Source organism: Triticum urartu, chromosome 2, assembly GCF_003073215.2.
Source record: "Triticum urartu cultivar G1812 chromosome 2, Tu2.1, whole genome shotgun sequence".
Taxonomy (NCBI): domain Eukaryota; kingdom Viridiplantae; phylum Streptophyta; class Magnoliopsida; order Poales; family Poaceae; genus Triticum; species Triticum urartu.
The window spans coordinates 103311129-103382645 of record NC_053023.1 but is presented as its reverse complement, the minus strand read 5'-3'; the positions used below and the strand labels follow the sequence as shown (position 1 = coordinate 103382645).

The 71517-nt window shown below is 45.4% G+C and overlaps 3 protein-coding genes across 6 annotated transcripts; 1 reads left to right on the top strand and 2 right to left on the bottom strand.

Moving 5' to 3' along the window:
* The first annotated feature begins 32329 nt into the window (after positions 1 to 32329).
* LOC125536152 lies at positions 32330 to 33170 on the top strand. The gene is made up of 2 exons (XM_048699301.1): positions 32330 to 32710; positions 32817 to 33170. The coding sequence occupies exons 1-2, from the start codon at positions 32448 to 32450 to the stop codon at positions 33016 to 33018; spliced, it is 465 nt and encodes a 154-aa protein (XP_048555258.1). The 5' UTR covers positions 32330 to 32447; the 3' UTR covers positions 33019 to 33170.
* A 138-nt stretch (positions 33171 to 33308) lies between these two features.
* LOC125536151 lies at positions 33309 to 37347 on the bottom strand. Of its 2 annotated transcripts, none has more exons than XM_048699299.1 (3): positions 37197 to 37347; positions 36136 to 36618; positions 33309 to 33897 (listed from the first exon to the last, which is right to left on the bottom strand). In XM_048699299.1, the coding sequence occupies exons 2-3, from the start codon at positions 36514 to 36516 to the stop codon at positions 33634 to 33636; spliced, it is 645 nt and encodes a 214-aa protein (XP_048555256.1). In that variant the 5' UTR covers positions 36517 to 36618; positions 37197 to 37347; the 3' UTR covers positions 33309 to 33633. The 2 variants fall into 2 exon arrangements, with proteins under 2 accessions (XP_048555256.1, XP_048555257.1); XM_048699300.1 differs by having other exon boundaries at positions 36136 to 36605; positions 37197 to 37338.
* A 1733-nt stretch (positions 37348 to 39080) lies between these two features.
* Positions 39081 to 43968, bottom strand: LOC125536150 (transcription factor MYB124-like). 3 transcript variants are annotated; one of them, XM_048699298.1, is made up of 13 exons: positions 43629 to 43965; positions 43202 to 43248; positions 43066 to 43122; positions 42882 to 42954; positions 42253 to 42308; positions 41771 to 41950; positions 41497 to 41690; positions 41270 to 41409; positions 41045 to 41187; positions 40836 to 40963; positions 40592 to 40750; positions 39699 to 40513; positions 39081 to 39585 (listed from the first exon to the last, which is right to left on the bottom strand). In XM_048699298.1, exons 1-13 carry the CDS (start codon positions 43725 to 43727, stop codon positions 39481 to 39483), a joined length of 2196 nt encoding a protein of 731 aa, XP_048555255.1. In that variant the 5' UTR covers positions 43728 to 43965; the 3' UTR covers positions 39081 to 39480. The 3 variants fall into 3 exon arrangements, with proteins under 3 accessions (XP_048555255.1, XP_048555253.1, XP_048555252.1); XM_048699296.1 differs by having other exon boundaries at positions 39699 to 40744; positions 43629 to 43968; XM_048699295.1 differs by having other exon boundaries at positions 39699 to 40750; positions 43629 to 43967.
* Between the last annotated feature and the right edge of the window lie 27549 nt (positions 43969 to 71517).

Below are 71517 nucleotides of genomic sequence, written 5' to 3'. Positions count from 1 at the left end.
ATAGAGATATTAGTATGCGGTAACCCGAAAGTTGTTCGGAGTCCCGGATGAGATCCCGGACGTCACGAGGAGTTCCGGAATGGTCCGGAGGTAAAGAATTATATATAGGAAGTGCTATTTCGGCCATCGGGACAAGTTTCGGGGTCACCGGTATTGTACCGGGACCACCGGAAGGGTCCCGGGGGTCCACCGGGTGGGGCCACCTGCCCCGGGAGGCCACATGGGCTGTAGGGGGTGCGCCTTAGCCTATATGGGCCAAGGGCACCAGCCCCAAGAGGCACATGCGCCAAGAGAAGAGGAAAAGGAAGAGTCCTAAAGGGGGAAGGCACCTCCGAGGTGCCTTGGGGAGGAGGGACTCCTCCCTGGCCGCACCCTTCCTTGGAGGAAGGGCCAAGGCTGCGCCCCCCCCTCTCCCTTGGCCCTATATATAGTGGGGGGAAGGGAGGGCAGCACCAACCTGAGCCCTGGCGCCTCCCTCTCCCTCCCATGGCACATCTCCCTCCTCCCGCAGCGCTTGGCGAAGCCCTGTTGGAATCCCGCTACTTCTACCACCACGCCGTCGTGCTGCTGGATCTCCATCAACCTCTCCTCCCCCCTTGCTAGATCAAGAAGGAGGAGACGTCGCTGCTCCGTACGTGTGTTGAACGCGTAGGTGCCATCCGTTCGGTGCTAGGATCATCGGTGATTTGGATCACGACGAGTACGACTCCATCAACCCCGTTCTCTTGAACGCTTCCGCACGCGATCTACAAGGGTATGTAGATCCACTCCTCCCTCGTTGCTAGATGACTCCATAGATTGATCTTGGTGACACGTAGGAAAATTTTGAATTTATGCTACGTTCCCCGACAGTGGCATCATGAGCTAGGTCTATGCGTAGTTTCTATGCACGAGTAGAACACAAAGTAGTTGTGGGCGTTGATTTTGTTCAATATGCTTACCGTTACTAGTCCAATCTTGATTCGGTGGCATTGTGGGATGAAGCGGCCTGGACCGACCTTACACGTACTCTTACGTGAGACTGGTTCCACCGACTGACATGCACTAGTTGCATAAAGGTGGCTAGCGGGTGTCTGTCTCTCCCACTTTAGTCGGATCGGATTTGATGAAAAGGGTCCTTATGAAGGGTAAATAGCAATTGGCATATCACGTTGTGGTTTTTGCGTAGGTAAGAAACGTTCTTGCTAGAAACCCATAGCAGCCACGTAAAACATGCAAACAACAATTAGAGGACGTCTAACTTGTTTTTGCAGGGTATGCTATGTGATGTGATATGGCCAAAGGATGTGATGAATGATATATGTGATGTATGAGATTGATCATGTTCTTGTAATAGAAATCACGACTTGCATGTCGATGAGTATGACAACCGGCAGGAGCCATAGGAGTTGTCTTTATTTATTGTATGACCTGCGTGTCATTGAACAACGCCATGTAATTACTTTACTTTATTGCTAACCGGTAGCCATAGTAGGAAGTAATAAGTTGGCGAGACAACTTCATGGAGACACGATGATGGAGATCATGATGATGGAGATCATGGTGTCATGCCGGTGACAAGATGATCATGGAGCCCCAAGATGGAGATCAAAGGAGCTATATGATATTGGCCATATCATGTCACTATTTGATTGCATGTGATGTTTATCATGTTTTTGCATCTTGTTTACTTAGAACGACGGTAGTAAATAAGATGATCCCTCATTAAAATTTCAAGAAAGTGTTCCCCCTAACTATGCACCATTGCGACAGTTCGTTGTTTCGAAGCACCACGTGATGATCGGGTGTGATAGATTCTAACGTTCACATACAACGGGTGTAAGACAGATTTACACACGCGAAACACTTAGGTTGACTTGACGAGCCTAGCATGTGTACAGACATGGCCTCGGAACACAGAAGACCGAAAGGTCGAGCATGAGTCGTATGGCAGATACGATCAACATGAAGATGTTCACCGACGTTGGCTAGTCCGTCTCACGTGATGATCGGACACGGCCTAGTTGACTCGGATCATGTAATCACTTAGATGACTAGAGGGATGTCTATCTGAGTGGGAGTTCATAAGATGAACTTAATTATCCTAAACATAGTCAAAAGGTCTTCGCAAATTATGCCGTAGCTCGCGCTTCAGTTCTACTGTTTAGTTATGTTCCTAGAGAAAATTTAGTTGAAAGTTGATAGTAGCAATTATGCGGACTAGGTCCGTAAACTGAGGATTGTCCTCATTGCTTCATAGAAGGCTTATGTCCTTAATGCACCGCTCAGTGTGCTGAACCTCGAACGTTGTCTATGGATGTTGCGAACATCTGACATACACATTTTGATAACTACGTGATAGTTCAGTTAAACGGCTTAGAGTTGAGGCACCGAAGACGTTTTGAAACGTCGTGAAACATATGAGATGTTTCGAGGGCTGAAATTGGGATTTCAGGCTCGTGCCCACGTCAAGAGGTATAAGACCTCCGACGATTTTCTTAGCCTGCAAACTAAGTAGGAAAGCTCAATTGTTGAGCTTATGCTCAGATTGTCTGAGTACAACAATCATTTGAATCAAGTGGGAGTTGATCTTCCAGATGAGAAAGTGATGTTTCTCCGAAGTCATTACCACCAAGCTGCTAGAGCTTCGTGATGAACTATAATATATCAGGGACATATATGACGATCCTTGAGATATTCGCGATGTTTGACACCGCGAAAGTAGAGATCAAGAAGGAGCATCAATTGTTGATGGTTGGTGAAACCACTAGTTTCAAGAAGGGCAAGGGAAAGAAGGGATACTTCATGAAACGGCAATTCAGCTGCTGCTCTAGTGAAGAGACCCAAGGTTGAACCCAAACCCGAGACTAAGTGCTTCTGTAATAAGGGGAACAGCCACTGGAGCAGAATTACCCTAGATACTTGGTAGATGAGAAGGCTGGCAAGGTCGATAGAAGTATATTGGATATACATTGTGTTCATGTGTACTTTACTAGTACTCCTAGTAGCACCAGGGTATTAGATACCGGTTCGGTTGCTAAGTGTTAGTAACTCGAAATAAAAGCTACAGAATAAATGGAGACTAGCTAAAGGTGAGCTGACGATATGTGTTGGAAGTGTTTCCAATGTTGATATGATCAAGCATCACACGCTCCCTCTACCATCAAGATTGGTGTTTGCGTTGAGCATAGACATGATTGGATTATGTCTATCGCAATACGGTTATTCATTTAAGGAGAATAACGGTTACTCTGTTTATTTGAATAATACCTTCAATGGTCTTGCACCTGAAATGAATGGTTCATTGAATCTCGATCGTAGTGATACACATGTTCATGCCAAAAGATAGTAATGATAGTACCACCTACTTGTGGCACTGCCACGTAAGTCATATCGGTATAAAACGCATGAAGAAGCTCCATGTTGATGGATCTTTGGGCTCACTCGTTTTTGAAAAGTTTGAGGCATGCGAACCATGTCTATTGGTGTATATGCATGAAGAAACTCCATGCAAATGAACCGTTTGGACTCACTTGATTTTGAATCACTTGAGACATGCAAATCATACCACATGGGCAAGATGACTGAAAGCCTCGTTTTCAGTAAAATGGAACTAGAAAGCAACTTGTTGGAAGTAATACATTTTGATGTGTGCAGTCCAATGAGTGCTGAGGCATGTAGTGGATATCGTTATGTTCTTACTTCACAGATGATTTGAGTAGATGTTGAGTATATTTACTTGATGAATCACGAGTCTGAATTATTGAAAGGTTCAAGTAATTTCAGGGTGAAGTTGAAAGATCGTCATGACAAGAGGATAAAATATCTATGATATGATCATAGAGATGAATATCTGAATTACGAGTTTGGCACAGAATTGAGACATTGTGGAAATTGTTTCACAACTAATACAGCCTGGAACACCATAGTGTGATGGTGTGTCCGAACATCATAACTGCACCCTATTGGATATGATGCATACCATGATGTCTCTTATCGAATTACCACGATAGTTTATGGGTTAGGCATTAGAGACAACCACATTCACTTTAAATAGGGCACCACATAATTCCGATGAGATGACACGTATGAACTATGGTTTAGAGAAACCTAAGCTGTCATTTCTTAAAAGTTTGGGGCTGAGACGCTTATGTGAAAAGGTTTCAGGCTGATAAGCTCGAACCCAAAGCGGATAAATGCATCTTCATAGGACACCCAAAACAGTTGGGTATACCTCCTGTCTCAGATCTGAAAGCAATAAGGATTGTTTCTAGAATCGGGTCCTTTCTCGAGGAAAAGTTTCTCTCGAAAGAATTGAGTGGGAGGATGGTGGAGACTTGATGAGGTTATTGAACCGTCTCTTCAACTAGTGTGTGGCAGGGCACAGGAAGTTGTTCCTGTGGCACCTACATCAATTGAAGTGGAAGCTTATGATAGTGATCATGAAACTTCAGATCAAGTCACTACCAAACCTCGTGGGATGACAAGGATGCGTACTACTTCAGAGTGGTACGTAATCCTGTCTTGGAAGTCATGTTGCTAGACAACAATGAACCTACGAGCTATGGAGAAGCGATGGTGGGCCTGGATTCCAAAATGGCTCGAGGCCATATAATCCGAGAGAGGATCCATATATGAAAACAAAGTGTAGACTTTGGGAGAACTACTTGATGGTCGTAAGGCTGTTAGGTACATATGGATTTTAAAAGGAATACGGGCAATGATGGTAAATTGTCACCATTAAGAAAGCTCGACTTGTCGTTAAGAAGTTTCCCGACAAGTTCAAGGAGTTGACTGCGGTGAGACTTTCTCACTCGTAGCGATGCTAAGAGTCTGTTGGAATTATATTAGCAATTACTGCATTATTTATGAAATCTTGCAGATAGGATGTCAAAAACATTGTTTCCTCGACAATTTTCTTGAGGAAAGGTTGTATGTGATACAACCGGAAGGTTTTGTCAATCCCGAAAGATGCTAATAAGTATGCAAAGCTCCAGCAAATCCTTCTAAGGACTGGAGTAAGCATCTCGGAGTTGGAATGTATGCTTTGATGATGATCAAAGATTTTGGGTTTATAGAAAGTTTATGAGAAACTTGTATTTCCAAAGAAGTGAGTGGGAGCACTATAGAATTTCTGATAAATATATGTTGACATATTGTTGATCAGAAATGACGTAGAATTTCTGGAAAGCATATAGGGTTATTTGGAAAGTATTTTTCAATGGAAAGCCTGGATTAAGCTACTTGAACATTGAGCATCAAGATCTATAAGAATAGATCAAAACGCTTAATGGTACTTTCAAATGAGCACATGCCTTGACATGATCTTGAAGGTGTTCAAGATGGATCAGTCAAAGAAGGAGTTTTTGCCTGAGTTGTAAGGTATGAAGTTAAGACTTAAAGCTCGACCACGGCAGAATAGAGAGAAAGGACGAAGGTCGTCCCCTATGCTTAAGACATAGGCTCTACAGTATGCTATGCTGTGTACCGCACCTGAAATGTGCCTTACCATGAGTCAGTCAAGGGGTACAAGAGTGATCCAAGAATGGATCACAGGACAGCGGTCAAAATTATCCTTAGTAACTAGTGGACTAAGGAATTTTCTCGATTATGGAGGTGGTAAAAGAGTTCGTCGTAAAGGGTTATGCCGATGCAAACTTTGACACTAATCCAGATTATTCTGAGTAGTAGACTGGATTCGTATAGTAGAACAGTTATTTGGAATAGCTCCAAATATAGCGTAGTAGCTGCATCTACAAGATGGCATAGAGATTTGCGAAGTACATACGGATCTGAAAGATTCAGACCCATTGACTATAACATCTCTCACAAGCATAACATGATCAAACCCAGAACTCATCGAGTGTTAATCACATGGTAATGTGAACTAGATTATTGACTCTAGTAAACTCTTTGGGTGTTAGTCACATAGGGATGTGACCTTGAGTGTTAATCACATGACGATATGAACTAGATTATTGACTCTAGTGCAAGTGGGAGACTGTTGGAAATATGCCCTAGAGGCAATAATAAATTAGTTATTATTTATTTCCTTATATCATGATAAATGTTTATTATTCATGCTAGAATTGTATTAACCGGAAACTCAAATACATGTGTGGATACATAGACAACACCATGTCCCTAGTAAGCCTCTAGTTGACTAGCTCGTTGATCAATAGATGGTTACGGTTTCCTGACCATGGACATTCGATGTCATTGATAACGGGATCACATCATTAGGAGAATGATGTGATGGACAAGACCCAATCCTAAGCATAGCACAAGATCGTGTAGTTCGTATGCTAAAGCTTTTCTAATGTCAAGTATCATTTCCTTAGACCATGAGATTGTGCAACTCCCGGATACCGTAGGAGTGCTTTGGGTGTATCAAACGTCACAACGTAACTGGGTGACTATAAAGGTGCATTACAGGTATCTCCGAAAGTGTCTGTTGGGTTGGCACGAATCGAGACTGGGATTTGTCACTCCGTGTAAACGGAGAGGTATCTCTGGGCCCACTCGGTAGGACATCATCATAATGTGCACAATGTGATCAAGGAGTTGATCACGGGATGATGTGTTACAGAACAAGTAAAGAGACTTGCCGGTAACGAGATTGAACTAGGTATTGGATACCGACGATCGAATCTCGGGCAAGTAACATACCGATGACAAAGGGAACAACGTATGTTGTTATGCGATCTGACCGATAAATATCTTCGTAGAATATGTAGGAGCCAATATGGGCATCCAGGTCCCGCTATTGGTTATTGACTGGAGACGTGTCTCGGTCATGTCTACATTGTTCTCGAACCGTAGGGTCCGCACGCTTAACGTTACGATGACAGTTATTATGAGTTTATGCATTTTGATGTACCGAAGGTTGTTCGGAGTCCCGGATGTGATCACGGACATGACGAGGAGTCTCGAAATGGTCGAGACATAAAGATTGATATATTGGAAACCTATATTTGGATATCGGAAGTGTTCCGGGTGAAATCGGGATTTTACCGGATTACCGGGAGGTTACCGGAACCCCCCGGGAGCCATATGGGCCTTCATGGGCCTTAGTGGAAAGGAGAAAGGGGCATCCCAAGGTGGCCGCGCGCCTCCCCCTTCCCCTAGTCCTATTAGGACTAGGAGAGGTGGCCGGCCCCCCTCTCTCTCTTTCCCCCCTTGAGGATTCCTATTCCAACTAGGATTGGGGGGGATCCTACTCCCAAAGGGAGTAGGACTCCTCCTGGCGCGCCCCAAAGCTGGCCGCACCTCTCCCCCTTGCTCCTTTATATACAGGGGGAGGGGGCACCTCTAGACACACAATTGATCCCCGTGATCGTTCCATAGCCGTGTGCGGTGCCCCCTGCCACCATATTCCACCTCGATCATATTGTAGCGGTGCTTAGGCGAAGCCCTGCGACGGTAGAACATCAAGATCGTCACCACGGCGTCATGCTGACGGAACTCTTCCCCGACGCTTTGCTGGATCAGAGCCCGGGGATCGTCATCGAGCTGTACGTGTGCTAAGAACTCGGAGGTACCGGAGTAACGGTGCTTGGATCGGTCGGATCGGGAAAACGTACGACTCCTTCCTCTACGTTGTGTGATCGCTTCCGCAGTCGGTCTGCGTTGGTACGTAGACAACACTCTCCCCTCTCGTTGCTGTGCATCACCATGATCTTGCGTGTGCGTAGGAAAATTTTGAAATTACTACGTTCCCCAGCAGTGGCATCCGAGCCTAGGTTTTATGGTTTGATGTTATTTGCACGAGTAGAACACAAGTGAGTTGTGGGCGATATAAGTCATACTGCCTACCAGCATGTCATACTTTGTTTCGGCGGTATTGTTGGACGAGACGACCCGGACCAACATTACGCGTACGCTTACGCGAGACCGGTTCCCCCGACGTGCTTTGCACACAGGTGGCTTGCGGGCGACTGTCTCTCCAACTTTAGTTGAACCAAGTGTGGCTACGCCCGGTCCTTGCGAAGGTTAAAACGGAGTCTATTTGACAAACTATCATTGTGGTTTTGATGCGTAGGTGAGATTGGTTCTTGCTTAAGCCCGTAGCAGCCACGTAAAACTTGCAACAACAAAGTAGAGGACGTCTAACTTGTTTTTGCAGGGCATGTTGTGATGTGATATGGTCAAGGCATGATGCTGAAGTTTTATTGTATGAGATGATCATGTTTTGTAACCGAGTTATCGGCAACTGGCAGGAGCCATATGGTTGTTGCTTTATTGTATGCAATGCAATCGCGATGTAATGCTTTACTTTATTACTAAACGGTAGTGATAGTTGTGGAAGCATAAGATTGGCGAGACGACAACGATGTTACGATGGAGATCAAGGTGTCGCGCCGGTGACGATGGTGATCATAACGGTGCTTCGGAGATGGAGATCACAAGCACAAGATGATGATGGCCATATCATATCACTTATATTGATTGCATGAGATGTTTATCCTTTTATGCATCTTATCTTGCTTTGATTGACGGTAGCATTATAAGATGATCTCTCACTAAATTATCAAGAAGTGTTCTCCCTGAGTATGCACCGTTGCCAAAGTTCGTCGTGCCCAGACACCATGTGATGATCGGGTGTGATAAGCTCTACGTCCATCTACAACGGGTGCAAGCCAGTTTTGCACACGCAGAATACTCAGGTTAAACTTGACGAGCCTAGCATATGCAGATATGGCCTCGGAACACGGAGACCGAAAGGTCGAGCGTGAATCATATAGTAGATATGATCAACATAACGATGTTCACCATTGAAAACTACTCCATCTCACGTGATGATCGGTTATGGTTTAGTTGATTTGGATCACGTAATCACTTAGAAGATTAGAGGGATGTCTATCTAAGTGGGAGTTCTTAAGTAATTTGATTAATTGAACTTAACTTATCATGAACTTAGTACCTGATAGTATCTTGCTTGTTTATGTTGATTGTAGATAGATGGCTCGTGCTGTTGTTCCGTTGAATTTTAATACGTTCCTTGAGAAAGCAAAGTTGAAAGATGATGGTAGCAATTATACAGACTGGGTCCGTAACTTGAGGATTATCCTCATTGCTGCTCAGAAGAATTACATCCTGGAAGCACCGCTGGGTGCCAAGCCTGCTGCTGGAGCAACACCAGATGTTATGAACGTCTGGCAGAGCAAAGATGATGACTACTCGATAGTTCAGTGTGCCATGCTTTATGGCTTAGAATCGGGACTTCAACGACGTTTTGAACGTCATGGAGCATATGAGATGTTCCAGGAGTTGAAGTTAATATTTCAAGCAAATGCCTGGATTGAGAGTTATGAAATCTCCAATAAGTCCTATAGCTGCAAGATGGAGGAGAACAGTTCTGTCAGTGAGCATATACTCAAAATGTCTGGGTATAATAATCACTTGATTCAATTGGGAGTTAATCTTCCGAATGATTGCGTCATTGACAGAATTCTCCAATCACTACCACCAAGCTACAAGAGCTTCGTGATGAACTATAATATGCAAGGGATGAACAAGACTATTCCCGAGCTCTTCGCAATGCTGAAAGCTGCGGAGGTAGAAATCAAGAAGGAGCATCAAGTGTTGATGGTTAACAAGACCACTAGTTTCAAGAAAAAGGGCAAAGGGAAGAAGAAGGGGAACTTCAAGAAGAACAGCAAGCAAGTTGCTGCTCAGGAGAAGAAACCCAAGTCTGGACCTAAGCCTGAAACTGAGTGCTTCTACTGCAAGCAGACTGGTCACTGGAAGCGGAACTGCCCCAAGTATTTGGCGGATAAGAAGGATGGCAAGGTGAACAAAGGTATATGTGATATACATGTTATTGATGTGTACCTTACTAGAGCTCGCAGTAGCACCTGGGTATTTGATACTGGTTCTGTTGCTAATATTTGCAACTCAAAACAGGGACTATGGAATAAGCGGGCACTGGCAAAGGACGAGGTGACGATGCGCGTGGGAAACGGTTCCAAAGTCGATGTGATCGTGGTCGGCACGCCACCTCTACATCTACCTTCAGGGATTAATATTAGACCTAAATAATTGTTATTTGGTGCCAGCGTTGAGCATGAACATTATATCTGGATCTTGTTTGATGCGAGACGGTTATTCATTTAAATCAGAGAATAATGGTTGTTCTATTTATATGAGTAATATCTTTTATGGTCATGCACCTTTGAAGAGTGGTCTATTTTTGATGAATCTCGATAGTAGTGATACACATATTCATAATGTTGAAGCCAAAAGATACAGAGTTGATAATGAAAGTGCAACTTATTTGTGGCACTGTCGTTTAGGTCATATCGGTGTAAAGCGCATGAAGAAACTCCATACTGATGGACTTTTGGAACCACTTGATTATGAATCACTTGGTACTTGCGAACCGTGCCTCATGGGCAAGATGACTAAAACACCGTTCTTCGGTACTATGGAGAGAGCAACAGATTTGTTAGAAATCATACATACCGATGTATGTGGTCCGATGAATATTGAGGCTCGTGGCGGATATCGTTATTTTCTCACCTTCACAGATGACTTAAGCAGATATGGGTATATCTACTTAATGAAACATAAATCTGAAACATTTGAAAAGTTCAAAGAATTTCAGAGTGAAGTTGAAAATCATCGTAACAAGAAAATAAAGTTTCTACGATCTGATCGTGGAGGAGAATATTTGAGTTACGAGTTTGGTGTACATTTGAAAAATTGTGGAATAGTTTCGCAACTCACGCCACCCGGAACACCACAGCGTAATGGTGTGTCCGAACGTCGTAATCGTACTTTACTAGATATGGTGCGATCTTTGATGTCTCTTACTGATTTACCGCTATCGTTTTGGGGTTATGCTTTAGAGACGGCCGCATTCACGTTAAATAGGGCACCATCAAAATCCGTTGAGACGACGCCTTATGAACTGTGGTTTGGCAAGAAACCAAAGTTGTCGTTTCTTAAAGTTTGGGGCTGCGATGCTTATGTGAAAAAGCTTCAACCTGATAAGCTCGAACCCAAATCGAAGAAATGTGTCTTGATAGGATACCCAAAGGAGACTGTTGGGTACACCTTCTATCACAGATCCGAAGGCAAGACATTCGTTGCTAAGAATGGATCCTTTCTAGAGAAGGAGTTTCTCTCGAAAGAAGTGAGTGGGAGGAAAGTAGAACTTGACGAGGTAACTGTACCTGCTCCTTTATTGGAAAGTAGTACATCACAGAAAACTGTTTCTGCGACACCTACACCAATAAGTGAGGAAGCTAATGATGATGATCATGAAACTTCAGATCAAGATACTACTGAACCTCGTAGATCAACCAGAGTAAGATCCGCGCCAGAGTGGTACGGTAATCCTGTTCTGGAAATCATGCTACTAGATCATGATGAACCTACGAACTATGAAGAAGCGATGGTGAGCCCAGATTCCGCAAAGTGGCTTGAAGCCATGAAATCTGAGATGGGATCCATGTATGAGAACAAAGTATGGACTTTGGTTGACTTGCCCGATGATCGGCAAGCAATTGAGAATAAATGGATCTTCAAGAAGAAGACTGACGTTGATGGTAATGTTACTGTCTACAAAGCTCGACTTGTCGCAAAAGGTTTTCGACAAGTTCAAGGGGTTGACTACGATGAGACCTTCTCACCCGTAGCGATGCTTAAGTCTGTCCGAATCATGTTAGCAATTGCCGCATTTTATGATTATGAAATTTGGCAGATGGATGTCAAAACTGCATTCCTGAATGGATTTCTGGAAGAAGAGTTATATATGATGCAACCGGAAGGTTTTGTCGATCCAAAGGGAGCTAACAAAGTGTGCAAGCTCCAGCGATCCATTTATGGACTGGTGCAAGCCTCTCGGAGTTGGAATAAACGTTTTGATAGTGTGATCAAAGCATTTGGTTTTATACAAACTTTCGGAGAAGCCTGTATTTACAAGAAAGTGAGTGGGAGCTCTGTAGCATTTCTGATATTATATGTGGATGACATATTGCTGATTGGAAATGATATAGAATTTCTGGAAAGCATAAAGGGATACTTGAATAAGAGTTTTTCAATGAAAGACCTCGGTGAAGCTGCTTACATATTAGGCATAAAGATCTATAGAGATAGATCAAGACGCTTAATTGGACTTTCACAAAGCACATACCTTCACAAGATTTTGAAGAAGTTCAAAATGGATCAAGCAAAGAAAGGGTTCTTGCCTGTGTTACAAGGTGTGAAGTTGAGTCAGACTCAATGCCCGACCACTGCAGAAGATAGAGAGAAAATGAAAGATGTTCCCTATGCTTCAGCCATAGCCTCTATCATGTATGCAATGCTGTGTACCAGACCTGATGTGTGTCTTGCTATAAGTTTAGCAGGGAGGTACCAAAGTAATCAAGGAGTGGATCACTGGACAGCGGTCAAGAACATCCTGAAATACCTGAAAAGGACTAAGGATATGTTTCTCGTATATGGAGGTGACAAAGAGCTCACCGTAAAAGGTTACGTTGATGCAAGTTTTGACACTGATCCGGACGATTCTAAATCGCAAACCGGATACGTGTTTACATTAAACAGTGGAGCTGTCAGTTGGTGCAGTTCTAAACAAAGCGTTGTAGCGGGATCTACATGTGAAGCGGAGTACATAGCTGCTTCGGAAGCAGCGAACGAAGGAGTCTGGATGAAGGAGTTCATATCCGATCTAGGTGTCATACCTAGTGCATCGGGTCCAATGAAAATCTTTTGTGACAATACTAGTGCAATTGCCTTGGCAAAGGAATCCAGATTTCACAAAAGGACCAAACACATCAAGAGACGCTTCAATTCCATCCGGGATCTAGTCCAGGTGGGAGACATAGAGATTTGCAAGATACATACGGATCTGAATGTTGCAGACCCGTTGACTAAGCCTCTTCCACGAGCAAAACATGATCAGCACCAAAGCTCCATGGGTGTTAGAATCATTACAGTGTAATCTAGATTATTGACTCTAGTGCAAGTGGGAGACTGAAGGAAATATGCCCCTAGAGGCAATAATAAAGTTATTATTTATTTCCTTATATCATGATAAATGTTTATTATTCATGCTAGAATTGTATTAACCGGAAACATAATACATGTGTGAATACATAGACAAACAGAGTGTCACTAGTATGCCTCTACTTGACTAGCTCGTTAATCAAAGATGGTTATGTTTCCTAACCATGAACAAAGAGTTGTTATTTGATTAACGAGGTCACATCATTAGTTGTGATCTGATTGACATGACCCATTCCATTAGCTTAGCACCCGATCGCGTTTAGTATGTTGCTATTGCTTTTCTTCATGACTTATACATGTTCCTATGACTATGAGATTATGCAACTCCCGTTTACCGGAGGAACAATTTGTGTGCTACCAAACGTCACAACGTAAATGGGTGATTATAAAGGAGCTCTACAGGTGTCTCCAAAGGTAGATGTTGGGTTGGCGTATTTCGAGATTAGGATTTGTCACTCCTATTGTCGGAGAGGTATCTCTGGGGCCCTCTCGGTAATGCACATCACATAAGCCTTGCAAGCATTGCAACTAATGAGTTAGTAGCGAGATGATGTATTACAGAACGAGTAAAGAGACTTGCCAGTAACGAGATTGAACTAGGTATTGGATACCGACGATCGAATCTCGGGCAAGTAACATACCGATGACAAAGGGAACAACGTTTGTTATTATGCGATCTGACCGATAAAGATCTTCGTAGAATATGTAGGAGCCAATATGGGCATCCAGGTCCCGCTATTGGTTATTGACCGGAGACGTGTCTCGGTCATGTCTACATTGTTCTCGAACCGTAGGGTCTGCACGCTTAACGTTACGATGACAGTTATTATGAGTTTATGCATTTTGATGTACCGAATGTTGTTCGGAGTCCCGGATGTGATCACGGACATGACGAGGAGTCTCGAAATGGTCGAGACATAAGGATTGATATATTGGAAACCTATATTTGTGTTGGGGAACGTTGCAGAAAACAAAAAATTTCCTACTCGTTTCACCAAGATCCATCTAGGAGTCCATCTAGCAACGAGTGATTAGATGCATCTACGTACCTTGTAGATCGCGAGCGGAAGCGTTCAAAGAACGGGGATGATGTAGTCGAACACGACGTGATCCAAATCACCGAAGATCTTAGCACCGAACGGACGATGCCTCCGCGTTCAACACACGTACGGAACGGATGACGTCTCCTCCTTTCTTGATCCAGCAAGGGGGAAGGAGAGGTTGATGAAGATCCAGCAACACGACGGCGTGGTGGTGGATGCAGGGCGTCACAGTAGCAGGGCTTCGCCTATACTACGAGAGAGAGACGTAACGGGGAGAGAGGGAGGCGCCAGGGGCTGAGGTATGAAGTCCTCCCTCTCCTCAACTATATATAGGAGGGCCAAGGGGGGTGGTGCGCCAGCCTAGGAGATCCAATCTCCTAGGTGCGGCGGCCAGGGGAGGTTTCCCTCCCCCCAAGGCACTTAGGGGTGCCTTCCACTAGTGGGACTCCTCCCATATGGAAACCCTAGGCGCATGGGCCTATAGGGGCTGGTGCCCTTGGCCCATATAGGCCAAGGCGCACCCCCTATAGCCCATGTGGACCCCCCGGGCAGGTGGCCCCACCCTGTGGGCCCCCGGGACCCCTCCGGTGGTCCCGGTACAATACCGATAACCCCGAAACTTGTCCCGATGGCCGAAACAGCACTTCCTATATATAATTCTTTACCTCCGGACCATTCCGGAACTCCTCGTGACGTCCGGGATCTCATCCGGGACTCCGAACAACATTTGGGTTACTGCATATACATATCTTCACAACCCTAGCGTCACCGAACCTTAAGTGTGTAGACCCTACGGGTTCGGGAGACAAGCAGACATGACCGTGACGACTCTCCGGTCAATAACCAACAGCGGGATCTGGATACCCATGTTGGCTCCCACATGCTCCACGATGATCTCATCGGATGAACCACGATGTCGAGGATTTAATCAACCCCGTATACAATTCCCTTTGTCAATCGGTATGTTACTTGCTCGAGACTCGATCGTTGGTATCCCAATACCTTGTTCAGTCTCGTTACCGGCAAGTCACTTTACTCGTACCATAATGCATGATCCCGTGATCAATCACTTGGTCACCTTGAGCTCATAATGATGATCCATTACCGAGTGGGCCCAGTGATACCTCTCCGTTATATGGAGTGACAAATCCCAGTCTCGATCCGTGTCAACCCAACAGACACTTTCGGAGATACCTATAGTGCACCTTTATAGTCACCCAGTTACGTTGTGACGTTTGATACACCCAAAGCACTCTTACGGTATTCGGGAGTTACACGATCTCATGGTCAAAGGAAAAGATACTTGACATTGGAAAAGCTCTAGCAAACGAACTACACGATCTTGTGCTATGCTTAGGATTAGGTCTTGTCCATCACATCATTCTCCTAATGATGTGATCCCGTTATCAATGACATCCAATGTCCATAGCCAGGAAACCATGACTATCTGTTGATCAACGAGCTAGTCAACTAGAGGCTCACTAGGGACATATTATGGTCTATGTATTCACACGTGTATTACGATTTCCGGATAATACAGTTATAGCATGAATAAAGACAATTATCATGATCAAAGAAATATAATAATAATACATTTATTATTGCCTCTAGGGCATATTTCCAACAGTCTCCCACTTGCACTAGAGTCAATAATCTAGTTACATTGTAATGAATCGAACACCCATGGAATTCTGGTGTTGATCATGTTTTGCCCTAGGGAGAGGTTTAGTCAACGGATCTGCCATATTCAGGTCCGTATGTACTTTGCAAATCTCTATGTCTCCATCTTGAACATTTTCACGAATGGAGTTGAAGCGACGCTTGATGTGCCTTGTCTTCTTGTGAAACCTGGGCTCCTTGGCAAGTGCAATAGCTCCAGTGTTGTCACAAAAGAGTTTGATTGGTCCCGACGCATTGGGTATGACTCCTAGGTCGGTGATGAACTCCTTCACCCATATTGCTTCATGTGCTGCCTCCGAGGCTGCCATGTACTCCGCTTCACATGTAGATCCCGCCACGACGCTCTGTTTGCAACTGCACCAGCTCACTGCTCCACCATTCAACATATACACGTATCCGGTTTGTGACTTAGAGTCATCCAGATCTGTGTCGAAGCTAGCGTCGACGTAACCCTTTACGACGAGCTCTTCGTCACCTCCATAAACGAGAAACATTTCCTTAGTCCTTTTCAGGTACTTCAGGATATTCTTGACCGTTGTCCAGTGTTCCTTGCCGGGATTACTTTTGTACCTTCCTACTAAACTTACGGCAAGGTTTACATCAGGTCTGGTACATAGCATGGCATACATAATAGAACCTATGGCTGATGCATAGGGGATGATGCTCATCTCTTCTATATCTTCTGTCGTGGTCGGACATTGAGCTGAGCTCAATTTCATACCTTGCAAAACAGGCAAGAACCCTTTCTTGGACTGATCCATTTTGAACTTCTTCAAAATCTTATCAAGGTATGTGCTTTGTGAAAGACCTATGAGGCGTCCTGATCTATCTCTATAGATCTTGATGCCCAATATATAAGCAGCTTCTCCAAGGTCCTTCATTGAAAAACTCCTATTCAAGTAGGCCTTGATGCTGTCCAAGAGTTCTATATCATTTCCCATCAAAAGTATGTCATCTACATATAGTATGAGAAATGCTACAGAGCTCCCACTCACTTTCTTGTAAACGCAGGCTTCTCCATAAGTCTGTGTAAACCCAAACGCTTTGATCATCTCATCAAAGCAAATGTTCCAACTCCGAGATGCTTGCACCAGCCCATAAATCGAGCGTTGGAGCTTGCACACCTTGTTAGCATTCTGAGGATCGACAAAACCTTCCGGCTGCATCATATATAACTCTTCCTTAAGGAAACCATTAAGGAATGCCGTTTTGACGTCCATTTGCCATATTTCATAATCGTAGAATGCGGCAATTGCTAACATGATTCGGACGGACTTTAGCTTCGCTACCAGTGATAAAGTCTCATCGTAGTCAATTCCTTGAACTTGTCGATAACCCTTAGCGACAAGCCGAGCTTTATAGATGGTCACATTACCATCCGCGTCTGTCTTCTTCTTGAAGATCCATTTATTTTCTATGGCTCGCCGTTCAACGGGCAAGTCAGTCAAAGTCCATACTTCGTTTTCATACATGGATCCTATCTCGGATTTCATGGCTTCTAGCCATTTGTCGGAATCTGGGCCTGCCATCGCTTCTTCATAGTTCGAAGGTTCACCATTGTCAAACAACATGATTTCCAAGACAGGGTTGCCGTACCACTCTGGTGCGGAACGTGTCCTTGTGGACCTTCGAATTTCAGTAGGAGCTTGATCAGAAGTATCTTGATCATCATCAATAACTTCCTCTCTAGTCGGTGCAGGCGCCTCAGGAACATTTTCTTGAGTTGCGCCATTTTCCGATTCAAGAGGTAATACTTCATCAAGTTCTACTTTCCTCCCACTTACTTCTTTCGAGAGAAACTCTTTCTCTAGAAAGGATCCATTCCTGGCAACAAAGATCTTGCCTTCGGATCTGAGGTAGAAGGTATACCCAGCAGTTTCTTTAGGGTATCCTATGAAGACGCATTTTTCCGACTTGGGTTCGAGCTTTTCAGGTTGAAGTTTCTTGACATAAGCATCGCATCCCCAAATTTTAGAAACGACAGCTTAGGTTTCTTCCCAAACCATAATTCATACGGTGTCGTCTCAACGGATTTTGACGGAGCCCTATTTAAAGTGAATCCGGCAGTCTCTAAAGCATAGCCCCAAAAAGATAGCGGTAAATCGGTAAGAGACATCATAGATCGCACCATATCTAATAGAGTGCGATTACGACGTTCGGACACACCGTTACGCTGAGGTGTTCCAGGCGGCGTGAGTTGTGAAATTATTCCACATTTTCTTAAGTGTGTGCCAAATTCGTGACTCAAGTATTCTCCTCCACGATCTGATCGTAGAAACTTGATTTTCCTGTCACGTTGATTTTCAACCTCACTCTGAAATTCCTTAAACTTTTCAAAGGTTTCAGACTTGTGTTTCATTAAGTAGACATACCCATATCTACTCAAGTCATCAGTGAGGGTGAGAACATAACGATAGCCACCGCGAGCCTCAACACTCATTGGACCGCACACATCAGTATGTATGATTTCCAATAAGTTGGTTGCTCGCTCCATTGTTCCTGAGAACGGAGTCTTGGTCATTTTTCCCATGAGGCATGGTTCGCACGTGTCAAATGATTCATAATCAAGAGACTCTAAAAGTCCATCTGCATGGAGCTTCTTCATGCGTTTGACACCTATGTGACCAAGGCGGCAGTGCCACAAGTATGTGGGACTACCATTATCAACCTTACATCTTTTGGTACTTACACTATGAACATGTGTAGTAATACGCTCGAGATTCATTAAGAATAAACCATTGACAATCGGAGCATGACCATAAAACATATCTCTCATATAAATAGAACAACCATTATTCTCGGATTTAAATGAGTAGCCATCTCGTATTAAACAAGATCCTGATACAATGTTCATGCTCAAACATGGCACTAAATAACAATTATTGAGGTTTATAACTAATCCCGTAGGTAAATGTAGAGGTAGCATGCCGACGCCGATCACATCGACCTTGGAACCATTCCCGACGTGCATCGTCACCTCGTCCTTCTCCAGTTTCCGTTTATTCCGCAGCTCCTGTGGTGAGTTACAAATATGAGTAATGGCACCGGTATCAAATACCCAGGAGTTACTACGAGTACTGGTAAGGTACACATCAATTACATGTATATCAAATATACCTTTGGCCTTCTTCTCCGCTAAGTATTTGGGGCAGTTCCGCTTCCAGTGACCCTTCCCTTTGCAATAAAAGCACTCTGTCTCAGGCTTGGGTCCATTCTTTGACTTCTTCCCGACAGCTTGCTTGCCGGGCGCAGCAACTTCCTTGCCGTCCTTCTTGAAGTTCTTTTTACCCTTGCCCTTCTTGAACTTAGTGGTTTTATTCATCATCAACACTTGATGTTCCTTCTTGACTTCTACCTCTGCTGATTTCAGCATAGCAAATACTTCAGGAATGGTCTTTACCATCCCCTGCATATTGAAGTTCATCACAAAGCTCTTGTAGCTTGGTGGAAGCGACTGGAGGATTCTGTCAATGACCGCGTCATCCGGGAGATTAACTCCCAGCTGAGTCAAGTGGTTATGTAACCCAGACATAGTGAGTATGTGCTCACTGACAGAACTATTTTCCTCCATCTTACAGCTGAAGAACTTATCGGAGACTTCATATCTCTCGATCCGGGCATGAGCTTGGAAAACCATTTTTAGCTCTTCGAACATCTCATATGCTCCATGTCTCTCAAAACGCTTTTGGAGCCCCGGCTCTAAGCTGTAAAGCATGCCGCACTGAACGAGGGAGTAGTCATCAGTACGTGTCTGCCAAGCGTTCATAGCGTCTTGGTTCTGTGGGACGGGTGGATCACCTAGCGGTGCTTGTAGGACATAATCTTTCTTGGCAGCTATGAGGATGATCCTCAGGTTCCGGACCCAGTCCGTATAGTTGCTGCCATCGTCTTTCAGCTTGGTTTTCTCTAGGAACGCGTTGAAATTGAATACAATGTTGGCCATTTGATCTACAGGACATATTGTAATGATTTTAGACTAAGTTCATGATAATTAAGTTCATCTAATCAAATTATTAATGAACTCCCACTCAGATTAGACATCCCTCTAGTCATCTAAGTGTTACACGACCCGAGTCGACTAAGCCGTGTCCGATTAACACGTGAGACGGACTAGTCATCGTCGGTGAACATCTTCATGTTGATCGTATCTTCCATACGACTCGTGTTCGACCTTTCGGTCTCTGTGTTCCGAGGCCATGTCTGTACATGCTAGGCTCGTCAAGTTAACCCTAAGTGTTTTTGCATGTGTAAAACTGTCTTACACCCGTTGTATGTGAACGAAAGGATCTATCACACCCGATTAACACGTGATGCTTCGAAACGACGAACTGTAGCAATGGTGCACAGTTAGGGGAGAACACTTCTTGAAATTGTTGTAAGGGATCATCTTATTCACTACCGTCGTTCTAAGTAAACAAGATGCAAAACATGATAAACATCACATGCAATCAAATAATAATAGTGACATGATATGGCCAATATCACATAGCTCCTTTGATCTCCATCTTGGGGCTCCATGATCATCCTGTCACCGTCATACTCATCGACATGTAAGTTGTGATTCCTTGTATAATAGCATGAACATCTCATACATCACATATCGATCATTCATCATTCATCACAACTTTGGCCATATCATATCACAAAGCACTTGCTGCAAAAACAAGTTAGATGTCCTCTAATTGTTGCTGCAGGTTTTACGTGGCTAAAGTAGGGTTCTAATCAAGAACGTTTTCTTACCTACGTGAAAGCCACAACGTGATTTGTCAACTTCTATTTACCCTTCATAAGGACCCTGTTCATCGAATCTGCTCCAACTAAAGTAGGAGAGACAGACACCCGCCAGCCACCTTATGCAACTTGTGCATGTTTGTCGGTGGAACCGGTCTCACGTAAGCATACGTGTAAGGTTGGTCCGGGCCGCTTCATCCCACAATTCCGTTGAAGCAAGATAAGACTAGTAGCGGCAAGAAAGTTGACAACATCAACGCCCACAACAAATTGTGTTCTACTCGTGCAAGAGAACTACGCATAGACCTAGCTCATGATGCCACTGTTGGGGAACGTTGCAGAAAACAAAAATTTTCCTACTCATTTCACCAAGATCCATCTAGGAGTTCATCTAGCAACGAGTGATTAGATGCATCTACGTACCTTGTAGATCGCGAGCAGAAGCGTTCAAAGAACGGGGATGATGTAGTCGAACACGACGTGATCCAAATCACTGAAGATCTTAGCACCGAACGGACGATGCCTCCGCGTTCAACACACGTACGGAACGGATGACGTCTCCTCCTTTCTTGATCCAGCAAGGGGGAAGGAGAGGTTGATGAAGATCCAGCAACACGACGGCGTGGTGGTGGATGCAGGGCGTCACAGTAGCAGGGCTTCGCCTATACTACGAGAGAGAGACATAACGGGGAGAGAGGGAGGCGCCAGGGGCTGAGGTATGAAGTCCTCCCTCTCCTCAACTATATATAGGAGGGCCAAGGGGGGGGGTGCGCCAGCCTAGGAGATCCAATCTCCTAGGTGCGACGGCCAGGGGAGGTTTCCCTCCCCCCAAAGGCACTTAGCGGTGCCTTCCACTAGTGGGACTCCTCCCATATGGAAACCCTAGGCGCATGGGCCTATAGGGGCTGGTGCCCTTGGCCCATATAGGCCAAGGCGCACCCCCTATAGCCCATGTGGACCCCCCGGGCAGGTGGCCCCACCCTGTGGGCCCCCGGGACCCCTCCGGTGGTCCCGGTACAATACCGATAACCCCGAAACTTGTCCCGATGGCCGAAACAGCACTTCCTATATATAATTCTTTACCTCCGGACCATTCCGGAACTCCTCGTGACGTCCGGGATCTCATCCGGGACTCCGAACAACATTCGGGTTACTTACATATCTTCACAACCCTAGCGTCACCGAACCTTAAGTGTGTAGACCCTACGGGTTCGGGAGACAAGCAGACATGACCGAGACGACTCTCCGGTCAATAACCAACAGCGGGATATGGATACCCATGTTGGATCCCACATGCTCCACGATGATCTCATCGGATGAACCACGATGTCGAGGATTTAATCAACCCCGTATACAATTCCCTTTGTCAATCGGTATGTTACTTGCCCGAGACTCGATCGTTGGTATCCCAATACCTTGTTCAGTCTCGTTACCGGCAAGTCACTTTACTCATACCGTAATGCATGATCCCGTGATCAACCACTTGGTCACCTTGAGCTCATAATGATGATGCATTACCGAGTGGGCCCAGTGATACCTCTTCGTTATATGGAGTGACAAATCCCAGTCTCGATCCGTGTCAACCCAACAGACACTTTCGGAGATACCTGTAGTGCACCTTTGTAGTCACCCAGTTATGTTGTGACATTTGATACACCCAAAGCACTCTTACGGTATCCGGGAGTTACACGATCTCATGGTCAAAGGAAAAGATACTTGACATTGGAAAAGCTCTAGCAAACGAACTACACGATCTTGTACTATGCTTAGGATTAGGTCTTGTCCATCACATCATTCTCCTAATGATGTGATCCCGTTATCAATGACATCCAATGTCCATAGCCAGGAAACCATGACTATCTGTTGATCAATGAGCTAGTCAACTAGAGGCTCACTAGGGACATATTATGGTCTATGTATTCACACGTGTATTACGATTTCCGGATAATACAGTTATAGCATGAATAAAGACAATTATCATGATCAAAGAAATATAATAATAATAATACTTTTATTATTTCCTCTAGGGCATATTTCCAACAATTTGGATATCGGAAGTGTTCCGGGTGAAATCGGGATTTTACTGGATTACCGGGAGGTTACCGGAACCCCCCGGGAGCCATATGGGCCTTCATGGGCCTTAGTGGAAAGGAGAAAGGGGCAGCCCAAGGTGGCCGTGCGCCTCCCCCTTCCCCTAGTCCTATTAGGACTAGGAGAGGTGGCCGGCCCCCCTCTCTCTCTTTCCCCCCTTGAGGATTCCTATTCCAACTAGGATTGGGGGGGATCCTACTCCCAGAGGGAGTAGGACTCCTCCTGGCGCGCCCCAAGGCTGGCCGCACCTCTCCCCCCTTGCTCCTTTATATACAGGGGCAGGGGGCACCTCTAGACACACAATTGATCCCCGTGATCGTTCCATAGCCGTGTGCGGTGCCCCCTGCCACCATATTCCACCTCGATCATATTGTAGCGGTGCTTAGGCGAAGCCCTGCGACGGTAGAACATCAAGATTGTCACCACGCCGTCGTGCTAACGGAACTCTTCCCCGACGCTTTGCTGGATCGGAGCCCGGGGATCGTCATCGAGCTGTACGTGTGCTAAGAACTCCGAGGTACCGGAGTAACGGTGCTTGGATCGGTCGGATCGGGAAAACGTACGACTACTTCCTCTACGTTGTGTGATCGTTTCCGCAGTCGGTCTGCGTTGGTACGTAGGCAACACTCTCCCCTCTCGTTGCTGTGCATCACCATGATCTTGCGTGTGCGTAGGAAAATTTTGAAATTACTACGTTCCCCAACATATGGCTCTCTCAAAAGGTGTGTACAGCAAGGATGATTGTGGCATACTAACAAACAAAGACACAAATAACACAGCTCCAAGTAAATTACCGATGGAAGTGGACGAAAGAGGGGATGCCTTCCGGGGCATCCCCAAGCTTTGACTTTTTGGTGTCCTTGGATTATCCTGGGAGTTCCATGGGCATCCCCAAGCTTAGGCTCTTGCCTCTCCTTGTTCCATGATCCATCAAAAGAATTCACCCAAAACTTGAAAACTTCACAACACAAAACTCAAAATAGAAAACTCGTGAGCTCCGTTAGCGAAGGAAAACAAAAGACCACTTCAAGGTACTGTAATGAACTCATTCTTTATTTATATTGGTGTTAAACCTACTGCATTCCAACTTCTCTATTGATTATAAACTATTTTACTAGCCATAGATTCATCAAAATAAGCAAACAACACATGAAAAACAGAATCTGTCAAAAAACAGAACAGTCTGTAGTAATCTGTAGCTAGCGCAAAATCTGGAACCCCAAAAATTCTAAAATAAATTTATGGACGTGAGTAATTTATCTATTAATCATCTGCAAAAATAATTAACTAAATAACACTCTTCAAATAAAAATGACAGCAGTTCTCGTGAGCACTAAAGTTTCTGTTTTTTACAGCAAGTTCAACAAGACTTTCCCCAAGTCTTCCCAACGGTTCTACTTGGCACAAACACTAATTAAACACAAAAAACACAACCAAAACAGAGGATAAATAATTTATTTATTACTAAACAAGAGAAAAAGGGAAGGAATAAAAATAAAATTGGGTTGCCTCCCAACAAGCGCTATCGTTTAACGCCCCTAGTTAGGCATAACAAGCAAGGATAGATCTAGGTATTGCCATCTTTGGTAGGCAATCCATAAGTGGCTCTCATGATAGTTTCATATGGTAATTTTATTTTATTTCTTGGAAAGTGTTCCATGCCCTTTTTTAATGGAAATTGAAATCTAATATTCCCCTCCTTCATATCAATAATCGCACCAACCGTTCTAAGGAAAGGTCTACCAAGAATAATAGGGCAAGAAGGATTGCAATCTATATCAAGAACAATGAAATCTACGGGCACATAATTCCTATTTGCAACAATAAGAACATCATTAATTCTTTCCATAGGTTTCTTAATAGTGGAATCCGCAAGATGCAAGTTTACAGAGAAATCATCAAAATTACGGAAATCTAGTAAATCACACAAAGTCTTGGGAATAGTAGAGACACTAGCACCCAAATCACACAAAGCATAAAACTCATGATCTTTAATTTTAATTTTAATAGTTGGTTCCCACTCATCATAGAGTTTTCTAGGGATAGAAACTTTCAACTCAAGTTTTTCTTCATAAGATTGCATCAAGGCATCAACAATATGTTCGGTGAAGGCTTTATTTCGACTATAAGCATGTGGAGAATTTAGCATGGATTGCAACAAGGAAATACAATCAATCAAAGAGCAACTTTCATAATTAAATTCCTTGAAATCCAATATAGTGGGTTTAGCAACATCTAGATTTTTATTTCTTTCAATCCCACTTTCATCAATTTCATCATTAAGATCTAAATACTCTGAATTTTTAGAACGCCTTCTAGGTAAAGGAATATCATATTCAGTTTCATCAAGATTCATATTGCAAAATAAAGATTTAATTGGAGACACATCAATAACTTTTAGATCTTCATCTTGATTTTCATAGGAACTGGAAGAACATGCTTTAATAAAGGCATCTTTGGAAGCACACATCCTAGCGGTTCTTTCCTTACACTCATCAATTGAAATTCTCATGGCTTTTAGAGACTCATTAATATCATGCTTAGGTGGAATAGATCTAAGTTTCAAAGCATCAACATCAAGAGCAATTCTATCAACGTTCCTAGCCAAATCATCAATCTTAAGCAATTTTTCTTCAATCATAGCATTAAAATTCTTTTGTGAAGAAATAAATTCTTTAATATTAGATTCAAAATTAGAGGGCATCTTATTATAATTTCCATAAGAGTTGTTGTAGGAATTCCCATAATTATTATAAGGATTACTAGGATATGGCCTAGGATTAAAATTCCCTCTATAAGCGTTGTTACCAAAATTATTCCTACCAACAAAATTCACATCCATAGATTCATTGTTATTCTCAATCAAAGTAGACAAAGGCATATCATTAGGATCAGAAGAAACACTCTTAGTAGCAAATAATTTCATAAGTTCATCCATCTTTCCACTCAACACATTAATTTCTTCTATCGCATGCACTTTTTTATTAGAAGTTCTTTCAGTATGCCATAGAGAATAATTAAACATAATATTATCTAGGAGTTTAGTAGCATCTCCTAAAGTGATTTCCATAAAAGTGCCTCCCGCGGCCGAATCTAAAAGATTTCTAGAAGCAAAATTCAATCCGGCATAAAAATTTTGTATAATCATCCACAAATTCAAACCATGAGTAGGGCAATTACGTATCATTAATTTCATTCTCTCCCAAGCTTGTGCAACATGTTCATGATCAAGTTGTTTAAAGTTCATTATATCGTTTCTAAGAGAGATGATCTTAGCGGGAGGAAAATACTTAGAGATAAAAGCATCTTTGCACTTGTTCCATGAATCAATATTATTCTTAGGCAAAGACAAAAACCAAGCTTTAGCACGATCTCTAAGCGAAAAAGGAAATAGCTTCAATTTAATGACATAATTATTGACATCTTTTTTCTTTTGCATATCACATAAATCAATGAAGCTATTCAGATGAGTAGCGGCATCTTCACTAGGAAGGCCGGCGAATTGATCTTTCATAACAAGATTCAACAAAGCAGTATTAATTTCACAAGATTCAGCATCGGTAAGAGGAGCAATCGGAGTGCTAAGGAAATCATTATTATTGGTATTGGTGAAGTCACACAATTTGGTAGTATCTTGAGCCATCGCGACAAACAAGCAATCTAACACACAAGCAAACAAAAGCAAATGGGCAAAAAGAGGCAAATAGAGAGGGAGGATAGAGAGAGAGGGCGAATAAAACGGCAAGGGTGAATTCGGGGGAGAGGAAAACGAGAGGCAAATGGCAAATAATGTAATGCGAGAGATAGGGATTGTGATGGGTACTTGGTATATTGACTTTTTGCGTAGACTCCCCGGCAACGGCGCCAGAAATTCTTCTTGCTACGTCTTGAGCTTGCGTTGGTTTTCCCCGAAGAGGAAGGGATGATGCAGCAGAGTAGCGTAAGTATTTCCCTCAGTTTTTGAGAACCAAGGTATCAATCCAGTAGGAGCCCACGCTCAAGTCCCTCGTACCTGCACAAAGCGATAGCTACTCGCAACCAACGTGATTAGGAGTTGTCAAGCCCTTCACGGTCACTTACTAGAGTGAGATCTGATAGATATAATTTTTTTGATATTTTTGATATAAAGATGCAAAGTAAAAAGTAAAGACAAAGTAAAAAAGCAAAACAATATTAACGTGATGGAGATTGATATGATGAGAATAGACCCGGGGGCCATAGGTTTCACTAGTGGGTTCTCTCAAGAGCATAAGTATTCTACGGTGGGTGAACAAATTACTGTTGAGCAATTGACAGAATTGAGCATAGTTATGAGAATATCTAGGCATGATCATGTATATAGGCATCACGTCCGTGACAAGTAGATCGAAACGATTCTGCATCTACTACTATTACTCCACTCATCGACCGCTATCCAGCATGCATCTAGAGTATTAAGTTAAAAACAGAGTAACGCCTTAAGCAAGATGACATGATGTAGAGAGATGAATTCATGCAATATGAAATAAACCCCATCTTGTTATCCTCGATGGCAATGATACAATACGTGCCTTGTTGCCCCTTCTGTCATTGGGTAAGGACACCGCAAGATCAAACCCAAAGCTAAGCGCTTCTCCCATGGCAAGAACTACCAATCTAGTTGGCCAAACCAAACGGATAATTCGAAGAGACTTGCAAAGATAACCAATCATACATAAAAGAATTCAGAGAAGATTCAAATATTATTCATAGATAGACTTGATCATAAACCCACAATTCATCGATCTCAACAAACACACCACAAAAAGAAGATTACATCGAATAGATCTCCACAAGAGAGGGGGAGAACTTTGTATTGAGATTCAAAGAGAGAGAAGAAGCCATCTAGCTACTAACTATGGACCCGAAGGTCTGAGGTAAACTACTCACACTTCATCGGAGAGGCTATGATGATGTAGAAGCCCTCTGTGATGACGGCCCACTCTTCCGGCGGAGCTCCGGAACAGGCCCCAAGATGGGATCTCGTGGATACAGAAAGTTGCGGCAGTGGAATTAGGTTTTTGACTCCTGTTCTGATCGTTTGGGGGTACGTGTGTATATATAGGAGGAAGGAGTACGTCGGTGGAGCACCGAGGGGCCCACGAGGCAGGGGGCGCGCCCTAGGGAGGGCGCCCCCCACCCTTTTGACTTTCATTTTACGAAGAGAAGTTTCCCCGGAGGGAAGTTTCCCCGGCAGAACAGCTCCGCCAGAGCCCTTGATTGGTTCCGCCAAGGTTCCGCCTCGTGGCGGTGGAGTTTCGTCCGAGGAGATGGCTTATGATTTTTTCCTCATCGAAAGACTTCATATAGCAGAAGATAGCCATCGGAGGGCCACCAGGGGGCCCACGAGGTAGGGGGCGCGTCCCCCACCCTCGTGGGCAGGGTGTGGCCCCCTGGTGAACTTCTTGCGCTCGGTATTTTTTATATATTTTGAAAACGTCTTCCGTGAAGTTTCAGGACTTTTGGAGATGTGCAGAACATGTCTCTAATATTTGCTACTTTTCTAGCTCAGAATCCCAGCTGTCGGCATTCTCCCTCTTTATGTAAACCTTATAAAATAAGAGAGAATAGGCATAAGTATTGTGACATAATGTGTAATAACAACCCATAATGCAATAAATATCGATATAAAAGCATGATGCAAAATGGACGTATCAGCGTGTAGGAGCAAGCATTGCAGCAACGTGAGCGGTGGCGTCGTCGGTCTAGGGCGACGGGCGATGGTGCTGCCATGGCTGCGATGTGCCGCAGGAAAAAGAAAAAAGAGGAGAAGAACAAGTGACTCAATGTTTTCTGCAGGAAAGAGATACGGGATGAAAGGATAAGGGGGGAGTGAGATAGGCGGCTCGTTGGACTTCTTCGTCATCTTCACCCAGCCTGCCCACCACGACAATGCGGTGCGTGATACGTCTCCAACGTATCTATAATTTTTGATTGTTCCATGCTATATTATATTCTGTTTTGGACATTATTGGGCTTTATTATAAACTTTTATATTATTTTTGGGACTAACCTATTAACAGGAAGCCCAGCCCAGAATTGCTGATTTTGCCTATTTCAGAGTTTCGTAGAGAAAGAATATCAAACGGAGTCCAAATGGAATGAAACCTTCGGGAACGTGATTTTTGGAACGAACGTGATCCAGAGGACTTGGACCCTACGTCAAGAAAGCTACCAGGAAGGCACAAGGTAGGGGGCACCTACCCTCCCCCCAGGCGCGCCCTCCACCCTCATGGGGCCCATGTTGCTTCACCGACGTACTTCTTCCTCCTATATATACCTACGTACCCCCAAACCATCAGATATGGAGCCAAAAACCTAATTCCACCGCCGCAACCTTCTGTACCCGTGAGATCCCATCTTGGGGCCTTTTCCGGAGCTCCGCCGGAGGGGGCATCGATCACGGAGGGCTTCTACATCAACACCATAGCCTCTCCAATGATGTGCGAGTAGTTTACCTCAGACCTTCAGGTCCATAGTTATTAGCTAGATGGCTTCTTCTCCCTCTTTGGATCTTAATACAAAGTTCTCCACGATTCTCGTGGAGATCTATTCGATGCAATCTTCTTTTGCGGTGTGTTTGTTGAGACCGATAAATTATGGGTTTATGATCAAGTTTATCTATGAACAATATTTGAATCTTCTCTAAATTCTTTTATGTATGATTGGTTGTCTTTGCAAGTCTCTTCGAATTATCAGTTTGGTTTGGCCTACTAGATTGCTCTTTCTTGCAATGGGAGAAGTGCTTAGCTTTGGGTTCAATCTTGCGGTGTCCTTTCCCAGTGACAGTAGGGCAGCAAGGCACGTATTGTATTGTTGCCATCGAGGATAACAAGATAGGGTTTATATCATATTGCATGAGTTTATCCCTCTACATCATTTCATCTTACTTAAAGCGTTACTTTGTTCCTTTGAACTTAATACTCTAGTTGCATGCTGGATAGCGGTCGATGTGTAGAGTAATAATAGTAGATGCAGGCAGGAGTCGGTCTACTTGTCTCGGACGTGATGCCTATATACATGATCATACCTAGATATTCTCATAACTATGCTCAATTCTGTCAACTGTTCAACAGTAATTTGTTTACCCACCGTAATACTTATGCTCTCGAGAGAAGCCACTAGTGAAATCTATGGGCCCCGGGTTTTTTTCCATCATATTAATCTCCCGTCAACAAGCTATTTCTGGTGCCGTTTTTATTTCGCTTTATTTACTTTGCATCTTTATCATAAAAATACCAAAAATATTATCTTATCATATCTATCAGATCTCACTTTCGTAAGTTACCGTAAAGGGATTGACAACCCCTTTATTGCGTTGGTTGCGAGGATTTTATTTGTTTGTGTAGGTGCGAGGGACTCGTGCATGGCCTCCTACTGGATTGATACCTTGGTTCTCAAAAACTGAAGGAAATAATTACGCTATTTTGCTGCATCACCCTTTCCTTTTCAAGAGAAAACCAACGCAGTGCTCAAGAGGTAGCAAAAAAGAGAAACTCAGATGTGAATAGTCTACAGAGAACCATTCGCGAACTATTCATAAAAGATTTCTCTTTTTGGCTTCTCGATGTATATTTCGAATTTTGATCTGAATTTTTTAGGGGTTATCTTACTATGTGATGTGAACATGCATGATTTTTTTCAGATTTTTTCGCAATGTTTAAATTTAAATTCCAGCCGCAAGGCACACGGTAACATGCAAATGTGCCTGTCACCAGATCTCTGTCCCGCCATGGGAGCCCTCTCTTCAGTATGACGAGCGAGGCAGACGGAAAAAGGGAAATGATGTGTGGAGGAGCCGGCCGACGCGACACAAGCACAACGCAACATCTCTTTTCAACCGGTTGAATCAGAGCAATTCCCAAGCGATTTTCAGTATTTGTATACCACAAACACTAAGTAAGCTAGCTTTATTAATTGAAATATTAAAGTAATGCTTACAAAAGTTTCAAAATGATTTTCATTTTATTTTATTTTTTGGTAAAGATTTTTCAATAGTTTCACTCTATCTGCAATATACAAAAAATAGCAATATTTTACAAAAAAATCAGAAACGGGGATTTCGATAATTTCATAAACATGAAATCTTATCTCGCAAATATCGAAACACATTTCTTAAAATATTTTCATGAATACGGAGAGCACAAATTTCAATATTCCATAAACACAAATCCATAGTTAACTAATTTACAATCATGAATGTCAATAATTTCACGAACTCAGTAGTCCCATTCCAGTTACATTGTGGTACCATTCACAGATTTCACAATTTTCACAAATCATGTTACCATTCCAGTGATATATGTCACAAGTATCAATTTCGAAAATCTGATCACCATTTCAGTGATATATCATAAGTTTCATTTTTCTAATACTAGCACATATGCCCGTGCGTTGCAACAGGAGAGATACTTTTTGCAAGAAGCATCAGGCGAGATAATTGGTGTGTCCATCAAAACGGTCGCCGCAACGGTGGGGCGACAGAGCGAGGATCTGCGATGTTCTCGCGGGTCATGTTTGGTCGACGACATCTGAATAGTGATCGGGTTGGTTCGAATGGCGGCCACCACCAAACTCATGCCTTTTTTTCTTCGAGTCCGTCTCTGAGGTTGTGGTTGCCTTTTCACTTTGTGGCTTCACGACGACTTCGGGGCATAGTTGCTTCGAGCACTCTCTTGTACGATGGTGTAACTGGATGGATTACTAATTACAATGAATCAAGTTTCATTAGCATAATCAGCACAGCACATAACCAGGTAGTCCTTGCTTTACCAGGGTGTATTCTCTTTACTTATTTTAGCGCTCATTTGCCCATATATTTTCATCAAAGCCAAATCAGCATATTCTTTTTTATCGGCATGTGCCCATAATTTCTTTTAATTATAGCCAACCAACATAGACCCGGCCCATGATGGCCCACCCGACCCAACATATATTCCTCCTCGTCTGCTTGCCAAATCAAACCCTAGCCTCTTCATTCCACTCCCCTTCACTACCCAAGCTCTCGTCTGGTCTTCTCCGGCATGGCAGGCAGCGGATCCAAGTTCTTCACCTCCAGACCCGTCGACCCCTAGCTCATCCCATGCGGCCCCAAGGAGGAGATGGTTGTCCGGCTTGCGCTCTGCCGTTCCCGGGAGGAGGCCCGTGCGAGGCGGCGCTCAGACTCCTTTTATCGGGAATTCATCATCTATCTGACGTCCACAGACACCTTTCAATTTTCAGGCTCCGACGAGAAAGAGTAGGACATGAGAGACGGCGCCTTGAGTCTCGTGAGCCGGCTCGTGTCCCATGCCCTACTCTACCTTGCCGGTGACCGGACCATCACTCTAAGAAGCGCAGCCGGTCGCCGGACATGGACATGGCAAAACTGGGCGAGCTCCGCTGAGATTAGGTTTCACGTTTCATGTAATAACATGAATTTAAGATTTCTAATTTAAGATATCTAATTATAGAATCAAATATTTGAGACTGCCGACACGCGATGTTTGAGAGGTCGGATTTAAGTCTGATTGTAGATGCTCCAATGGTATCGGCCGTGAGATGATTCGTATCAGGAGGCTAGACCGGCGGGCACAATAGGCTGATGCACTAACCTTTTGACATCTGACACGACATGGCACGGCCCGGTTCATTTGTTTTACTTTTACCAAAGCAGCTGCGTGTACGTGCCGCGACACGTGTCCCGGAAGTCGGCAGCCTCGCTCGGCGACCTGTCCTCTCCAACCGCCGCACGTACGTGGTGCCTCACGTGTCCGCCCCAGCGATCAAAACTCCCACCCAACACCACCACGTACGGTCCGACCGTCCGAGCCAATCCAGGAGCGCCGCCGAGCCCTCCTCCCTCCCGTCCCGATCATTTCTCTCCGCCACCACCACCAGCCGCAAAAAAAAATGTGCGGAAAGGGCCGGAACAACGGGCTCGCGTCGCCGGCGGGGACAAGCGGCACGGCGACCGCCATCGTCGCCCTCGCGTCGCTGCTCCTCGCGGCCTCGGTCGTCGTCTTCCTCGTGTCGCCGCCGGCGCCGGCGGCGGACGAGAAGCCCCCCGAGCCGGTGGAGCTCGCCATCGGCGTCGCCGGGCACGAGGGCTGGCTGGACGCGCTCCGGGCGTGGGCCAAGCTGGCGTGCCTCAAGCTCCGCCCGCTCGAGCCAAGGTACATATCGTGCTCTCTTCTTTCTTTCTCCGTGCACGGGTCCAAGCACGCGTGCCCTCATCTCATGGCGTGTTGGTTACTTGTTTTTGCGTGGCGGCTGATGAAGGTGTGATCTGAGGAGCTCGGGGTCGATGAAGAAGGCGGCCAAGCAGAGCCTGGCGATGGGCAAGGAGGCCGTGGAGCAGACGGCGGTGTCGGCGGCGAGGGCCGCCGAGGAGACCATCGGGAGGACCACCGAGAAGGTGCGGAGGAAGGTCTCCCCGTCGCCGTCGACGTCGTCGGCGCCACTCGCCGATGGAGACCTGTGATCTGCATGCAGGTCGACGCAAGCGCCAAAATTTTCCGAGCTGCATCCCTCCACTTTATGTTACCTGTAAGCTGTAGCTTTCTACTAGTGCGAGAAGAAAAGATGGCCCCCTCGGCGATATGTATGCGTATGAATATCCTGCGATTCTGTTTTTCTCTGTACCCTGCTTGTGAATATGAGACGGTCTAGATCGGAAGTTTTCTCGGCAAAAAAAAAAAGGAAATGCATTTTGGCTGCGAAAAGTTGCATTGTCACCAATCTGCAGCCATGTCGATGAGAGGTCAGAGCCCAGGTGTTGGTAACAGAATTAGTAGCAGTTGCATCAATGGAGCAGCACAATGGCATTTGTTGCTGCAATCCTTGCAATACTCTTTAACAAACGGCAAGCGAATGGGTCCGCTGCCGGCTCAAGTCGACCATAGCATGATTTTCTCAGAGACTAGAGTGGAGAGAGATTCTCCGCTGGGAAACTAGTAAACAGTCTTCTTCCTTCAGGAGTAACATAACATCTGATCTCACAGGCCTATGGTATGGACACAGGAGGGGTACACGGAATATACAGGGCAATGCAATCCATTTCATCCATGTCGCGGAGGACCGGCATCGCCGCGTCGCTCTATTCCGGGCAGATTTCCCTGAAGATGGGCAGCCTGTGTCGGCCGCTGCGCCCGTAGAGGGCCTCGGCTATCAGGTCGTCTTCCTCCTCGGTTGGCTGTGCTGCTGCAGACACCGCCTGCCCTGAAGGTGTCGTCGAACCAGGTTTCGGTGTCGACAGAAGGTCCGGCCTGTTTCCTAGGATGACAGCACCATCTGGTGATCGGAAGTTGGAAAATGTTTGCTTGAGTTCGGGAAAACCTGGTGCGCCAGTGAGCCCGCCAGCCTATGCAACATGAAACAAGACAGAACAGATGTTACTGCATATAGCACACTGTAGATTTTGATGATAAAGGACTGTCAAAAAGGGAAATATATTAGGCTAGTCACCAAACTAGCTTAAGAGAATGATTCTAGTAAATCATCTTATGGTTGTGTTGGTTTAGAGGGAGGCTGCATGAACATGCTAACAATTTCAGCTATAGGATGAAGAGAAGAATAGCAAGTAATGAGTAAATGGAGATAATATATAGCAGGTAATGAGAATCGATTGCTCGCATACCCCTCGTGCTGCAAAAAGATAAAATTGTCTCTGCGTATATGAATGCGTTTAGATCCTGACACTGGAGATCCTGCTGTTGAGCTAGAAAGAAATATTCCAATCTAAAAATTGCAACTGTACCAGGAAGACAATTATCCACTTATCTGGAGCTTAACGATGGAACAAGATCCAAAATCAGGCACATATGTTGTGTTCAAGGTAAAGGCATATAAAATTTGTGCTAAAGCTTGACAAAGGAACTGGATCTAAGAGGGTGTTTGTTTTCAGGGACTTATTGGTTTAGGGACTTAAAAAAGTCCCTATAAGTCCCATCTAAACCAAACAGGAGGGACTTATAGGGACTTAAAGTGGGCATTTGGGACTTATGAAATAAGACTCTCAAGGAGGGACTTATAGGGACTTATAGTTGTAATATGGTCTTTTAGTCCATGTTAAGTCCCAGGAACCAAACAGGTAGGGACTTTTTAGGGACTTAAGACTTATAAGTTGGGACTAAAAAAAGTCCTAGGACTTATGAACCAAACAGGGCCTAAAACAATGTCAATATGCTGCAGTCTGGTGGACCGACTTGATTTCAACAACATTTAAGGGCTAATCAATTTATGTTTATCTGAAACATGAGAAATTGTTTCTTCTCTGGCTAGCAAGAGTGACTAGCTAAGGAAATGAGAAAATTATTTGGCAATGTACCAGATCAATATAGTAACAATTTCTTTCTATTCTAGATAGAAGAGCAAACAAAAAGTCCATGATCTAACGAGTCATGCCTATCTGACCGATCAGAAATTGTCCTTTCCTAGCAACAAGAGAGAGCTAGGGAACAAGCAATTGTACACTGAAGCTACAAGTAACTGAATTACTGAAGGAGAACTTGAACTATCATGCAGTATGGCAAAGTAAAGAACTAAGTAGAATTTGTAATAAGTACTCCCTCTGTATCATAATATAAGAGCATTTTTGACACTAGTGGTGTCAAAAACGCTCTTATTTTGTGGGACGCAGGGGGTAGTAACTAGTAGCTCAAATGCATTATCAAATACCACGACATCAAATTACTAAAGACCACAACTGAGCTACCACAGTAAACTAATGACTGTATTATGGCCAGAGTCTACATACAGTCTGATAAGTTGCGTTAGGGCATAGGAACATAGATGACACTATCCCCAAATGAAAATTGGATGGCTCGGTTTAATTTGTTTCCTAGTTTGTACATTCTCAGGCAACCTTTACTGTCAGAACTAAGTCATGCACTTGTATTGTGAGTTCATAGGATTTGCGGTAGGTAGTAACTTAGTAGATCATATGCATTATCAAATAACATGGCATTAAATTAATAAAGACCACAACATAAACTGCCATATACTAGTAAATTAATGGACTGTACTATGACCATAGTCCACAGATAGTCTGATATGTGGCGTTAGGACATTAGGAAACATAGATGACATCATCCCAAATGAAAAATGGATGGCTTGGTGTAACTAGTTTCAAGTTTTGTACATCCTCAGACAACCTTCACAGTCAGAAATAAGTCATGCGCTCGTATTGCGGGTGTATGTGGTATGACAGTCTGCACAATAGCTAATTAGGCTGTGTGCATCTTGGGATGCAGAGGCCCAGGGAGTTTTCCCTTATCTAAAAGAAGAAACTATAACTAATTGAGTAAATATATGGAAACATTTCCCCCTAAGAACACAATCCAGAGTTCTGCATTGCAATGCATCACCACACCCGTGGTCTTTCTCTCTGTGATTAACCAGATGAAGTATTGAAATCATGTAACCATGGCATTATAGAGATCAAGAGCATTGAGATATGCACAATATTAACCAAGCTAGTAGTAGAACCAAGGGCTAAAGACACTGACCACTACTCCAGGCATCAGTTCAATACTTCATCGGACAGCAATGCAAGACCATAGCGACACTGAGGGTTAGATCTGGAGAGCGGCTTAATCACCTGGCGTTTCGGCGCGTAGAGGTAGGCCGCCTCATGGTCCGCCATCGCGTACATCGGCCGTGGCCGCGCCTGCTGCTGCTGCGGCGGCGGCGGCGACTGCGGCGAGTAGAGGAGGCGGCGGCTGTCCAGCTCGGCGTTGGCGGAGAAGCAGGTGCGGCGGAGGCGGAGGAGCGACGTGTCGAACCCGAGCTCCAGCCCGCCCGACGAGTACGAGGAAGGGGAGATGCCCCCCTGGCCGGCGGCGGCGACGGCGTCGAAGGCCGGCGTGAGGTACGCCCTGAGCGACGAGGACGAGAGGCGGCGCTGCCGGCGCCGCGACGCCGTCTCGCCCATCCACTGGCCGCCGGGCGAGGCGGCGGCGCAGTCGAAGTCGAAGTCCATCGCCCGCTCGCTCGCTCGCGCAGAGCACCGGCCGGGAGCCGCGGCGAGATTTGGGGGGGAGGCGGCGACGGTTCCGGGGAAAACAAAAACTGAAATTTAAAACTGAAACTGAAATTAGGGCTCCCACCGAGACCAGGGAAAAGGGGGGAGAAAAAGAATCGCCTTAAATTTCTCGGGAAGCCTGCATGCGGCCAAGCGGGCGGCGGTTGCGAGCTCGTGATTAGCCGTGCGCGCACGAGGGAGGAATCCGATGATGAAATTCAAAATCGCGAAGAGAAGAAAAAAGGAATAAATTCGAAAAAACAAAAAAAAATGCGGCAGAAATCGACAAGGAATGGCATCTGCAGTAGTTTATTGAGCGGGATAGGAGTGATCTCCATCTCCAAAATCTACAGCCGTGCCGGACGAACAGGCGGATCTAGTAGAGGAGGCAAGGCAAAATAAGTTTGAGAAATCGATCGAGTCTCATGCGGGCTCTGTCCCGATCTCCCCTGTCGATCCCGGGAGAAAAAACCCAAAAAGAAACCTCAAGAAAAGCAGCAGCTTGATTGGACGGCGAGTGCTGTGAGTTACTGGCGCCCAAAAAGATCCCGAAAACCCGGCTGAAAATCAGCCCCGAAACGCACGGCAAAGTTCAAAAGCTTGCTGGGCTATGATGAGAAGTTGAGCAGCAGGTTCACCTTGTGGCCGTGGAGTGGAGCGGAGCCTTCTAGAGACCCTCGTCCCCGTCGCGCTCGCTAGCGAAGCGAGGCAGGTCACGCTCCTCCCATTGGTGCTCGGGCGGGCGGGCGGGCGGGAAGTGGAGACGAACCGTGAATAGGAGGAGAGGGGGCGGCCGCCGGGCCAGGTCAAGTACACGTGGCCGACCATGATGCTTCTCCTAGAATTCCATTTGTTTGGGCTTGGCAGTATTCCATGTGTCCTTTTTAGTTTTCATATAAGATTTGACTGAAGTCAAGCCTCGTAAAGTTTGACCAACTTTATAGAAAAAAGTATCAACATTCACAATCTGAAATCAATATCAATAGATGTGTCATGACTTAAAGTTTCATATTGTATAACTTTAGCATGGCAGATGTTGATATTTTTTCATATAAATACGGTTAAATTTTATGAAGTTTGACTTCAGAGAATTTTAATATGCAAAGTAAAAAGGATCAAAGGAAGTACTACAATTGTTGATGCCTCTGGGTGGGCTTGGGCTGGTTTGAGTTTGACCTTCCCTTATGTTTGACCCTGTTTCCAAAAAAACAAAATCACTTCTTATACGTGTATTTGCCAACATGTACCATGTATATTCCCTAAAAAAATATACCATGTATAGCTCATACATACGCATATATGCTCGCCTCTATGAATGCAAGCATGCACACCATACTCATATGAGCCCCTCCGAGAGACTAAGCCAGCACATTATCTTAAGATTAAAAAAGTACTGAACACGCATCGCCCGAAGATCTGGAATAAATTCAAGAAAATGCGAACACCTGTGTCAAATCTAAGACTTGAATTATGATGGATTACGGATATCACTATTCTCCTAACCATCCAACCATAGACTGATTCGTTCATCTTCTCTCTTCTAAAAAGAAATTGTATACTTCCTTTGGTCCAAATTAATTGGAGCAACCTCTATACAATCTCAATACTATATTCACCCGCAAAAAAAAAAATCTCAATGCTATATTATATAGAGGTTGCATCAATTAATTCAGATTACAGGGAGTATTAATTAATCAACAAAGATACTACAATCTTCCACCGGACATGTACTCCCTCCGTTCGGAATTACTTGACTCGGATATGGATGTATTTAGAACTAAAATACATCTAGATACATCCATTTCTGCGACAAGTAATTCCGAACGGAGGGAGTAGGCCGGCACTGAAACGCAAGACTTAGCTAACAAGACCTGAGCATGATCTCACTATCCTTCGTGTTAACCTTCATGACTTTAACATGACATGTGAATTGAGTGTAGTTTATATAGTTAGATTCCTTGTGGTGAAACCAATCCACTAGGGTTCAAATTATAGACTCGTGGTCGCATTTTTCTAAATTTATTTCAGCAATGATGTACGTTCGCTAGGAGAAGGTGTTCCTATGAAAGCGTGTGTGGCGATGAGTGTGCCTTCGTAAGGGTGGATATATGTGCATGTGTACAAGAGTTTGCGTACGTATGGTGTTTAAAAAAAACTTTAACGTGACACCACACACCCCACCAGGATTAACCTCTTGAAATCTTGCACAGTCATACCAAAAAGCATCAAGTTCCAGTTTATAAAAACTAAACACTCCTACGAAACAGTGAGGATTTTCACTTATAAGTTTTCTGTGAAATCCAAGGCACTGCAAATGGCCCTGAAAGACCAATTCCTCTTTCTAGAATCAGGACAGATAGCCAACAGTTCATAACAGCATCAAGTCTTTCAACTCATGCAAAGACGAGTACGTAAAATGGACAAAAAACTGGGCATTGATGGTATTATCAAGTATCCAACCTGATGAAGAAATATATTGTTTCATTCAACCACATATGTCCAACAACAAGAATGTCATCACGTCACACCACAAACCAAGCCAATATATTCCGCGCCCGGATAGAAGTTACAAAGGGTTAATTACACAAAGAATACCTTATTCTATATTTTGAATACAAGCTGTAACTCTCAGGGTACATCACCCCCCTTTTTTCCAAATTTTGTATGCTACTACAACACCGCCAATGCGATATGTACAACCAACGACAACAAACCAAGCTATTGAGACCTCATACAAACAGCTGAACTATGACACGAGCTAGGCACACTTTGATGCAAATAGGAGTAGGGAGAACTACCCTAGTTAAAATTAGATCTAGGGGAGCCAAGGTATACATGCTGAGGAGCATGGCGGGCTTGGAGCTGGATACGGTGAGAACCGAAAAATGCAAAATGTATTTGCATCGAACATATATATACCCTTCAAAGGCTATTAAGAAGAGCCCTTTTGCAAGAAGGCTGCTGAGAAGTTTCTGGCTTCGATCCAGGTGAGGCCAACTCAAGCACAGACAGCAAAAAATTTCTCTCCTGAAAAGTTCAACAAATACAATACATGTGTAACTACCAAGTGTTTGATTCAGGTATGTTATTGTGTGTGAAATAAGACTAACAATGACGGGCTACATAAGTCAAAAGCTTACACTGGCAGTAATTTTTGGAGTTGGCACGTTATCTGTGAATGGATGGAAAGTTGGAACTGTGTGAGCAGGAGAGGTGAATTCCATGCATGGCTGGGTGCTGCTATCTTCGGGAACGTCGCTGCAGTTCTCTGAAGTTCCTTTCTTCGCAACTGCTTTACCTTTGCTAGCAGTGTGAGCAAGGGAAGTAAATTTAGCACATTGAAGCCTGCTATGTTGGGCAACCTCACTGAAATTCTCCGATATTTCTGCATCTGCTTTAGCTTGCAAATCTGCACGAGCAGGAGAGGTGCATTCTGTACACTGAAGACTGTCATATTTGGCAGCCTCACTCAAGTTTGCTGATGCTGGTATTTCATAACCTGTTTTAGCTCGCAGAAGTGTATGAGCAGGAGACATGGGTTCCATACATTGAGGCAGGCTACCTTCGGCAGCCTCACCCAAATTTACGGATGCTGGTGTTTCTGCATCTGCTTTAGCATGTAAAACTATATGAGCAGGAGACATGTATTCCATAAATTGAGACCAGCTACCTTCTGCAGCCTCATTCGAGTTTGCGGATGCTGGTATTTCAGAATCTCTTTTAGCTCGCAGAAGTGTATGAGCAGGAGACATATGTTCCATACACTGAGGCAGGCTACCTTCAGCAGCCTCCCTCAACTTTACAGATGCTGGTGTTTCTGCATCTCCTTCAGCATGCAAAACTGTATGAGCAGGAGACGTGTATTCCATAAACTGAGACCAGCTACCTTCGGCAGCCTCACTCAAGTCTACGGACACTGGTATTTCTGCATCTGCTTTAGCCTGCTCAGCTTGAACTGTATGAGCAGGAGAACTGTTAGCATGCAAAACTGTATGAGCGGGAGATGTGTATTCCAAAAACTGAGACCAGCTACCTTCGGCAGACTCACTCAAGTCTACAGACGCTGGTATTTCTGCATCTGCTTTAGCTTGCTGAGCTTGAGCTGCACGAGTAGGAGAACTGTATTCCATGAAATGAAGCCCCATATCTTCCGCAGCCTCACCCAAGTTTATATGAGCTAGAATTTCTGCAACTGATTTAGCTTCAAATTTCAATTAATCTTCTTCGATGTGGATGGAAAGGCATGTAACTAAATTCAGATTAAGAGCATAGGTTACCTGGGCAAGGTTCCATAGTACTAGATAGTGTGTTTCCACAAAGGCTACTTTCTTCTGCGATTTGATCTACTGGGCAATTATCCATTATTTGATCAGGAGCCATTTGTGATGTTGCTCCGTTCTGCTCTCTGTTCATCAGAATGGTGGTGGATCAATAACTGAGGCCATAGAATAGTAACCAAAAGGATGAGATATTATTCATTATATACCTGGACTTCTGTTCATCTTCTTCTTCATTCTCATAGGGATCAACAATTAAATCGTCGAGATCGTCTAGGAGTGAAGCTGTTCCAGACATACTGCTCTCTGACATGTCATTATCATCTTTCTTAACCAAATGATGCTGTAGTTTCTGAAAGGTCAAGCATAAAACAGTTATTTTAAAATGTAAAACTACAAATCTACTTCAGACCATCAAACTGGCGATGCCATACCTGCCAGGCTTCATCCATGCTTTGGCTTGTATTTTCAGTATTTACTTTTGTTGCTAGGGAAGAAAGCAAGTCAGCTTGCTGAAGTAAAGTAGCAAGTTTTGGATCATTCCTTTTCAAAAAATTACCCTCATGCTTCACACCTGAAATTATGCACATGGAGCAGGTTCAAACATTGACACAACACATGAATCAAGTTAAACATTCAGAATCTGGGATAATAGGCTCACAGCTCTGTTCTTCGCCATGTAATTGCTTTGTTGAGGTTTTAGTGACAAGACTCTGGGTTTTTACAATATTCACACTCTGATTGTCTGGACAAATGCTAGCAAGGGGTTGCCGAGAATCCTGTTGTATGCTCTTTTGCTGTGCAAATGACTTCATATTTGGTGCTATGTTCTCCTTGAAATCAGGTTTGCAAGAGCTGGTTGCAGAAAGAACAAGTTAAAGTGTGTAAGTTCATTCACATAATTAACCAACAGCTTCTGCTGGTACTGTGTGTACCTCATGTTCTTAATAGGTGGTGAGGAGCCAGGTGCAGCACATGTGACGCCACCAGACTGTGTCAGTACCCTCTTTGCACTTGCATTGGAGCATACTGTGCCATTTTCCTCGAATAGTTCATCATCCTTGGCCCGCCTTTTGCATAACGTAGAAAATCGATTCTTCACTGCATTATCAGTTCTGTAGTAGGCAAACCAAACATTCACATGTCAGATATCTTGTTTCACATACTCCCTCCCGGTCGGTAAGGCCTGCGTGTATCCCTAGATCGCCAATTCGACAAACGTATTACAAAAGGTATACTGTTAGAAACTTCTATCGAATATGACTTCAATGGTATACTCTTTGTGGCATATAACTCATATTTCATTGATAAAATGGATGATCTAGTGATACGCGCAGGCCTTATAAACCGGTAGAGAGGGAGTATCTAATATCCTTTTCACCTTACAGCAAACAGCAACCAAATGCAAGAAACTCACCTGCCTGAGACAACCTTTGCTATTTCGGTCCATTTGTTACCAAGAAGCTTTTGAGCCTGCATGACAAGTCCAAGATTATCATTTGGTGTTGCAGGAGTTGTACGGCAATAACTGATAGTTATGAAGACACCAGCACAATGTACATCAGGTGGTTTCTAATTTCTTTTTGCAACATTGCAAATGTATCATAACACAAATTGCAGTCTAATCAAAGGAATGATAATGGTATTATGAGACGTTAAGCAATGCATGGTCCCTTCACGCAGTTACTCATCTACAAAAGAACATAACAATCATACGTCCTACAGTTCATAAAACAAATCCATCATTTTCCCAAAGGAACGCAATCAAGGATAGGATCCAATCTGCACACAAGTTAAGCTACAAGGTGATAACTATTTTTCCTTTCTAGCCAATGTCCTGAACTCGATTTCTATCTCCAACCCCTTTCTTCATGTCATATGAGGTTGAGGACCATGACACGAAGCATACTGTCATACTCCCAGAGATGAAATTTGGCCCTTAAAAATTAACTATCTGATGCAGCAGTGCTTAATTTCAAGCAGACTCACTGCCTACGCCTAGCCGCCTATAGTAATTAAAATGCTAGAAACACACCAAGTTCTCACCTCACATAAAAGCATATCCTCTTCACGAGACCACCCGCCTTTCTTGCACTCTGTATTCAAATAATTGTACCATCTGCAGCAAAAATCAAGCGGAACAAATGCTTTAAACAATAGAACTGAACAAATGTTATAACACCAGAAATGTTACAACAAGAGATCCCCGTCGGAAGAGGGAGGTACACACCTCCTCCTGCACTGCCTGGCAGTCTTATCCTTGAATTGTGTGGCTATGACTGTCCAACTGCAAAAGAAAACGCCGTGATTAATTTGAGAAGCCTTACTGCAAGTGAGGATAGGTAACAAACAGGAGTAGTCCATACTTGTCAGTTCCATGGTGCGCAATCTGAGCGCGAAGCACGTCATCCTCCTACAGGGAAGAAGTTGGAAGCATCAGAGAGCAATTTAACCATCGAGTAGAACCGCAGAGGTACTCCAAGGATAAACTCGAAGGCAATCCAAGGAGTGGCATGTTGGAAGGAACAATTTGTCACGGTTAGCATGGGGAAAGGGGGAATTGGGCTATGAAGTCCAAGAATCAACAATAGAACTGTGACAACAGCGGATTATAGCCCAAACACGCCCAAAATCGCTTCTCTCTTTTTTCGCCAAATCAAAAAGGGGAACAGAAGCAAAGTCCCAAATCCGAGGCAAGCCAGAGAAATCCCAAAATCCAGTGGGGAAGCGCAAACAAACGCAAAAGAAATTCCGCAACCGCGAGACGGAGAGAAGAGCACAGCAGTTGCGCACCTGGGCGCTCCAACTGACGATGTGGCGGTCCTTCTTGGCCGCCGACGAGGCGGCGGCGTCGGCGGCGGAGGAGGAGGTCAGATCGGGGCCGGTCGCCATGGGCCCAGATCCCGCATGTTCCGCGCGCGGGGCCGGCGGGGCGGAGGGGGGGCTGGGCCGGACCGGACCGGCTAGGGTTTGGAGTTTGGGCGCGAGGGTGGGAATTTTCGAACTGGAGGGCTGGGGAAGAAGACAGCGAGGAAGACCGGAAGAAGAGTGGGGTGGGCGGTGGTGTGGGTGAGTAGAGTAGGAAGAGGGTGAGGGAATTTCCTCTCTCGGGAGTGGAGTGGAGTGGAGTGGAGGTTTTCTTTAAAGATGGGGGGCCATGGCGTGAAAGGGAAGTGTTGTTTGGGAGAGAGACGACGACCCCCCTACACCCCTACTGCGTGACAGCGTGTGAGTGCCAAAAACTTTGTCCCAAAAGCCACGTGCAGAGATTGCAAAGGGTACAAGAGAACCAATACAGTAGATCTCATCGTCCAGTAGTAGTGGGAACAAGGTTACTATTATCACACTGCATTGCTGTTGGTAGAGTAGGCTCAAGTAGACCTGGCCATAGGCAGCCCGGCCCAAAAAAGCCCGACCCGGCTCGGCCCGACGCTGCTCCCGGGCCGGGTTCGGGCCTAGATTTTAAGCCCGGTGGCCTGGCCGGGCCGGGCCCGGGTCGGGCCCGGGCCCGTCATTTTTGCCGTTTTCTGAAGGGGCTCGGCCCGAGGCCCAGCGGGTTTTTGCATGTTCAGGCCGGGCTTGGGCCCAAAAACTAGGCCCGATGGCCGGGCCGGGCCGGGCTCGGGCCCAGGTTTTTTGGCTCGGGCTTGGCTAGGCCCGGCCCGAGGTTTGGCCAGGTATAGGCTCAAGTATTCATTTGAAGACCACTGGTTTTCTTTTAACCACGGTTGTCAAATAAAATGTTTGGTCATGTCATGGTTTGATCCGCTTCGACTTGTGTCTAACAATGCTCGGCCGATGATGCCACCAATAGCACAAAATTATGGAGTAGTGCCAATGGGCGTTAGAGTTGAAGAACTTTGAACGGTATGGCGATGAGAGAAGGGTATCATCGAAATGATGAATATGATAACCAAGCGGTGCTGGTGTGATAAGGATGATAGGTGCCATTGAGATACTAATGTGATAACAAGGCAGTAATTAAACCCAATAACCATGAGAGAAGGGGCGAGCCAGGGGGTGATCCACCCGTTCCTTTTTACTATGCCGAGGGGAAAAGGAAAGGGAAGAAGTCGTGATGCAAGAGGGAAAATGCGAAGGGGGTGAGAAACACGTGGCGGAGAGGAGAAAAACGTGTTGGGATCTATCATCCCGAGATAAGACCTCCACCGGCACTTGGCAGAAAGGAGAAAAATGTGTTGGGATCTACCGTCCTGAGATAACACCTCCACCGGGTAAAAAACATCCTTGCCTTCTACATGAAGCCAACATGCCCTTCTTCTTTGCAACAACGTGACAAGAACCAACCTATTTCAAATCTTAGTCGCCTCTTACATACTCAGAGCAAGAAGTAACCTACTTAGTAGGCTTCTAGAATAAATTTTTATGTTGGCCTACCAGAATAAGCTGGGTAGGGGTAGCTTATTGTGGCACTAACCCATAAGCCCCAAAAGAGCTGGCCCTCAGGTTAACTCTTCATACAGACCCTTCCGCTGTCGACGCCATCGGTTCCCCTACTTCCTCCTTTCCTCAAACCTACCTTAGTTTACCGCCCTCTCACACTAATCTCCCCTCCTCGGTCTTTCACCCCGTCGTGCAAACCTTTACAAATTTCCGTTGCAATGGGTAGTTGTCTTACTTACCAAAGGTACTAGGTTAACTCTTTTTTCTTTTGTCTTAGACTCCCTATCAATCTACTCCATGTCTGTTTTCCATCTTCCTAAAAAAGTTCTGAAAGAGCTAGACACGATTCGTAGGGCCTTTTTCTGGATGACCAACAAAACTTGCAGTGGAGCTTAGTGTCTTATCACTTGGAAAAAATGTTTCCAAACCAAAAGGTTGTGGTGATCTAGGCATTTAAAACTTTTTTATCCAAAATATCTTCTACTAATGAGATTTGCCTTCAAGTTGAATTAGACATAAAAGTCTATAAAGTGTATAATTTGGACTTTTTGCTTTTATCCAAAATATCCGGCTTTGGATTTTGACATAAAAGTCTATAATTTGGGCTTTTGCTTTTAACTCTAAAGTGTGGGTTTTAGAATCCTTTAGGAAATCAAGTTGGAATTTTTGTTTGAATGAGTTCTTACTTATCTAACACAAATATCTATCGGGATTGTGTCAGGGGCTTTAATTGTGCATGCCATGTCAAAAAGAATATCATTCACAAGAAACACTTTAGTTCCCACAAATAATTAAGGAGAAATAATGTAATGTAAACTCATTTTTTTTGTTCCAAAAACACATTGTTTCTACTCTTCAACTAGAAAGTGTATGTAATGTTTTCATGTTTGGCTTCAACTTGGGTCCAGGGGCGGAGCCAGAATTTGAACTTAAGGGTGTGATGGGGCAAGAGACGACGACCAGAAAAAGAAAGATAACATAGTAGATATATTGAATGCTTTCGATAGATATCACAATCAATGAAGCAATGCAAAAAGGTTGCATTTTATATTAGTTTAAATTTGGTTTTTTTGCCAATAAGATCAAATGTGCATATAATTATTTAAAAGATGTATATATTGTTTTCATCTTCATGACTACACAAATACAAACACAATTGATGAAACATTAAATCCAAATGACATAGCCAATGCATCTTGCCTAGAAGATAAAAGAAGAAATGACTGACCTAACTAATTTCATCTAAATCAAGAGAATGATGCTGCCTAATGTGGATCAGTAACACGATACAAATCCACGAAGGAGAAACTGCCCGTAGGATACTCCTTTAGGGTTAGCCGGGAGTATGCACATATATGTTGATGACATTGCGCTCAAAACGACATAGCATTCCCATTCCATACACAAACTGTATCGCGATGTGTTTCAGACAGTATGCCAAGCTTTTACGTACTACTACTTCTATATTATTTTTCCCATTTATTTTTCTTTTTCCTCTTGTGAGTTGTGTTCATGACTTGGCGTCATAATGCGTACGTGCTTCGTGCCATGCATGCATGTAGGAGGCAGCTAGCGGTGAGTTCGTGTGACTCTGTTTATGGTGCCACGCTCCGGCTACGTTTTGCTAGAAGATTCGTGTGCCTTTGTTTTGAAGAAACAACTTTTTTGTGCGTGGAAGGTGGCGAGAAGCACAGGAATCTTGTGAAATCGTTTCATCTATTCACACACACACACACACACACCAAAAAAGGTTACTCCTACCGCTAGCTAGCTGAATTTGAACTGGGATACTGCATTTAATTTGGGCTGTTGGAGCACTGCATTTAATTTAGCTAACCTAGCCTCGACACGAATCCATGTTAATTTAGGGTTAACCGGGACACGTGCGATCCTAATCAATACACCAACCATGTTTTTATTTGCGGGTAAATACAGTAACCATGTTGACTGACACTATTCCAAAAATGAAGCATGCATGTTGCATGCATACATCTACGGTGCATGTCACCCGATCGAACGTACTATACGGCAGATATGGTTGTTCGTACGTTGAGTACTCCAGTCGTTGCCCAACGGAAAGAGGAGTTCGTGAAAGTTAATTCAAAGGTTGGCATAAATTGACGCTTGGACGACGCCGCGCAACACAACAGCCGTCCCCGCCGGCCGCTTCCAAAAGGAAGAAGAGCTCGAGAATTTGAATGGATACGCAAGGCGAGCGGTGCTCGTGAAAAATAAGCAGCGGGAGTACGTAACCGGTAGGATTTGAACGAGCACTAAGGTCAGGGGTTCGGCGACCAACCTAGCTATGCTGATCGTGAAAGTCTTGTTTGTCCGCGGTGTGGTGTGATCGTGACCGCCTAGCCATTTGTTTTATAATTCCTAGTGAGCGATTTCAAAAGGTGATACAACGGCTAATTGACGGATATTTCTTGAGTTCGTGCGACCACTGTTTGCTGGTATACATCACTGTCACTAGCAGATTTTTACATGCGCGCATTGCAATTGCGCGAGAAAGCTGGCTGGCATCGCACAAAGCAGGTAGCAATTTGTTTCACAAATCAGCAACCATCGTAATCCTTAGATCACATATCATGGAGAAAGCCATCTTCTAGAGTGATTTTTTTGTGAAACATTGGAACATTTTCTTTGATTTTTTTTAAATGAGCTCCATGGAGCTCGAGCACCAAACTACATTTCTGCATCTTATAAATTCTAAATATGTGCCTCCCACTATAGAATTTAAATTTTCCCTATGTTTTGGTGATGTCGTGTCATTTGCTGACATCATTTTTTCCCTCCCACCAATAGATTATTTCTCTGCAAAAGGTTCTCCATCAACACCACTTTATTAATCCTGAAGGTTCCCTATCGTAGTTCTTTCTTTCTTCTTCATGTCAGCCATAAGATTAACCAACGAGACGATCAAGCGGTCGGCCGTGGATCATTACCCTTCACCATCACCTCCATGTGATCGCGTATCTTCATCCATTTTCCAGTGCTTTGGGTTTTGCTTGCCATTGTCATGCTGACGAATTTCTGATACCGTCGGCCAACACTGGTTGAATACATCTAGATCTTGGTTGTGTGGTGAGGAAGTCCTGGATTAGGGGGTGTCCGGATGGCCGGACTATACCTTCAGCCGGACTCCTGGACTATAAAGATACAAGATTGTCCCGTGTCCGAAAGGGACTTTCCTTGGCGTGGAAGGCAAGCTTGGCGATACGGATATTCAGATCTCCTACCATTGTAACCGACTTTGTGTAACCCTAACCCTCTCCGGTGTCTATATAAACCAGAGGGTTTTAGTCCGAAGGACAACATAGACAACAACAATCATACCATAGGCTAGCTTCTAGGGTTTAGCCTCTCTGATCTCTTGGTAGATCTACTCTTGTATTACCCATATCATCAATATTAATCAAGCAGGACGTAGGGTTTTACCTCCATCGAGAGGGCCCGAACCCGGGTAAAACTTCGTGTCCCTTGCCTCCTGTTACCATCCGGCCTAAACGCACAGTTCGGGACCCCCTACCCGAGATCCGCCGGTTTTGACACCGACATTGGTGCTTTCATTGAGAGTTCCTCTGGGTCGTCGCCGTCAGGCTCGATGGCTCCTACGATCATCGATAGCGATGCAGTCCAGGGTGAGACCTTCCTCCCCGGATAGATCTTCGTCTTCGGCGGCTTCGCACTGCGGGCCAATTCACTTGGCCATCTGGAGCAGATCGAAAGCTACGCCCCTGGCCGTCAGGTCAGATTCGGAAGTTTAAACTACACGGCTGACATCCGCGGGGACTTGATCTTCGACGGATTCGAGCCACTACCGAGCGCGCCACACTGTCCCGACGAGCATGATCTAGCTCTGCCGCCGAACAGTGCCCTGGAGGCCGCAACCCCATCAGCTTCGACCCTTAATTCGGAGCCAACTGCGCCGATCGAGGATGGGCGGTTGGACGCCACCTCGGGGGCTGCGATCCCAACGGCGATTGAGCCGAACACCAGCCTCGCACTCCGCGAGACTCATGATTCCAAGGAGCCGGACTCCTCTCCGGACTCCGAACCCTCCGCGCCCCCGTCGATCGAATCCGATTGGGCGCCGATTATGGAGTTCACGGCCGCGGACATCTTTCAGCACTCGCCTTTCGGTGATATTCTGAAGACACTGGAATCTCTCTCTTTATCAGGAGAGCCCTGGCCGGACTACGGTCAGCAAGGTTGGGGTTCGAACGATGAAGAAATTCAAAATCCACCCACCACCCACTTTGTAGCCACTGTCGACGATTTAACCGACATGCCCGACCTCGACTCCGACGACATCGACGGTATGGACGCCGATGAAGGAGACGATGAAGAACCAGCGCCTACTAAGCCCTGGAACGCCACCTCGTCATACGACGTATACATGGTGGGCGCACCAAAGGATGACGACGAGGAGCGGAAGGGCGCACCGAAGGCTTGTTCCCTCGAAAAGCAATCAAAACGGCGACACAAGCGCCGCCCCAAATCCCGTCTCGACAGAAATAGCGATCACACAGACCCAGCGCTGGAGCAGGGCGAACGGCTGCCGGACAACGGCAATCCGAATAATCAAACCGAACAAACAAATCCTATCAAGGATAATGGTCCGGACGACATAACGCCGGACAGGCACCCGGAGCAGCAGAACGCCCGCAAAAGGCTTGTTGCCACCGCGAGGAGCCTTAAAAAGCAGAAGCGAAGGCTCAAAGCCGCGCAAGGCACACTCCAATTAAGATGGAGCAAAATACTCAACACTGCAGCAAGGTACGGCGACAATCGCTCCTCCAAGAGCTACCCAAAGTGGAAGCTGCTACCCGAATTCGATGAGGAAGCCTCAGACCCCCCCACAACCAATCAAAGCAGCCACCTGGTCGGATAGACGACCCCTCTACCAACACAAAGCGGCATACAACGCTACTCACAATACAACACGCGACCCAGGCGAGGGTTCGCACCCAAAGGACGGCGCAACAAGATCCATCTATGGACCACGCAAGCGCGCCCCAGCATACAATGCAACACAACAAACATCCGAACAACGCGGTACACCCAGCTACAGGGGTGCCGCACACCCCCTATGTTTCACCGATGAGGTGCTGGACCATGAATTTCCAGAGGGATTCAAGCCCGTAAATATAGAGGCATACGATGGAACAACATACCCTGGGGTTTGGATTGAGGACTATATCCTTCACATCCATATGGCTCGAGGAGATGATCTCCACGCCATAAAATACTTACCCCTCAAGCTCAAAGGGCCAGCTCGTCACTGGCTCAAAGGCCTCCCCAAAAGCTCCATTGGAAGTTGGGAAGAGCTCGAAGACGCCCTTCGAGCAAATTTGCAAGGGACTTATGTTCGACCTCCGGATGCGGACGATTTGAGTCATATAACTCAACAGCCGGAGAGTCAGCCCGAAAGCTTTGGAACATGTTTCTTACTAAAAAGAACCAGATTGTCGACTATCCGGACGCCGAAGCCTTAGCGGCTTTCAAGCATAGCGTCCGTGACGAATGGCTCGCCAGACACCTCGGCCAAAATAAGCCGAGAACGATGGCCGCACTAACAAACCTCATGACCCGCTTTTGCGCGGGTGAGGACAGCTGGCTCGCCAGATGCAGCACCAGCGACCCCAGTACATCTGAAGTTAGAGATGGAAACGGGAAATCACGGCGCAACAACAATAACAAACGTCGGAATAAAGAAGATAGCACGAAGGGCACGACAGTAAATGCCGGATTCAAAAGCTCTCGGCCATGTCAAAAGCCGCCCCCTAAAGGCACCAGGGATGAACTGTCCAACCTCAACAAAATTCTGGACCAAGTATGTCAGATCCATAGTACCCCTGGTAAACCTGCTAATCATACCCACAGAGAATGTTGGGTCTTCAAGCAGTCCGGCAAGCTCAACGCCGTACACAAGGGGGAGGATACGCCAAGTGAAGACGAGGACGAGCCTCCCAAGCAAGACACGGAGGAACAAAAGAAATTTCCACCAGAAGTCAAAACAGTAAACGTGCTACACGTAATCAAGGGAAAAAACAACGCGGCACTCCGAGGAAAACATACCCAAGTGCCTGTCACCGCGAAGTCCTGCCACTGGTCGTCTCAACCGATCACTTTCGACCATCACGATTACTCTGCAAGTATCCGACACGCAGGGTGGGCTGCCCTGGTACTAGACCCAGTAATTGGTGGATATCACTTCACACGAGTCTTGATGGACGGCGGCAGTAGCCTAAACCTAATATATCAGGATACAATCCGCGGGATGGGGTTAGACCCAACACAAATTCGCCATAGCAATACTACCTTTAAAGGAGTAACGCCAGGCCCAGGGGCTCGTTGTACGGGCTCCCTCCTACTACAAGTTATATTCGGCTCCCCCGATAACTTCCGTCACGAGAATTTAACTTTCCACATCGCTCCGTTTCAAAGTGGCTATCAAGCACTGCTCGGACGCGAAGCTTTTGCTCGCTTTAATGCAATACGACACTACGCCTCCCTCACACTCAAGATGCCCGGTCCACGTGGCATCATTACAGTGCACGGAAATATCAAGCGATCTCTGCATGCCGAAGAGAGTGAGGCGGCCTTGGCAGTCGCACACTAAAAGCGCCCGGACAAGCGAAAGCATCCAATAGGTCGTCAAGACCTCAGACACAAATAATCGAGTCCGGCGCCGCTACTTATACCGAATAAATGGTCACACCCCTACTCGTCAATACAAGGGGCTCAACGCACGCAGACATGTGGCAATTTCTCCTCATCTTGAATTATGCATGGTTTCTTTAACAAGCTATCTTTTTGCATGACAACCTTTTTCACCTAAATTCCTCTCTTTTACAGACGATCATTGTGCTACACCCGTCCAGGATACGGCACAACAAAGACACAGGCGCAGACATGCAGTAGGGACCCGCTCCAAGGATTCTTTTTATATTAAGACCCTGCGTAAACCTTTTTTACTGTCTCTTGTTGATACATATCCACCGTTGAGAAGGATGCTGACGTCTTGGCATGTGGCCACGCCAGAACAATGCACATACCTAGACACAAGGGGCTTCTTACAAAGGCCATTATTTAGGCCCGGTTTATACCACAAAGACTGAATACCTTAGGGAGTGTTCGGCGTCGCGAGTTTGGCCCTATATGCATCAGCTCCGAATCATTGTCTTTGGTCAAATGTTGGGTTTGCCCAGCTCCTGTGTTTTGGTGCCTTACGTTCCGCTTTACCGGCTAAGGTAGCACCAGGAGAACTACTGCGATTGTGCCCTGGTTCATCCGGATGAGGACCTCAGTAGAGAAAGCCGAAAATTGACGTCATGATATAGCGTGAGACTGGTCAACCACTCGATGACCTATGGGAATGTTAGAATTGTTGGAAATATGCCCTAGAGGCAATAGTAAATTAGTTATTATTAGATTTCCTTGTTCATGATAATCGTTTATTATCCATGCTAGAATTGTATTGATAGGAAACTCAAATACATGTGTGGATACATAGACAACACCATGTCCCTAGTAAGCCTCTAGTTGACTAGCTCGTTGATCAATAGATGGTTACGGTTTCCTGACCATGGACATTGGATGTCATTGATAACGGGATCACATCATTAGGAGAATGATGTGATGGACAAGACCCAATCCTAAGCATAGCACAAGATCGTGTAGTTCGTATGCTAAAGCTTTTCTAATGTCAAGTATCATTTCCTTAGACCATGAGATTGTGCAACTCCCGGATACCGTAGGAGTGCTTTGGGTGTGCCAAACATCACAACATAACTGGGTGGCTATAAAGGTACACTACAGGTATCTCCGAAAGTGTCTGTTGGGTTGGCACGAATCGAGACTGGGATTTGTCACTCCGTGTAAACGGAGAGGTATCTCTGGGCCCACTCGGTAGGACATCATCATAATGTGCACAATGTGATCAAGGAGTTGATCACGGGATGATGTGTTACAGAACAAGTAAAGAGACTTGCCGGTAACGAGATTGAACAAGGTATCGGGATACCGACGATCGAATCTCGGGCAAGTATCGTACCGATAGACAAAGGGAATTGTATACGGGATTGATTAAGTCCTTGACATCGTGGTTCATCCGATGAGATCATCGTGGAACATGTGGGAGCCAACATGGGTATCCAGATCCCGCTGTTGGTTATTGACCGGAGAGTCATCTCGGTCATGTCTGCATGTCTCCCGAACCCGTAGGGTCTACACACTTAAGGTTCGGTGACGCTAGGGTTATAGAGATATTAGTATGCGGTAACCCGAAAGTTGTTCGGAGTCCCGGATGAGATCCCGGACGTCACGAGGAGTTCCGGAATGGTCCGGAGGTAAATAATTATATATAAGAAGTGCTATTTCGGCCATCGGGACAAGTTTCGGGGTCACCGGTATTGTACCGGGACCACCGGAAGGGTCCCGGGGGTCCACCGGGTGGGGCCACCTGCCCCGGGAGGCCACATGGGCTGTAGGGGGTGCGCCTTGGCCTATATGGGCCAAGGGCACCAGCCCCAAGAGGCACATGCGCCAAGAGAAGAGGAAAAGGAAGAGTCCTAAAGGGGGAAGGCATCTCCGAGGTGCCTTGGGGAGGAGGGACTCCTCCCTGGCCGCACCCTTCCTTGGAGGAAGGGCCAAGGCTGCGCCCCCCCTCTCCCTTGGCCCTATATATAGTGGGGGGAAGGGAGGGCAGCACCAACCTGAGCCCTGGCGCCTCCCTCTCCCTCCCATGGCACATCTCCCTCCTCCCGCAGCGCTTGGCGAAGCCCTGTTGGAATCCCGCTACTTCCACCACCACGCCGTCGTGCTGCTGGATCTCCGTCAACCTCTCCTCCCCCTTGCTGGATCAAGAAGGAGGAGACGTCGCTGCTCCGTACGTGTGTTGAACGCGGAGGTGCCGTCCGTTCGGCGCTAGGATCATCGGTGATTTGGATCACAACGAGTACGACTCCATCAACCCCGTTCTCTTGAACGCTTCCGCGCGCGATCTACAAGGGTATGTAGATCCACTCCTCCCTCGTTGCTAGATGACTCCATAGATTGATCTTGGTGACACGTAGGAAAATTTTGAATTTATGCTACGTTCCCCGACAAGAATTCCTCCGCCTTAACGATGGGCCGTCTTCTGGCCAGGCATGTACGCACCCCGGGATCGGGAGAGTGCGGAGCCACTAGGGGCTATCTAGTAGCCCCACTGTCAAACTCTTATGGCTAAGTGAAAGTGTTAAAGCGTTATAGTCTGGTTGCCTCGCTCGCTCCGCTATCACCTCCTTAATAGGACCAAGACGTTGGCTTAAGTGTGAACGCGTGTTTCTGCGAACACCTCCGCATTATATGCGTGTGGGTTGAAGCCGACGACTGCAATCTTTTAGGTTATACACATGTATACATAAACGGCCGCCCAGGAGGCATCATATTACTTTCAGGCAAAATTATAAAAATAGCCTTATGAAAATTTATAAAAGCATTTTGCTTACAATGAGATTACATATCACTCAAACATAATATTTTTTGAGCACTGGGTCTCTATCAAACGAGCACCCTCAAGAACTTCTTCAAAATAGTGCTCAGCAGCCCTTCGACCTATGGCCGAATCCTGCGCTGCAACAGCGGTAGCATCCATCTCCACCCAGTGTGCTTTCACACGGGCAAAGGCCATCCGTGCGCCCTCTATGCACGCCGACCTCTTCATCGCATCAATGCGCGGCACCGCGTCAAGGAATCGCTGCACCAAGCTGAAATAGCTGTTCGGTTTTGACCCTTCCGGCCATAGCTGATCCACAACAGACCTCATGGAGAGTCCGGACAACCTATTTAGTTCGGCCCATTCGGCTAATTGATCAGTCAATGAAAGCGGACGCTCGGGAGAATGGAATTGTCTCCAAAACAGCTGGTCTACTTCACGGTCCGTCTGACCCCGGAAGTACTTGGCCGCATCGGCAGCGCTCGCTGCCAAATCCATATACACATCCTCCGAACTCCACAGCCGATCCAGAGGGGCATACCGTGGATCTCCGAACTTCCTCCGCAACATAAAGGATTTCCCAGCTACAATTTCCCTGGCTTCCCGCAGCTCCTCCGTCTTCGCCCTCATAGCAGAGCGGAGGTCTTTTCTCGTCGCCGCAGCCTTCTCAAGGTCCGATGCCTTCGCCTGGTTTTCCTTTTCGTGAACCCGGCAACGGTCGGCAGCGGCTTTTAATTCTATAGCCATTTTGGCCATCTTATCTCGGCTCTCGCCATGCGCGGCCTTCTCGGCTCGCAACTCTTCGACTGTCTTCAAAGCAGCCTCATTACCCAACCTCGCTTGTTCCTTGGCTCGGGCAAGTTCTGCCCGCAAGGCTTCAACAGTGGCAGCTCCATCTGCAGTCACAACATGTTAAAGATACTGGCATCATGCTGCTCTTCCTGTGTGGCGTTTACCAGATTATAACGCTTACCCTGTGCCTCGTCAAGCCTTTTGTTAACAAGCTCGATGTCGGCGTGTGCCGCATCCAACTGCCATTTTAAATGGGCAAACTCGCTAGTCCGGCCAGCCACCGGAGTTTCCATCACCTGCACATAAAGGCAGTTCGATTATTACCTGAGAATATGATCCTCTGTTCGTCATCGTTTCCGACGACAACCAGAGTCTCAACGGCTACTATCTACACAGGGCACACCTAGCATGTGCAGGACTATCATACATTATTTTTACGTACCTCAAAGCCTGTCAGTAGACTCATAAAAGCTTCATGCAATCCGCTTTCGGCGGACGCGATTCTCTCCACCACCGTATCCATCAGCATACAGTGTTCATCTGAGATGGACGCTCGCCCCACCAACTCCCTCAGAACATCCGATCGCACACTAGACGGTGCCGGACTCTTTTGTCTGCTCTCTTCGGGAGCCGGACACTGGGAGCTTCGGGGGTCGACGGGATTACCTTCTGGCCTCGCCGGACTTGGAGAGGCCCTCCGCGACGACACTTCAGGGTCACCCGCTTCCGGAGCGGAGGAGTCCAGAGGAGGCATTTCGCTCTCCATCATCTCTGGAAGAAGATCCCCGAAGACGAGCACATTTGAGAGGGGCTAAGGCCCGAACTGCAAAGATATATGCGGTGGTTATTTTCTCAGAAGAAAAAGATGGCATATCTGTACTGATAAAGTATTTCGGGTCACTTATGACTCGTGGGAGAATTGATCCCCCCACGAACTTTGTGCGGCAACAACACCCCACAAGGTAGGACCCTCGGTGGGAGACTTCTTCTCTCGTTTGGAAGCTTCGGCTTCCGAATCCCCGGGCGCGGTCCTTTTCCTCTTCCAGTCGTCTTCCTTCATGGAGACGCCCGCTCCCTCGGTTAGAATGGGCAGCGTTGGGGGCCCGCGTCCGCCCTTATTGTCCTCCGCAGTATCTTCCTTCAAGGGCTCCGGGCAAGGTGCGATCTGGAGCATCTTTTCCAGTACCGGATTTTCCAAACCCTCAGGGAGGGGGGCCGAACACCGAATCAACTTCGCCTTTGCTAGCCAGTCCTAATCAAAAAGCGAACTCTCAGAAATAACTTCGTGACAAATGAGAGATAATATGTTCGGCCGGAAGATTTCTTACCTGTTCAGCGGCACGGTTACTGCTCAGGCCCATGTCCTCGGTGATTTCCGGACACTCTATCCGAGGTCTGAAGAATGACTTGTACATCTCCTCATGCATCAGGCTGAGGAAATTTTGAATGGCACGCGGTCCCTCGGGATTGAACTCCCACAAGCGAAGGGGCTGACGTTTGCAAGGCTGGACTTGACGAACCAGCATAACTTGTGTTACCGCAACCAAACTGAAATCTCCATTGAAGAGATCTTGAATGCGGCTTTGTAGTATAGGTACGTCCTTGGCTGGACCCCAGCTCAATCCTCTGCTAATCCATGACATCAGTTGTGGTGGAGGGCCCAGGCGGAAAACAGGGGCGGCCGCCCACTTGGCACTTCTAGGGGCCGTGATGTAGAACCACTCCTGTTGCCACAATTCAGACACCTCTGGAATGGAACCTTTGGGCCATGAAGCTCCCGTCATCTTGCGTATTGAGGCACCTCCACACGCCGCATGTTGCCCCTCGATCATCTTCGGCTTTACTTCAAAGGTCTTGAGCCATAGGCCAAAGTGAGGGGTAACCTGGAGGAAGGCCTCGCACACGACAATAAATGTCGTGATATGAAGAAAGGAGTCCGGAGCCAGATCATGGAAATCTAGCCCGTAGTAAAACATCAAGCCCCTGACGAAAGGATCCAAAGCAAGGCCTAGACCTCGGAGGAAGTGGGAGACAAACACGACGCTCTCGTTGGGTTCGGGGGAGGGGACGGCCTGCCCCCGGTGAGGCAGCCGATGCAAAATCTCGGCGGTCAGATATCTGGCCTCCCTCAACTTTTTGATATCTTCTTCCGTGACGGAGGAAGGCACCCATCGGCCTTGAAGCCTAGATCCGGACATGACTGAAGGTTCGGAGCACCTGACCTGAGCTTTGGGCGTTTGAGCTTGAGGCGGCGGAAGGATTTGATTGAGCACGAGAGGGAAAAATAAAAGCCTTGTCCCTTTATAAAGAGGGTGAACATCAAGCGTCCTCTCCGTGTCCGTTTGGACTTGCCTATGATTTAGGAGTCCTAGAAGCAGTTGGGTTACCCATGCCCGTATTGATGAGAATCCCGGAATAAGGGGACACGATCTCTGCTTTGACAAAGACGTGCCAAGGAAACCGCCTCGCATAACACACTGAGGTGGGATAATGAAACGAATCGGATAAAGGCTTGGCCGTGGTGTGTCACGCTACGGCATACATCAGCAGATTAGATTTGTGTAAATATTATTCTCTCTATGGCAATATGTGGAAACTTACTTTGCATAGCCGGACACTATCTTTGTGTTCAAAATCTTCTATGAAGTACTTGGAGGAGGAACCCGCCTTGCAATGCCGAAGACAATCTGCGCGTCGGACTCGTCGTCATTGAAGCCTGGTTCAGGGGCTACTGAGGGAGTCCTGGATTAGGGGGTGTCCGGATGGCCGGACTATACCTTCAGCCGGACTCCTGGACTATGAAGATACAAGATTGTCCCGTGTTCGGAAGGGACTTTCCTTGGCGTGGAAGGCAAGCTTGGCGATACGGATATTCAGATCTCCTACCATTGTAACCGACTTTGTGTAACCCTAACCCTCTCCGGTGTCTATATAAACCGGAGGGTTTTAGTCCGTAGGACAACATAGAAAACAACAATCATACCATAGGCTAGCTTCTAGGGTTTAGCCTCTCTGATCTCGTGGTAGATCTACTCTTGTACTGCCCATATCATCAATATTAATCAAGCAGGACGTAGGGTTTTACCTCCATCAAGAGGGCCCAAACCTGGGTAAAACTTCGTGTCCCTTGACTCCTGTTACCATCCGGCCTAGACGCACAGTTCGGGACCCCCTACCCGAGATCTGCCGGTTTTGACACCGACATGTGGGCTCGCTTCTTCTAAGATTCTAAGATCTCTAGGGCCGTTGACTCCTGGTGCGTCAGGCCTTCGAGGGTCACTTGTGGGCCTATATGCAATGGACGATGACCTGGTGCATTAGGCTTGATTTAGAACTTTGTACTAAATCAAGTCAACTAATATGGATCGGAGGGAGTACTATTTCTATGTATTTACCCTGACAATTGTTGTCATCGGTCCTATATTGGATCATCCCTATCTATTCGAAGGGTGCCATGATTGTGTCTTTATTAGTTGGACAATTATTTTGTACATTTACTTATATTTTATCTGGCCTGGAAAACCATAATTACAATTGGAAACCAAACATGTAACTGAGAGACCATATAATGGAGAGTCTCGGATTTGGGATATTAAAAATGTTTTAGCTTGCATCATGATAGTGAGATTCATAGCTTCTAGTAAATGATACTCTCTGATTCAGGAGACCCAAAAACTTTTTAGCTTACATGTCCAATATAATCAATCATAAGAGTTATTGCCTACTCAAAATGTATTTCTTTTGCTTAGGCGTCGAAAGAATTAGTGAAGTTGTTGCTGCTTAATATTGCGAGTCTCCGATTTGAATGTATTGGTGCCCACCGACGGTCCAATGAACCCACCTGTTGACGAGGCAAAATCAGTTCCAACGCATGAATTTGCACTAGGTTTTACTTGATTTTTGTAGCATAGAGGTTGATTGGAAGAAATGATTCCATTCATCCACCAATTAAGAAAAAAGAGGGTCTAGTTCTTCGTATGAGGTAAACCTTTACTTCAAAATCGCCTATGATGTGATGTGACTACCGATGGAAATTAATTTGTTTACATCAAGGATATGTTCGCATATTTTTCCTTGGAAGTTACTACTGGATAGATGGGAACAAATAAGCTTTAATCACGCTCTTCTGTCTTGCTATTTTGACGAGAACAAATAAGCTGCCATCAAACCTGCGAGGAACCTTCTTTTAAAGCATATATGTTTCCAAATTGCCCACCAACTTTTCAGAGTATTGTTTGTGTTTCCGTTGCTTTGTTTGTTAATTTTATCATATGGAAAAGTTGTCGAGGTTCTTCTCCTTCTGTACCTCATGTATTTTATACTTTCTCGTATGCATGGCAATCTTGACTCTATAGATAACTTTGATTGATTGAATTTGTGCAAATAATAACGTTCTAATTTTTCTGCTCATTATTGGTTGACTCTTGGTCAGTTTCTTACAAAAATGGATGGTTGTTCTAACTTCATAACTTTCAAGTATCCACATATGTGCATATTTCTTCTATCGTGATAGTAAGACAACCAATGCTCGACATTAGGTGGCTCACGCCAACAAAATCTCAATCCTAAATTTACAGGAAACAAAGATCGAATCCTGGTCCACACAAGTAGTAGTAGAAGTAGGGGGTCCTTCGCTTCAGGGCTGTGTGGTTTTACCCGCAACAGGCACTAGAGACGGTGCAGCCATTTTCTGGGATAAGCAAGTAGTCGACATAGTATCGCACATGATCGCTAGTTTCTCCATCACGGTTAGGGTCCAATTCGTCGGCAGCAGCGATTTCTTTTGGATGACAACCGTCTACGGGCCGACAGCGGATGAATAGAAAGAAAACGTCCTTTCTGAACTTGCCAGCGCGGCCCCTCCCCCATCGGATCCGTGGATGCTTAATGGCGACTTCAACATGATTTACCAAGCCAGAGACAAAAGCAACGGCCTGATCAACAGAAGGATGATGGGCCGCTTTCGCCGAGCGATCGACTACGCAGGGGTCAGAGAAGTCAAGTGCAGAAACAGGCGATTCACCTGGAGTAATGAGCGAGAAGCACCTACTTTATGCAACATTGACAAGGTTTTTTTCAACTTAGCATGGGAAGACATGTTCCCCGACGTGTTGCTTACGGCGGCCTCTACGTCCTTCTTCGATCACTGCCCCCTCCTGTTAGCCAATGGTATGCCGCTAGTTAGGAAAGCTAGGTTCAGGTTTGAAAGCTTTTGCCCGCAATTTCCGCACTTCCACGAGACAATGCAGCACGCCTGGGATCGACCGGTGAATCACGACTGCCCATTCATTCGCATCGGCAGGAAGCTACAGAGGACTGGGGCTAACCTAGAAATCTGGAGTAGATCGCTCTTTGGAGGCGCCAAGATGCAGTTCCACATTGCAAACACGGTGATATTGCAGTTGGACTTGGCGCAGGAGGCCAGGCACCTGACGGAGCAGGAGCGCCAGCTGCGCAAGCAGCTTAAACTCAAGGTGATTGGATTGGCCGCCATTGAGAGAGCCAGAAAACGACAGGCATCCAGGATCATGTGGCTCAAAGCTGGCGACGCAAACTCAAAATTTTTCCATGCAAAAATCAGAGCAAGAAGGAGGAAGAACTACATTCATTCGATCAGGGTGGGCATCGCAGACATCACTGAACACCAGGAGAAGGCATCAGCCGCGCGCGACCACTTTATAGAGGCTTTGGGAAGGAGCCGGCAGCGCAACTGCACTCTAAATTGGGACGAACTGCACCTGCCGGTAGTCGACATGACGGGGCTCGATCTACCTTTCACCGAGCATGAAGTGTGGGCGGCAATTCAGGCCTCAGCAGCTGAAAAAGCGCCTGGACCGGACGGCTTCACCGGTCGTTTTTTCACGGCTTGTTGGAACATCATCAAGCACGACATTATGGCAGTTTTTCAAAAATTCTATGACCTAGCAGAGCAAACTTTGATGATCTAAACAACGCGTTCATAGCACTGCTGCCGAAAAAAGATGGAGCAACAGAGATGTGCCACTTTAGGCCTATCAGCCTCATACACTCCATGTCGAAACTGATAGCTAAGGTTCTCTCTATGCGGCTGGCCCCAAAACTCAAGGACCTCATCTTCCCGGCGCAAACTGCTTTCCAAAAGGGCAAGTGCATCCATGATAGCTATCAGTATGTACAGGGCTGCGTTAGAGCGCTTCACAGGGACAAAAAATCGGCCCTTCTTTTCAAACTGGACATTGCCAAGGCCTTCGATTCAGTTTCCTGGGAATACTTACTGGAACTGCTGCAGAAACTGGGTTTTAGCTCACGTTGGAGGGACTGGACCACCATGCTGCTATCTTCAGCCTCCTCCTTCATCCCGATGAACGGCGAGCCGGGTGAGAAGTTCTGGCACCGCCAAGGCCTGCGTCAGGGAGACCCTTTCTCCCCGCTCCTCTTCATCATCGCCATTGACCCGCTTCATCGTCTGCTAGTAGCGGCTGCGGAGAGGGGGACGCTGGCCCGGTTGCCGGGCCGGGGTACGAGTATGAGGGTCTGCCTGTACGCAGACGACGCGGTCATATTCGCCAATCCATCCAAGGGCGAGGTTGATGCGCCGCTCGATCTGTTGACAAAATTTGGGGAAGCGACGGGGCTGCATCTCAACCAAACCAAATCTTCAGTAGCAGCCATTCGGTGTGACGACATCAATTTGTCTGAAGTGCTACAGGGCTTCGGCGGCTCTCTGACCGGGTTCCCGCTGACCTACCTTGGCTTGCCGATCTCGACGGCCAGGCTGAGGCTGAGCCACTTCCAGTTCTTGATAGACAGGATTAAAGCGCGTCTGGCAGGTTGAAAAGGAAAACTACTCAACTTGGTAGGTAGGAGGGTTCTGGTACGCAGCGTCCTCTCCGCCCTGCCAACTTTCGCCATGACTGTGCTAAAAGTGCCAAAGAAGATCATACGAGAGATAGACAAGGCCCGAAGGTGATTCCTACGGAGCCAGGATGACGAGCTCGCGGGGGGTAAGTGCAAGGTGGCCTGGTCGAAGGTTTGCTCCCCAGTGCGTCAAGGAGGGTTGGGCATCTTAGATCTAAACAAGTTCAGCACTGCCCTTCGCCTCAGATGGCAGTGGCTAGCATGGGATCAACCAGCAAGGCCGTGGGTGCAGCTACAACCCCCGGTGTCGGAGAAGGACCGACAGATCTTCAGTTTGGCAACAAAAGTTCAGATTGGGAATGGCCGCAAAGCAAACTTCTGGAAAGACAATTGGTTAGGCGATTCCCCGCTGGCAATCTCCTACCCAACAATCTACAATCACGCCCGCAGAAAAAGTAGAAGTGTTGAAGCATCCCTCCGGAATGATCGGTGGATTAAAGATCTGCAGCATGGTGACACCATGGCCATTGCACCAAACTTTCTATCCATGTGGCGCATGATACAGGCCGAAAACACAGTGTTGAGCCCACAAGAAGACGACCGCATTCGATGGCGGCACACCAACAATGGTTACTACTTTGCAAATTCAGCATACAATACACAATTTCATCTCTCGGGTCAGCCCATGTTCAACTATCTAATCTGGAAGGTGTGGGCTCCAAACAAGCACAAGATGTTCATGTGGCTGCTCCCCCAGGACAGGCTTTGGTGCAACGATCGACTTCAGAGGAGGGGTTGGCCGAACAGTTACTTCTGTCAACTATGCCTCCGCAATCTTGAAACGTCCACACATTTGTTTTGGGATTGCAGTTTTGCGCGGGAAATTTGGCTGCACACGGCAAGGCGATCTGGATGCTCCTCCCTGTCACCCTCGACCAGGGACCCCACCTCATCTGCTCAGGTATGCCAGCAGACCATCAACCGGACTTTACCACAAAACAGAAGAGCAATCAAATCAATGATCATTATGATCTTGTGGGAGATCTGGAATGAGAGGAATGACTGCACCTTCAGGGGGGCGACCCCATGTCATCAACGGATATGTGCAAAGATCAGTAGTAACTTAGAACAATGGAGATTGGCAGGAGCGTAGAAACTAGAGACCCCATTCGGGGAAATGTTGGGAGAAGATTAATTTCGATGTTTCCTGCACAAGATGATGGTCTCTTGACCATCTCTTCCTTATTTTCTCTTCCTGATCGTTCCGATCAACCTTTGTACTCTCCTTCCTGCTAAATCAATGAAACCAGCGATGCTGGATCTTTCAAAAAAAATGCTCGACATTATACATGGCCATTCCTCGGGCCGGGCCAGGCTTCGGGCCGGGCCAACCAAAGCCCGACGCAAAAAACCCAGGCCCGGCCCAGCCGTCGGGCCTAAAAATCGGGCCCGAGCCCGGCCCATCATACTAAAAGCCCGTCAGGCCTCGGGCCACGGGCCGGGCCTCTTCCTTAAATTGCGAAATCGACGGGCCCGGGCCCGGCCCGTCCCGGGCTTTGGGCTCAAAACCTAGGCCCGAGCCCGGCCCATGGACAAGGTCGGGCCGAGCCGGGTCGGGCTTTTTCGGGCCGGGCTGGGCTGCCCATGGCCAGGACTACTCGACATCAATCCCCCCTACGTGTTACACCTTCGTCCGAGTTTACTAGCCCCCGTCGCGTTTTGAATTTGACTACGTATTTGATTAGCAAAATGTTAATGCATGTTGCTAAAAATTATATTGTTGGATTTGTATTTAAATATAGTTTTTGATGATATAATTTTTGCTACATATAATTTATATTCTATTAGTTAAAATTAAGGTTAAAATATGACCTAAAATACAAGGAAGACCGTAAAACAGAAGAAGATAGCACAAAGTTTTTTTTCCGCATAAAACTTCCAATCTATTCAACTCCAATCATGGGAGTACAACGAACATAAGAAATAATAAAAATTACATTCAGATTCGTAAACCACCTAGCGACGACTATAAGCACTGAAGCGAGCCGAAGACTCGCCGCTGTCATTGCCCTCCCTTGCTGAAGCCGAGCACAACTTGTTGTAGTAGACAGTCGGGAAGTCGTCGAGCTAGGCCCCCATAGGACCAACGCACCAGAACAGCAACCGCCACCGATGAAGAGAAGACTAGATCGAAAGGATCCAACCTGAAGACATGAACAAAGACCGGGTCCGAACGGATCCACCAAAGACAACCACCGACCGAATCCCATGAGATATGCCGGAGACACACCTCCATGCACCCTCCGACGATATTAGGCGCAACACCGAGACGAGAGCTAGGCAGAAAGAACCTTATTTCATCTTCAAGAAGCCGCCGCCGTCTCATGTTTCTGAGCAGGACACAGACTCTGACAAGACTTGTAGAGGCATCTGAAAACGAATCCCTCCTATCGACAAGAGCCGGGATCGACCATGCACCCATGGCCAGGGGATGAAATGGCCAGAAAGATGTAAAATGATAGCCGGCTAATAGAAAACTACTACAATAGAAAAGGCAAAGAAGCTACTACCACCGAATTAGGGAAATCAGCGTGGTTAAGGCTGCTTGTAGGTTTCATCCTCTTTATTACCTCTGCAAAGAAGACTCGGGAGCACCCGCAAAAAAAATATAGAAGACTTAGATAGGCTGTGTCGTCGCTTGGGTGCTCGCAGTGCCCGTCCATCCATGATCCATCCGGCTTCGCCACACGGACTGGGGTGCAACGCACGAGCGTGCGTGATGTGATCGGAGCTCGGCGTCACACACAAATGACCTGCCTCGCCCGGCACATCTGCCCTTTTGGGCCGGAATCTATAATCGGTTAATTTTCCGAGCGCAGTCAGTCACCGTCCTTTTCTTTTCGTTCAAAGCTGCTGCTGGTGGTGCTGGCGCTGGGACCTGGGCAGTGGCAGTGGGAGTCGGATTCAGTGGCGGCCTCTTTTGATGGGGTCCTTTTACGGCTGTCAGTGCCGAAAGCGTCCACCAACGGCGGCATCCTATGCAACGCAAAGACCACCCGGCCACTTCACCACCACCTTGGTACGAGTACACGAGCGTGACACAGGGCACAAGGATGCGTCATCATGTGTGCGATTATTCACAAATTAAATCCTGCTCCAGCTAGCGCTGGCCTGCATGGTCTGGCAGTGTCCACTTCTCTGTAGCAGTGCTTTTCTCTGTAGCGGTGCTAGTTTCGAGGGAGCAGGGGGTCAAGACCTTGACCGGGGTACGAATGACTGTTTTACTTTTATTACCCCGTCAGCCAGCGGAAGCGGAACGAAAATGGCTAGGTGCACCAACGAACAATGGTCCTGTTTGGATACTGAGTTAGAGGTTACGCCATCGCCTACGCTGAGCTGGTTCAAGCGAGCAATGCTATACGTAAGAACATCAGGCAAATTTGGAGAGGTAAAACTGGATGGTGTATACGTAATTTACATCACTAAAAAGTGTATTTTACATCCTAAAAAAGAGGCAACTTCAACACGTGACGTATATTGATGATGTAAAAGCACAACTCCAATATATGATGCAAATTGGAGATGTAAAACCGGCCAACTGCCGCGCAGATGTGTACAGCCGCATCCGAACATTCAAATAGCAATAAATTTCAGATTTCTACCAATAAAAGTGCATCATATCAATTAAAATTGGAAATCATACAACCAAAAGTGTGTTGTCTCAAACAAACTTCTTGGCCTAACAAATTAAAATGCACATGAACATCAAACATATCACTCAATTTTCGTCCTCTCCTTGTCACTAGTGACATTGTGGACGGTGGTATGATCATAATCATCAATGATTTCTTTGTCGACGTTTTTATACGTTGAAGTCTTGTTGCATACTCTTGAGAGAAATAATCATCGTTTGACACATTTGTCGCGTGCATGAAAGTTTCATCATCAAGAAAACAAATGGACGTACACGTAATCATCCTCGCATTCTATTCGTATCGGAAATTGAAAGAACAAACAAGAGGAAATCAGAATTTTTTTACCTTTACGGCATTTCGCCGAACACGTTGGATGCGGTGGCCGTGGCGTGCCCATGACATCCTCCATGACCACTGGAGTAGGAGTTCCTTGACCGGATGCGGACGCCATGGCCACCGGAGGCAGCGAATCGACCGACGCAACCGCGGCCGCCTTTGATTTTTTGGCCACCCGAGATGGGTTCATCGTCGGGGTGCGCCTTGAAGGCCGCTTCACACCTCCACTGTGGGGATTGGCGGCCCGCTGCTTCCTCACGGCGGTGCGCCCGCGATGGCGACGGGCAGGGGTGGGGTAAAACCGGGGCGACGACAAGGCGGAGGCGGAGGCGGGATTGGGGAAGGTGGTCGCGCCGTGAAGGCCGCGCGGGGTGGGTGGCTGCGTCGGAGGAGGCGGCGGGGTCGTGGGAGTCGGCCATGGCCCTGGTGGCGGTCGGTGGGCGGCTTGCGAAACGAAAATGAAAGTCGTTGGACGGTTGGTGTGCAACCGACTGTTTTACATCTCCTAGAGATAGATATGCAAAATCTGCATCTTCAAATGTTGTATTTTACATCATCTGAAGATGGGTTTTTAGGCCTTGAAGATGTATAAGCATCTACATCATCTATTAAAGATGCTCTAAAACAACTCCTATGTGGGATTACCAAATAAACGGTGTCAAACGCTGGCGGACGCATCTGCATATGTCCATTAATAGTGGGCTGGGAGTCGCCCATCTAAAATACACATCAACTGTTCTTCTGCTTAGTTTTTTATGCTTGGAGTATAAAAAATAGTCAAAATAAATAGAACAATTCTTTGATAATTAAAAGATAGATATTATTTTTTGTAAGGACTCCATGGCTAGCTTTATTGATTGTTAAGTAACATTACATCGTCTAGAAATTTTGAGTATAGCCAACTAGGGGGATCATCATCTCAAGTATAGTGAGTTTTATTCAAAAAACTACATTTAGCTATCTCATGAGTCGGGCCATTAGCTTCTCAAGGACAATGTAGAAAGTCGACCTTCCCAATCATAGTAACCACATCCACACATTATGCATACATTGCTGCTGCAGGATCCCATCATTGGGTTTGCCCAGTGCAAAAGTTCACAACTTTCATGGAATCTGATTCGGCCATTACTCTTTGAATCTGATTCGGCAAAAGATAGATATTCTAAATCAACCATTTTGTGGCCCATTAATTTTTTTACCCCTTTTTCCCGTTTCGTACATTATGTTTCTCTTTCTAGCGTGTGTTCCTCCTCCATTTTTCTGACTGTGTTTAGCTGACTATTTCAGTTTTTTATTTACTATTTCATTCGTGCGTTGATTGTTTGGGCATTCATTTTTCTTGAACAAAAATGCTGACATGAGAAGAATTGTAAAAGGTAAATGCTAGACGAAAAAAATAGAAAGATACCATGTTGCAGTCATATTTTGACTAATTGATTGTTTAAAAAATTAAAAGAAAATGCATTTAATTACTGCTGAAATATGTTCAACGTATATGACAAAACAAGTACAAAGTGCATTTAGAAAATGTCCGCCTTTTTTGAAAAATTGTTCATTATGTTATGAAAAAAATAAATTCACCGTATATTTGAAAAATATTCACCGTGTACTTAATTGTTTTAGCATATATTACAAAATGTTCAGTGTATTAAAAAATGTTCAACATACATTTTAAAAAATGTATAAAAAATAGATTTATATAAGAAAATAATAAAATGAAAAGAAATAATAAAAATAGGTAAAAATAGAATAAAAACCGGAAAAAAAAGAAAAGGTAGAGAGGTAAGAGAAACCGGCAGAGCCAAAAAGAACTGTAGTTCAAGAACCAGAAAGCAATCAATGTTGTAAAAGAAAAATTGGTTATGTTGCAGACAAAAAAGAAAGAAAGAGAAAACCCCATAGCCGAGCCAACCTAGAAAATTTGTAGACAACACAACCAGCCCGATTATTAGTATGACAAAGACTCGATGTGGGCCTTCTATTTGGCGATCTACGTGGCGCGAAGACGTGGCAAACCCTAAACGGCGTCCTCTGCGCCCGTTCCTTCCATCTATGCAAACGGGCGCACACGGGAAAAAATTATATGAGACCAGGTCTCACGGTTAGCAGGTGAGACCCGTCCTGATGGATGACACGTGGCATTCACAAATCACAAAGCATCTGTGATTTGTGAATGTCACGTGTCATCCATCAGGATGGGTCTCGCGTGAGACCTGGTCTCATAGAATTCTTTTCCGGCGCACACCTCCCACGTCGAGCTGGGCTGGCCCATACTCCCTTCCTTTTCTATTTTAAACTGGCGCAAAAAAGAAAGCGATCGGCAGGATTCGAACCCCCCACGTACTCGTGCAAGCTAGCTTCGATAGCCAACCACACCAATCCCACCGATGTGGTGATCTGTAACCTTTTTTTATCATTTTGTTCTTTCTTCCGTTTTTTCTTTTTCTCTTTCCTTTTTCTAATTCAACGGAAAAAGTTCATCGAGTTTGATAATCCTTTTTTCAAATATGCTAAACTTTTTCAAAAATCGATGAACCTTTTCATTTTCGATGCACTTTTTTTCAAACCCGATATCGGTGAACTCTTTTTTTTTCAAATTTGGTGAACTATTTTTTAGTTGTGAACATTTTCTAAAAATCGATGAACTTCTTTCAAAATCGGTGAACTTTTTTTTCAAAATCGATGAACTTTTTTCAAATTTGATGAACTATTTTAGAAAACCGATGATCTTTTTACTTGTGAACATTTTTTGAAAATCGATGAACTTTTTTCAAAATAAGTGAACTTTTTTCCAAAATCGATGAACTTTTTCCAAATTTGATGAACTATTTTAGAAAACCGATGATTTTTCTACTTGTGAACGTTTTACGAAAATCAATGAACTTTTTCAAAATCGGTGATTTTTTTTTCAAAATCGATGACTTTTTTTCAAATTTGATGAACTATTTTAGAAAACCGATGATTTTTTTTACTTGTGAACATTTTTTGAAAATCGATGAACTTTTTTCAAAATTGGTGAACTTTTTTCAAAATTGATGAACTTTTTTCAAATTTGATGAACTATTATAAAAACAGATGAACTTACTTTTGGAAACGGATGAACTTTTTTTCGTACGTTTGTTTGAGTAGAGGACGAAGCGTACGTTTTTTTAGTGAAGAACGAAGCATAGTTTTTTTAAAAGAGAACGAAGCGTACGCAAGCGTGAGCTGGCGAGCGATTCATTGAATTGCCTCGTGATGGGCTGGCCCATACCAGGTGCTACGTGGGCGTGGGCGCCGGAAACTCCAACCGGCGCTGAAGCCGCCGGTTAGGATCTCCCCGAAGATGTGAAACGCGCAACCCCCCCCCCCCCCCCCCCCCCCCCCCCCCGGTGCGCCCGTTTGGTCTGACATGTGCGGGGCGGGACGACCCCTATCTTTATCAATTTTTTCTTCGAAATAATTGAAGAATTCACAAAATTTCCAAAATTCAAGGAAAATGTTCAACAAATCATATAATGTTTGTGAATTCAGAACAGTGTTCGTGAAATCTTAAAATGTTCGCGGATTCAGAAAATGATTGAGATTTTGGAAAAATGTTCACATATTAAAAAATATTCCTGATTAAAAAAATATTTGTAAATTAAAAAAATTATTTAATTAAAAAATTGTTCATGATTTTTCAAAATAATGTTCACAAAATTCAAAAAATGTTAGTGAATTTCAAATTTAGCCAAATATATATGAAAAATCACCGCTTCAGAAAATGATTGATGATTCAAAAAAAATCGAAAATCGTAAAATTCTCATCCATTTCAAAAATGGTTCATCAAAACACAAAATGTTCTCAAATTTTTAAAAAATGTTGACGAGTTTGAAAAAAGGTAGTCTTTAGAAATGTTCGCAAGTTTGAAAAATATTCACAGTTTTGAAAAAACTGTCTGGGAATTCAAAAAATGTTCATGAATTGGAATGGTGTTCACGAAATGAAGAAAAAGAACTAAAAATAAATATAAAATAAAGGAAAATTAAAAAACCCGGTTCAGTGAAGTTCTAGAACCTTCCGGCACTGGTGGGGAAGAAACCCAAAAATGGGCCAGCCCATACAAAGGACCAAGCGCGCAAGGGGGTACGTGTTAGGTCGCTATTCGAGGACTCTCAAATAGGACAGGCCATCTCGATGGCGGCTAGCACAATCATTAATTTTAGCCGATATAAATAACAAAAGAGGTTAGGTGGAGATGGTGCAAAAAGGGAAAAACGAAGAAGAAGAAGGTGTAATCCTAGATGTGACCTAGACATACCCTTAGAAAATAAACAAGAACGATGTAGTCAACATAACACAAACATCACAACCTAAAACAAGAACATAACCCATAGTAGTCCTTACAAGTTCATCGACTACTAGCACCTGAAGAAGAATCTGCCCTATGAAAAGACCTGAAGATTCCACTTTGATCCTGCTGTCGAACAAACACTAAATAGGTGCATGCCCAAACCGATTAACATAAACAAGCAGTTTGAGAGGCGTGACACGTATCTTGGTTGGGTGTGTTTCTTATTGCTTGACTCGTATCGACACATCATTGAGTTCGCTGCCGCACGGCTTGCCGCCCTCTGCATGGTAGTACGTGACCATCTTGCCATGCATCCACAGATAGCCCCCGCCTCCAAGCGTCTGGCTGTAGACCTGTAAGTGCATCTAGTGCCACCCCTAGTTGGTTTTGGAGTATTGACGACAAACTTGGTTGAGGGACTAATGTGTTTGCGAGAATTGCAGTATAACACAGGTAAAAGTCCCTTATTGATTCGGTTTTCCTACCAGAGATGACCCCTAAAAATGTATGAAGACATTGAAGACAAAGGTGGTATGTGAACAAATTCACATTGTAGACTATGACAAGAGAAGACATTGAGTGAAGACTATGGAGCGCGAAGATTTAGTTGTTTCGTTGTTTCCTTTTCTTCTTTGTTGAGTCATAGGAACCACCGTACTGTTAAGTGGGGTCCAAGTGAACCAGTCAGAATGGCTGAAGTGATGCTTAACCAAAATCCTATGTCTTCGAGCGAAGACAATGAGAGCAAATCTTATCCAGAGCTGGATAAGTCAACTTTGCTTGTAGCCCAAGTAAAGTTGCCGTGTGTGTTTGAA

Bases quoted from the DNA above. Each gene is read 5' to 3' on its own strand.
- LOC125536150 (XM_048699295.1), bottom strand. From the start codon at position 43,727: ATGGCGACCGGCCCCGATCTGACCTCCTCCTCCGCCGCCGACGCCGCC. The intron at 42,309-42,881 runs GTGAGAACTTGG...CTTGTCATGCAG, and splicing joins AGGATATGCTTTTATGTGAG to GCTCAAAAGCTTCTTGGTAA. The intron at 40,751-40,835 runs GTAACCTATGCT...AAGCTAAATCAG, and splicing joins TACTATGGAACCTTGCCCAG to TTGCAGAAATTCTAGCTCAT.
- LOC125536151 (XM_048699299.1), bottom strand. From the start codon at position 36,516: ATGGACTTCGACTTCGACTGCGCCGCCGCCTCGCCCGGCGGCCAGTGG. The intron at 33,898-36,135 runs GTGATTAAGCCG...CATGTTGCATAG, and splicing joins TCTACGCGCCGAAACGCCAG to GCTGGCGGGCTCACTGGCGC.
- LOC125536152 (XM_048699301.1), top strand. From the start codon at position 32,448: ATGTGCGGAAAGGGCCGGAACAACGGGCTCGCGTCGCCGGCGGGGACA. The intron at 32,711-32,816 runs GTACATATCGTG...CGGCTGATGAAG, and splicing joins CTCCGCCCGCTCGAGCCAAG to GTGTGATCTGAGGAGCTCGG.